The sequence below is a fragment of the Chiloscyllium punctatum genome, chromosome 15 (genome assembly GCF_047496795.1).
Source record: "Chiloscyllium punctatum isolate Juve2018m chromosome 15, sChiPun1.3, whole genome shotgun sequence".
Taxonomy (NCBI): Eukaryota; Metazoa; Chordata; class Chondrichthyes; order Orectolobiformes; family Hemiscylliidae; genus Chiloscyllium; species Chiloscyllium punctatum.
In genome coordinates, this window is record NC_092753.1 from 80,399,748 (window position 1) to 80,471,836 (window position 72,089).

General features: G+C 43.1%; 1 protein-coding gene across 1 annotated transcript; it reads left to right on the top strand.

The window, feature by feature from the left end:
* The first annotated feature begins 298 nt into the window (after window positions 1-298).
* Window positions 299-50,329, top strand: chaf1b (chromatin assembly factor 1, subunit B). The gene is made up of 14 exons (XM_072585627.1): window positions 299-385; window positions 3,254-3,389; window positions 6,028-6,160; window positions 8,978-9,098; window positions 15,926-16,029; window positions 20,994-21,090; window positions 24,048-24,126; window positions 27,936-28,029; window positions 37,737-37,806; window positions 37,894-37,985; window positions 41,322-41,478; window positions 44,290-44,721; window positions 47,402-47,487; window positions 49,913-50,329. Exons 2-14 carry the CDS (start codon window positions 3,264-3,266, stop codon window positions 50,041-50,043), a joined length of 1,722 nt encoding a protein of 573 aa, XP_072441728.1. The 5' UTR covers window positions 299-385; window positions 3,254-3,263; the 3' UTR covers window positions 50,044-50,329.
* The last annotated feature ends 21,760 nt before the right edge of the window (window positions 50,330-72,089 follow it).

Genomic DNA, 72,089 nt, shown 5'->3' on the forward strand with positions numbered 1-72,089 from the left:
AAAACAATTATATATTTCCTCCACATCGTTTCCATTCTTGTTGACTCAGCTCTTGGCTAAAACAATTACACACTGGTGTGAGCTCATGGAAGTGCAGAATTGCAGAAGTAACATTAATTTACCTATATCCCACAGTAAAGAACTCCCTAGAAGGAGGAGGGGTGGAATAAATCAACTCTCAATCCACAAACCAAGCAGAGGTTTGAACCGCGACCTCCCCGCCTGGTGGTGGCGCCGTAGGGTTAGCGCGCGTTCTTCCTGGTCTCTCTTGGCGTCGGATGAGTGCACTTCTTGTTGGCGCTGGGGGGGAGAAGCGGAAGGTTGCCTGGGAAGCGCGCGCGGGAAAGTGAGTTGTTGCAGAAATTGGAACGTTGACCCGGACCAGGTAAAGTGCTGTTTGGAGATGTAACTGTACAACTGCTGCATGTGAAACATTCATCTTTACATTGACTTACTGCCTTTATATAGATATTACATATAATATGTACATATATATATAAACAAATAAAAACACACGCACTCATTTGCACAATAGGGATGAAACGAACAGCTCCAGTTTTGAACCCCTCTTGTCATTCATTATAACGGCTGCAATTTATTTAGGGTTTATTTCTTTCTTTATTAAATACAATCATTGCCCTCCCCTCAATAACTTGTTAAGCCTTTCTAGTAAGGTCAGTCCAAAACTTTTTTCAAAGTTTTAAAAAAAGTTTGTATCTATTATGCTGGAGTTCGATTGGAGTTAGAGAAGGTTTTTTATTGGGTTGTCGCACAGTTTGGCTTGTATCAATTTTTTCTTTCTTCTCAGTTGTCCAGGATACATTGTTGAGAAGGTCATTATTGCTAAAGTGCTGTTAACTTATTGTTGGTGTCGGGTTTTTTCTTCGCTCACTTTTTTTTTCACTCGGTAGGCCATATCATTGCAAATTTGTGAAACCATCAAGATGCCGTTGGGAGTTTTAATCGGAAAATTAGGTGACAGGATATATTTTAACTGAAGAGCTGTACGTTGAATATTGATAGCCCTGTGAAAGTTGAACAAGATGTAATTAGGATTATTATATTTGGAGGCATAAAACAGGCTAATAGCTGCAGAAATAAAATTCATGTTACTGTATTATTTTGGGTGAAACAACTTCAGATGTGTCTGTTGGGAGAGTGACTGTGTTTAGGGAGCTAGGCATTCACAGAGAGCTGTTAGAAGGCTTGAATTAAGGATGCTATAAAGTACTTCAAATAAGGTGTTGGGAATTAATGAGTTATCAAACTGGAGCAGAGGACTTGTGTGATGAAGCTGGAGTTCAAGTTCCATTCGCTGCAGTGGTGTTCTATAACTTCACTGAACAGGTCGGTTAGAAATTATTTAGAAATGGAATGGAACTGATCTTAAAATTTGCACCCTTGTCAGAAGGAAGCCCCTTCCCATCCCGGTTACCGTCTCTTTCAACCTCTTCTGTCAAGCAGAAGATGTCAAAGTCTAAACACACATACTGACAGATTCAAGAACAGTTTCTTCCCTGGTATTCTTAGACTTCTGAATGAACCTCTCAAATTTCAAATCTAATGTTGATCTTGCTTTTTGTGCACCTCTGCAGCTGTAACTTGGTATTCCTTGCCGTGTTCCATCACCCTATGGTCTTTGTATGGTATGATCTGCCTGTACTGTAAAGCAAAATCTTTCACTACCTAGGTACATGTGACAATAATAAATCAAATCAAAAAATGGAGTGCATGCTGATGAATATTGGGTGTAGATGGGTGAGATGTCATGTAAGGAAAGAAGTGAATTTCGTCACTAAGTCCTACAACCTCTTATTTCTCAGACCGGTTCAGAGCATATTTCATTCCCTTGCCCTCTTTCTGGTTTTTAGTGCTGTGGGTTGATTCTGATAACCATCCAGTAATTTATTCCTGCAACAAACACAGCAGAAATACTGGGGGACTGGAGAAACACAGCAGGCCTTGCAGCATCCAAGTTTTCTTGAATCTTTTGTGTTTTTCCAGCATCCTCTATCTTTTGCTTCTATCCCTGCCCCATGTCTTCTGTGTGCAAGCCAGGACAGGGACAGTGGAGAAGGTTGCAACCATTTCTCTCACCCAGTGCACACTGTACAGCAGACGAAAGAGTGTTCAGAATTCCTGTCTGACCCACAATCCTTTCCCTTTTCTCTTCTACAAGAATGAGGGGAGAGCAATAATCAGGCTAGCTGACTTCAAGCAAAGCCCTTGGATTACATCTGGACCACATGGTCCATCCTACTCATTACCACAGGGGGTGGTGCATTTCCCCACAGTGCTGGAGCATTTCATGAATTTTGACTATTCTTAATGCCTTAAGAACTGATTGAAAACTGTTTCAATGTTACTCAAACCACACACCAATCTAATAGCATATTCCATTTCAGTCTCATAAGACCTGTTGGTCTGTCGTCCAGGGTGGGCATATTATAACAAGGAATTCTTTTCAAGTTAAGTGAGGCACGTAGAGGTTATGTCAGTATTGGAAAAAACTACTGTAGTATTTGATGGTGAGGGAGGTGACAGGAGGATGGTAGGTAGGCCTCCAGATATGATGGTAATGGTCAGTTAAAGCATAATGCCAATTCCGCGGTCAATTTTTAATAGTCTCAGTAAATTAGTTTTATCATACCAGCAACATTAGATAGACTGTTTGGCTGTCACCGTTCAAGAGTCAAATAGTAAATTACTGCCTATTGACAAGTCTGGAGTAAAGGTGCAATACTGGAAGTATTCAGCTGGGTTGGCAGTATCTGTGCAGGGATGAAGGGAGGGTTAATATTTCAGGCCTTTGGCTTTTCGGAGTGTTCCCAGCATTGTGACATTGTACACACCTTTCAGTCCGCAAGATTTGGTTCATTATTGAGATTCTAGGCTTGAGAAAAAGCCAGAAATACAAAACTAAAGCTTATTTGATATTTAGAAATGCAGCATCTCAGTGTGAACTTTGCAGTGAATGTAGGGCTGAGTCGAAATATCGTTTATTCTGCAGTTAACACTGGGCCTAAGAGTGCTGAGCTTGGGCAAATGTTTCCTTTCCAAATGTTGGGCTTCTCAGTGATGAAGGCATGAGAAAAGCGTTCTGAAAAGTTGTTGTCACTGCTGAAATCTTTCCGTGGGAATCGGAGAGCCCCTCAGAAGCAGTTCTGGAGGCACAAAGAAGCTCACTTATTCTGATGTAATATATACTGATTGCTGAATGGTAACTTTGCTCTCCCCTCCCACCCTCCCTCAGCTGGAGCAGCATGAAGTTTGTCACCTGTGAAATAGCATGGCACAACAAAGAACCTGTATACAGCGTGGACTTTCAGCATGGAGCAGACGGCAGGATTGACCGATTGGCCTCCGCGGGGGTAGACAGTGCAGTTCGGGTAAGGACTTGGATTGCTGCTGATTTGAATATGTTGCCGGAGCATAAGTTGGACACATTTGGGATACTGGGCTATAATTAAAGGGGTTTGGACATCGGACAGATGGCACCCATTAAAAAGAAGAATAAAAAATCCTGTTCTACTCTCCTTCAAAATGCAGTCGTGGTTAACAATGTGCTCTGCAGCATCATCATGAAGTTTGCTTTTTTTGTTGATTCAGTTTATCCACATTGCTGGTAAGGTCCGTATTTATTAAACACTCTTTTGCTGCCCCGAATCACTGCGGTTTTCCAGATGCTGTAGGTAGACCACAATCCTCTTACGGAGGGACTTTCAAGATTATGATCCAGCGACAGTGAAGGAACGGCAATATGCTGTATTTCCAAGTCAGGATGATGAGTGGATTGGAGGGGCACTTACAGGTTCTCATGTATCTGCTGCCACCCTTCTGGATAGCAGTGGGTTGCAGGTTTGGAGGGTGCTATTGAAGGAGCCTTGTTGAGTTGTTGCATTGCATCTTGTAGATGATGCCATTGTGTGTCAGTGGTGCATGGGGTGCAAATCAGATGGGCTACTTTGATCTCAATGTTATCAGGATTCTTGAGTATTTTTGGAGGTGAATCATCCAGCCAAGTTGACAGTGGTCCATCATGTTTCTGACTTGAGTCCTGTTGAAGATGGTCAGGATTTGGCAAGTTAGGTGATTAGGCAATGTGCTTGTGGTACAGTAGTGGTGCCCTTACCTCTGGACCTGGTGCTCCAGGTCCAGGTTCCATCCGCTCCAGAGATGTGTAATAACATCTGAGTGGGTTGGTTAGACAATATTTGACCTATTGTAGTTAACTAGCTGGTCCAATTGCATATTTGGTCAGCGACAAGGCTCAGAATATTGGTAATTCAGCAATAGTAATGGCATCAAATGTCAAGATGATTAGACTCTCTCCGGTTAGAGATAGGCATTACCTGTTTGAAACGTCGATTCTCTTGCTCCTCGAATACTGCCCGACCTGTGCTTTCCAAACAGCAGACTCTCAGCCCCCATTACCTGTCATTTGTTTGGTATGATTGTTACTTGCCACTTACCAGCCCGAGCTTGGCATGACCATCTTCTAATATGTGATGGATTGAACAGCTTGACGTGTGCCTGTTGGGGGCTTCAGGGAGAGACTGTCAAGGTTCCTCCAGTTCAGCTTGACCCATGACTTCTACTGTGATCTGCTGGGCTCCCCTACCTTTGAGGATACTGATGGTTGTGGAGCCATCTCCTTGGCTAAGTTGTGTGTGTGCCACCCCTCATAACCGGATATCATAGGGCTGTACAGCTTTGATCTGATCTGTTGGTTGTGGGGTTGCTTGGCTCTGTCTGTTGCATGCTGTTCAGCTATACTTGTACATCTGTATTCATTTTCACCAGTTTGGCAACTCGTCCTTGGGTAAGCTCAGTGCTGCTGCTTCTGCAGTCTTCCCTCCGAGTCAGTGAGTATAACTCGCTCAGGCTGTTGGTTGTCCTGTCTCCGATAGCTCTGCCCCTTTTGGCACAGATTCCCACATGTTCATGTGAAGGATTTTGCAGGGTCTACGGGATAGGGTGTGTCCGAATTCTAAGCCTAAGTCAGTGCTGAGAGGTCTTCAAGATTTAATCTTATGGTTGTCAAATTTTGCTCTAACTGAGTGGCTTGTCAAGTTAGTTAAAGGTCAGTTAAGGATTAGCCCCATTTTGGTACATTTGAATTAAGGGCATTAATGAGCAGGTTATTTTTAATGTCATTCAGATAGCTTCGTGGACTTAATTTTTATTCCAGTTCTGTTTAATAAAATGAGTTGATTGGGTGTCTTAACTTGTTTCTGGAATATGAATAAAGCCCTCAGTGTTATTAATGCAGTAACAAGCACTATGCTGCCATACCTTGCTGATGCTACCAACTTGAAATGATGTAGCGTTATCTGAATCCTGTTTCACTGTGTGAAGACTGCTTTAATTACTTATGTGATAATGTAGTTAGCTTTCCATTAATGCAGATGTAGTATTCTTCTGCTGTAGACATGGTGACGAGGGTTATAAACCTGTGAACAGAAACCATCCCTGTCATGTCTGCTTCAATCGTTGTAGTCCATCCAGAGAATGTTGGCAGGTAGAAGACATTGCAAACTTTGTTAAAGCCTACAGCATTATTACTCCCATGATTCCTTGTTTGCAGGATGGTTCCTCGTCTGTTCCTCGTATGCAGCAGAATTTAATGTTCTCAATAGAAATGTCAATTTTTTATCTTTTATCTTCAACACAACCTCATGAATAATTTTCTTTATTTACACTTGGGATGTGGGTGTCACTGGCTGTTCCTAGTTCCCTTGAGAAGGCAGTGGTAATGGTGTGTTACCTTCTTGAACTTTGGTTGTTGTTTATCAGGTAAATGTGGGATCTTCAGTCTGACTGTGTTCTTGTTCCCCAGCAGGCTTTCAAAAGGCTTGACTGGTTTCCCCACTCTGACTGCGACACAGCAGCATAATGTAACACTCAGACAATTTAACATTGCTCTCAAGTCCTCTTGGTTCTTGGGGGGGAGACCCTGATGATCACTGTGAACACTGGCTGTGATCGGGCATCTTAATCTGCTTCTACGCTATTCCTTTCTTGCAGATGTGGAAGGTGGACAAAGGCCCGGATGGAAAAGCGGCAGTAGACATTTTATCCAATCTGATCCGTCATACGAAGGCTGTGAATGTTGTACGATTCTCCCCAAGTGGTGAAATTCTTGCATCCGGAGGAGATGGTAAGTGAAACTTTTGGATCAAGTTACCATTGAGGGAGATTGCCTTTTCAAATGCAAATGGAACTCTTGGTTATTACCTCAAATAATTATACTAAAAGGTTTCACATTTTAAATGAGAGAATACTTTTATTGTACAAGAATAAGCAAAGCAAATATTATTAATTTAACACTTTATTTTGTACGCACTTGTTCTTAAAACCCCAAAATTGTAACAAATTACTTTCCGCTATGTTTCTCCTGTACTTTACAGGATCTGAGGGTCCTTTCAGTTCACTTGGAACAAAATCAAGGCATGCCACAGTTCCTAGGAATTCACTTTGATTCTTCTCAGTTTTTCCTGCCATTCTTTGGAGTGTGAGATTCTGTAGGATACTTCTGCTGGTATTCACCCATTAAGTCTTTTAACTCTTTAAGCACCTCACGGATGTGTTGACCCCCCCCTCCGAATCACACCACCACCACCACCACCACCACCACAAGATTGGGCCTCAAAGCCTTCTTTCTTAGTGGTCTAAAGCTCCTTTTTCAGGTCTGTTTTGCGTAGCTCTTCCAAGATGACTCCTGGCATCTTTCTCTCCTATTGCCTGAATCTGTGTGAAAAAAAACCCAATAACCTTAAAACACAGAGTGCTATAATGGGTAATCCTGAGCTATGCAGCAGAATTTACTGTTCTCAATAGAAATGTCAATTTTTGATCTTTTATCTTCAACACAACCTCATGAATAATTTTCTTTATTTACACTTGGGATGTGGGTGTCACTGGCTGTTCCTAGTTCCCTTGAGAAGGCAGTGGTAATGGTGTGTTACCTTCTTGAACTGCTGCAGTTCATATGTTGTAGGTAGACCCACAATGGGTCTACCCATTGGGAGTGAATTTTGGATTTTGACCCAATCTATATTGAATGGAGGTAATATCAATTTCACAAGAAATCCTTTGTTTTTGTCAAGAAATCCAATGTTTACAAGTTCCTTTTAACTTCCTTTTGAGATGTGTTAAACTGGCTGCTGCAGATAGATCCAATTTAGAATCATTTTTCCATCATCTCAGCAGTACAAAGGTTACCTTTTTGAACTGTAATTATATCTTGTGAGAAACTGCTCCGAAGACTCTTCATTAGCCGTCACCTGTGGGTGTACAGAAAGGTCACAATCCTCACCTACCAATGGATTCAAGAACAGCTTCTTCCCACTCTGATGAGACTTCTGAATGGACTTCTCCAATTTCAAATTTAATGTTGACCTCACCCTTTGTGCACCCCTCTGCAGTCGTAACATTGTATTCCTCGCTCTGTTCTTTTACCCGTATGCACTTTCTACTGTATGACCTGCCTGCACTGCACGCAAAACAAAACTTGTCACTGTACCTCGGTACGTGTGACAATAATAAACCAAATCAAGCCAAAACTGTCATCTTCCTGATGCACCTGTGTGGCAATGAAACCTGGGTGGTGTATTGGCGGATACCTTAGAAAGCTTTGACACTTAATATTGCTGCTGCTGACAATAGATCCCCTGTCACCCCTGGATGGGTCACCATGAGCATCGTCGGGGAAGCAGGCATTTGGAATGTAGAGGTACCCTTCCCGAGTGGGAACTACACTGGACAGGCTGCAGTATTGGAGTCAGGATATCCTGAAGAAGATTGGCATTGACTTCAACAGCTGGGAACTGGATCACCCTTGTTGTGAGCCCTGTTTCATCAAGTTGTTGCTGCATGTGTAGCTGGGCGGCCGTTGCTGCATGTGTAGCTAGGCGGCCGCTGAAGACCAAAGAGGCAAGAACAAGAAAGCTCAAGAAGACTTCAGTGACCACACACTGACCGACAAATGGACTGATGCCATTGTGGAAAGTTTTCTGTCTCTCTCTCTCTCCTTCCCTTGCTTGGACCTGAGGTAAGCATCCTCATCGTATTGAGGACTCCTGTTCAGTTAGTTACCCAAAGGCTATTTGAAGTGCACTTACTTTACGGTTATTTGTTGGCTCCTTAATCTTATGATTACACTAATTTACATTCAAAATTCAATTCTGAAAATTAAAGGTTATCTTTTAAATAAAAAAGAGGAATTATGAAATTGAATAATCTCACAGCAGAGTGTGTACTAAAATAATGCACTTGTGACTAACTGGGAAGCTTGTTTTAACTAATGTTGCTTGCCAAGCTGTTTATTATTTGCTCTTGGGCCATTTGAAGGTTGTACTGGGTGCTTGTGTGGAGTAAACATGCAAAGGTAAAGTCATTATGGTTCTCCTGGGCCAGAGGTTTGCGCTCTCATTAGAGAAAGATGAGTTGTGCAATGGTTTAAGTTGACATGTCATAGGCGTGGGCAGATGTTCAGAAGGATATCTCTCAGTCCGTGCCCAGAATATATGTTTGCAATACCTGTATGCAGCCAGCATGTGCTCTAGATCATTATGAATGTTCTGGTGTCTTCTCAACTTTGTAATAGGAATGATACCTTCAAGAATGTTTTAACCTGAAGCAATGGTAGAGAATTGAAATGTTTGATGCGAGCTTGCTCGGTCCTGCACAGCATCAGGATCCAGCTGGTCTGTTTTAGACTCTGGTCACTATCCCTTGTCAACAAGGACTTGAGAATGCTGTGACCAAATTCCTGTTGATCAGACTAGTGATTGTGGCAGGAGTGCCCCGATTTGAATTACTCACCGCAGTACCAGATGATGTGTTTAAGAAGTGTTTCTAATCCCTCTCGTAAATCGGATACGCATTAGTTGCTTGGCTTTGTGCTCATAGAGGTGATTAAAATGACCAATATGCTTTTGTTTCAATGACCCAACTCTCCATCCTTGTACCACAGATGCACTAATATTGTTATGGAAATTGAATGACAACAAAGACATCAAAGAATCCGAACAAAACCTTTTTGAAGAGGATGCTCAGTTAAATAAGGAGAATTGGACAGTACTCAAAACATTACGGTAGGGAAAAGACTCTCAGTCCTGCTGTTCAGCTTTATGGAGAAATAGCCTTGGTAAACAGGAGTAGATGATGTATAATCAGGATGACTTAAAGGAAGCAGTCAGCTTATGGTGGAAATGTATTTTACTATTGCCTTATAAAGAAAGTTGGTGGGAAGTTGGAGAAATGCAAAACTGTTGGTTAAACAGTAGTGATTTCTCACTGAAACAAAGCATCCTGTGAAATTAAAATAAATTGCTGGAAAAGATCTGACAATATCTGTGTAGAGAAATCAGAGTTAACGTTTCAGATTGATGAACCTTTCCTCTGAACTCCACGAGAGCATCGTGTGGAACTTGCCTGGGGAGAATATTTCTCTTAACAAGGGAATCTCCAGACTAGAAGGTCATAGTCTGAGAATAAAGGATGTCCAGTGAGGACTGGAATTAGGAGAAATGTCTTCAGTCAGAAGGTTGTGAATATTTGCGATGGTCTACTCCAAACAGCAATGGATATTCAGTTGGTAAATGCATTCTCTCTGAGATGGGGAGATTTTTAAATATGCGGAAAATTGAGGAATGTGGGGATAGTATAGATGAGTGGAATTGAAATTGAAAATTGCCTTGATCTTAGTGAACAGTGGAACAGGATTGAAGGGCTGAATGGCTGACACTTAATATGATTATGTTACTTTTACAGTGTTAAATTGTGACTCCATGTGTGTTACTGTTCCATACTCTCTGCACATACTCTATACCTCAATCTGTGCTTCTTTGTGCTTTACTGGGATATAGGTGCCTCTGACAAGGCCAGCATTTGTTGCTCATCCCTAATTGCCCTTGAACTGAGTAGGTGACTCTAGGGGCAGTTCAGAATAAACCACCAGACTGCATAGGTTTGGAAACACATTTAGACCGCACCAAGTAAAGAATCCTGGTGGAATTTTTGTTTTCACAACATTTGATGGTAGTTGTGGTGAAGGCCATTAATGAGACTGCCTTTTTTAAATTCCAGATTTATTAGCTGAGTTTAAATTCCATGATTTGGTAGGAAAGCCAGTGTGCCCAGAGCATAGCCTAAAACTCTGGTTGGTTAGTCCAGTGACGTTACCACTACTGTACATCACTGTCTCCCCATGAGCTACAACATTTACAGCAATGTCTGCTCCGTTTCTAAGCTCATTTTCCTGCTTTCATATATTGTCCCCTTAAAGAGAGAGACTCTAACCCTGTACTATGGTTTCATAAATGCTGAGGGCCTTTCTAGACTCCTCGAGTGGATTTAAATGATTCCTAAAATGTTTTTGAAGATGATCAGGAGATTCATCCTGAAATAAAAATGGAAAGCGCTGGAGAAACTCAGCGGGTCTGGTACCATCTGTGGAGAGAAAATCAGAGTTAACATTTTGGGTCTGGTGTGACTGTTCATTGGAACTGATATTTTATCTGATCTTGACTATCCCGGTTTCATTTTGAACTGCTTCCCTATTTCTCCCACTTTTGCATATTTGTTTATAAAAATAAAGTCCATTTGGCCCATTTGACCACGACAGCAGTAAAACCAGAATAAACCCCACCTTGCAGCTCTTGGTCATTGAGCTTGTTGGTTATGGAACTTTAATTACATTGCAAAAGAGTTTTTGAATTAATGTAGGATTCTGCTTCAACCAATCACTTCGTGATCTCCAGGCTTCCACCACCCTCTGGGTGATAAGATGCCTCTTCGATTTCCCCTCCAATTCTTCATCAGGTTATTTTAAATGTTCTTCCAGCTGCATCTGCACTCCCACTGTTTATTGCTTCATCTGCTTAAGGGAAATAGGTCCTTCCTATCCATTATGTACAGGCCCTTCATAATTTTATTTGTCTCAATTAAACTGCCCCTCAACCACCTCTGTAGCAAAGAAAAACACCCAATCTCTTCAGCCTTTCCTCATTACTGCAATTTTCTTGTTGCGGCTATATTCACGTAAATCTCTCTACCTTCATTTTGACCATGTCCTTCCTGTAATGCACTGATAAAAGCTGGACACAGTTCTCTAGCTGTGGCCTAGCTAGTGGTTTCTACAGCTCTAACGTACCTACCTTGTGTCTTGCCTAATAAAGGTCAGTATCCTGTAAGCCACCTTAATTTCAACATCTACTTGCCCTCCTACCTTCAGGGGTCTGTGGATATGCCTCCCTCGATCCTCTGTTTCATTCATTTTAAGTGTCGTTCCATTTATTGTGTATTCCCTTGTGTTGTTTAACCTCTCAAATGTATGTGTGCTTATCCGGATCGAAGTCCATTTACCCCTTATTCTGCCCACTGACAGTCACTTCACTACTTCCTGTTTTCTTCTTCACTTATCAACCACATCACCCTCCTCTGTAAGCTTCCTAGTCATGCCCTTCTATTCATGTCTAACTCATCAGCTTTCATCGTGAAAATCAAGGGACTCAATATGGGGCCATGTGGATTCCCACTGGAACTAACCTCCTTTACACGCTGGTCACACCCATTTGTTTCCTGCCACTGAGGCAATATTTCAATCCAGCCTTTGACTCTCCCTTTGAATCCATGGCCTTTTACCTTGTCCACCAGTCTGTGATGTGGGATCTGCTAAAATCCTCCTAGATTACATCTGGCATGTCCCCCTCATTGATTCTTTTTAGATTAGATTAGATTAGATTACTTACAGTGTGGAAACAGGCCCTTCGGGCCAACAAGCCCACACTGCCCCGCCGAAGCGTAACCCCACCCATACCCCTACATCTACATTTACCCCTTACCTAACACTATGGGCCAATTCACCTGGCCTGCACATCTTTAGACTGTGGGAGGAAACCGGAGCACCCGGAGGAAACCCACGCAGACACGGGGAGAACGTGCAAACTCCACACAGTCAGTCACCTGAGGCGGGAGTTGAACCCGGGTCTCAGGCGCTGTGAGGCAGCAATGCTAACCACTGTGCCACCGTGCCGCCACATTGTTACCTCATCGCAGAAGTTTAGACAAAGCAATTAGATGTGACCTTTTCTTGTCATCTTGCTGACTGTTCTTTATTAATCTCTGCCTTTGTAAGTCTTTTTTTTTCTACTTAATTCACTCTTGGGCCATGGACATCATTGGCTGGACAGCATTTGTTGCCTGTCCTTGGTTGCCCTTGAGATGGTGGGGGTGAGCTGCCTTCTTGAATCGCTGCAGTCCACCTGCTGTGGGTTGATCCAAAATGCCATGAGGGAGGGTTTTCCAGGGTTTTGACCCAGTAACAGAGAAGGAATGGCGATATCTTTCCAAGTTAGGGTGGTGAATGGCTTGGAGAGGAACCTGCAGGTCGTGGTGATCCCATGTACCTGCTGCCCTTGTCATTCCAGATGGAAGTGGTTGTGAGTTTGGAAGGTGCTGAGTGAGGATCTTTTGGTGAATGTCTGCAGTGCATCATGTAGATAGTACACACTGCTGCTACTGAGTGTAGTGGTGGAGGGAGTGGATGTTTGTGAATCTAGTGCCAATCAAGCGGGCTGCCTTTATCCTGGTTGGTGTTGAGCTTGAGTGTTGTTGGATCTGTCCTTGTCCAGGCATGTGGGGAGTATTCCATCACAATCCTGACTTGTGCCTAATAGATGGTGGACAGCTTATGGGGAGTCAGGACGTGAATATTCCTACCTCTGACTTGCTCTTGTAGCCACTGTATTTATGCAAGGAGTCCATTTGAGTTTCTGGTTAGTGGTTACTCCAAGGGTGTTGATAGTTGGGGATTCAGTGATGGTAACATTTGATTATCATGGGGTGATGGTTAGAGTATCTCATATTGGAAATGGTCATAGCCTGGCATTTGTATGAAGACCAGTAACTGTGATGCTGGGGACCACTAGAGGAGGACAAGCTGGATCATTCACTTAGCATTTCTGGCTGCAGATTGCTGTGAAAGCGTCAGTTTTATCTTTTGCACTGATGCGTTGGGCTCTTCTGTTATTGAGGATGGGGATATTTGTGGGACCACCTCCTGCAGCGAGTTGTTTAATTGACCACCACCATTCACGACTGGATGTAGCAGGACTGCAGAGATTGTGAGTTTGCTTAGTTCTGTCATTCACTTCCTGATTTATGTTGTCCCGCAGAAGTTTTTCCAATAACTTTCTCACCATTGACGTTAGATCGGTTTGGCCCAAGTTTACTTGGTCTGTCCCTTCCTCCTTTCATGAAATGTGGTCCTGGAAACTGTTGATTGTCCTCCACTCCTGAAGCTGGAGAGATTGGAAAATGGTGGTTAAAACCGTTACCATTTAGAGTCAGAGAGATGTATAGCATGGAAACAGACCCTTCGGTCCAACCCGTCCATGCCGACCAGATATCCCAACCCAATCTAGTCCCACCTGCCAGCACCCCTTTCTTTCCTTGCTTCTCTGTGCAGCTTGGCTTTCCTTGCATCCAGACCTGACAATATTTCTACTTTTCAAAAGCACTAAAGCCTTAATTGTTCCTTTCCCACTGTGTTTATCCCATACCATCCAATCTTTCACGTTTTTATAGTGTCTGTTTCGTCACTTTGTTGTGAAGACACATGTAAAGTACTCAATAAGAACTATGCCTAAATCCTGTGCTTCCATGCAGGCATTAACATTTTTGTCTCAAATCAGCTCCATCAGTGATCCTATTACTGTTTGTGTGATTAAATATACTTGGGTTTCCTTGATTTTACTGGCCGATATTATTTCACATTCTCTCTTTTTGTTTTTTTTAATTCACTCTGTCTTGCTTGTGCTACTCTAGACTGTCTGTAGTACTGAACTCTTGCTATCTGACATGAGCCTCCTAACTTTGCCTTGTCCTGTGATGTGTACTGTTTAGCTTCTAAAGCTCAAGATTTGGAGTTCTCTAATTTTTTCCTCTATCATGTTGAATACTTATCACTGTTGAGACACTAACTTTTTAATTCACTGTTTCCAGTCTGCAGCAAATTGCTTAGTAACAGCGGTCACATTTCAGTTGAAAACTTTATTCTTAGTCTATCTCTGTCTGTATTATGCTAAATTTTAAATTGTGTGTGTGTGTGTGTGTGTGTGTGTCCGTTCACTTTATTTTTTGGGATCTGCCTTGCTGTCGTATCTTTTTGATGGAAATGTATCTTTCGGGATACTTTAAAAAAAAACTTATTTCACGGGATGCGGGTGTCACTAACAAGACTGGCATTTTTGTCCACTTCCTGATTTGTCCTTGAACTGATCAATGTGCTGCATCGATTCAGAGGGCAGTGATCTCAGCAGATTGGGTTTGGGTCTGAACGGCAGATTTCCTTCCCGAAAGTGAACCAGGTGGACTTTTAAAACAGTTGTCAGTCACCATCACCTGAGCCCAAATTGCAATTCCAGATTTGTTAACTGAATCAAAGTCCCAGCAACTGCTGTTTGGAATTTGCGCATCTCCCAGTGTCTGTGTGGGTTCCCCCGGGTGCTCCGATTTCCTCCCCCAGTCCAAAGATGTGCAGGTGGATTGGCCAGGCTAAATGTGGGGCTGCAGGGCTTTGGGTAGGGGATTGGATGCTCATTGGAGGGTCGATGCAGACTCACTGGGCTGAATGGCCTCCATTTGCTGTGTAGGGTTTCTGTAATTCTACACATTTGTAACAATATTTCCCTGATCTTCGGTCTGAATGACTAGTGCAGAGATGTCACCATTATATTCTGAACATCGTCAAATGATACTTTGTGACGACTTGACATAACTCTTGTATGCTTGTCTTCCAATATTCCAGCACAGTTAGTTTAAAAGAAGTTGCTTATTCAGTTAGCTGGATGTTCAAAGTGATAGGTTTATTATTATCCTTTGAGCCTTCCTGTTATAATATGATTGAACTCTCACCTTGGTCTATTGCTGAGAAGAAATGGCATTGCTTTACACACCAGGTCAACTTAAGTGGTATGGCCTTATCTAAAAATTAGGCCATTTATATTGGATTGAGCCAATAGGGTTGAAGCACTGAGCTCTCTGGGAAACTACCAAAACTTTCTTATCTTTTTGGAAACTCTGTGTTTTCAATTTTTCATACAGTTCCTACAGTGTGGATACAGGCCATTTGCCTCAACAAATCCACACCGACTCCCCGAAGAGCATCCCACCCAGACTTGCCTCCCTAGCCTATCCCTGTAACCCTGCACTTCCCATGGCTAATCACCTACCTTACATATACCTCGGCAGAAAGGCAACTCAGCATGGCAATCCTCCTGACCTGCGCATCTTTGGACTGTGTGCGAGGAAACTGGAGCACCCAAAGGAAACCCACGCAGACACCGGGAGAATGTGCAAACTCCACACAGCCAGCAGCCCCAGGCTGGAATCCTCCTGGGTCCCCAGCACTGTGAGGCAGCAGTGCTAACCACTGAGCCACCGTATTCTTAATCAGTCTGCCTAATCATTTTAGTTTAATCTGAAGTCTTCCACATGAAATGTTGTAAAAATCTTTCTGATTAAATAAATTACCACATTAACTTTACCACTTTTTGGTCATAAGCACATTTTGAGATATAACAAGTGATGTGGTTCTGTTCGCCGAGCTGGGAATTTGTGTTGCAGACATTTCGTCCCCTGTCTAGGTTAAAGCTTCACAGGAAGCTCCCAAGCACTGAGGATGTCACCTAGACAGGGGACGAAACGTCTGCAACACAAATTCCCAGCTCGGCAAACACAACCACAACAACGAGCACCCGAGCTACAAATCTTCTCACAAACTTTGAATATAACAAGTGACTTAAATCTGACATTCAAGATGAAGTATTTTTCATGTGTGACTGTTTGGATCATGTTTTGATTTGTCCTTCATTTGTTTTCCTGAACATCCTTTGTGATGTGTGAATGTCATTGGCAGGGGGCACATAGAGGATGTGTATGATATCTGCTGGACTCTCGATGGGAATCATATGGTATCTGGATCAGTTGATAATACTGCCATCATGTGGGACATTAATAAAGGTGAATATGCATTTATTAAATTTAAGCAGCACTAAGTACAGTACAAGTTGGGATTTCTGAACCTCACTAAATGGGATGTTCATCAGAAGCTGGGGCTCCTGCTCCTCTCCTCCTCCTCCTCCTCCTCCTGTGATCCCCGGTTCTGGATTCCCTGAACATTGGGACCACCCTTCCTGCATTGCCCAGTTTAGACCTCCTCAGAATTTTATAGGTTTCTACAAGGATTAAATTTAAATTAAAAATCAGTAATTGTGACTCTAATGATGACCATTAATCCATTGCTGATTATTGGACAAACCCATCTGGATAACTAAACTCTGTTTGTGCTATTCTTAGCTGGTCTGGCCTACATGTGACTCCAGGCCCATAACGATGTTGCCTTGGCTGAGAAGATTAGGGTGAATCCAAAGGGATCCTTTAAGTATGTAAAAAGAATGATGAGAAAGAGAGAATAGGGCCTCTCAAGGACCTAAGTAGACATTTTATGTGTAAAACTGCAGGAAATGGGCGAGGTCCTCAATGAATATTTCTCCTCTGTTTACCGTGAAGAAAGACATGAAGACTTGTGAACTTGGAGAAGTTAGTGGTCATCCCTTAGGGATGGTCCTATCACAGGAAATGTTGGATGTATTAGAATACATAAAGGTGGATAAATCTCCTGGTCTAGACCAGATATATCTAAGAACATTGTAAGAAGCTCGAGAAAAACTCATGGGGGCCCTGGCTGATATTTTTGTGTCATTGTTAGCCATGGATGAGCCGTTGGAAGACTGGAGGGTAGCGAATGTTGTGCCTTTATTCAAGAAGGGCTGCAAAGAAAGGCCTGGGAACTATAGACCAGTAAGCTAAACATCTGTGATAGGTAAGTTACTTGAGAAGATTCTGAGATAAGATACACAAACATTTGGAAAGACAGGGTTTGATTAGGAATAATCAGCGTGGCTTTGTGAATAGGAGATCATGCCTCATAAATTTGTTAGAGTTCTTTGATGAAGTGACCAGGAAGCTGGTTGAAGGCAGGGCAGTAGACATACTCTATATGGATTTCAGTAAGCCCTTTGATAAGGTTCCACATGGTAGGCTGTGCTGGCAGGTTAGATTGTGTGGAATCCAAGGGGAGCTGGGAAATTGGATATGCAATTGGCTTGATGATAGGAAGTAGAGGATAATAGTGGAAGAATGCTTGTTGGACTGGAGGCCTGTGATTACTGGAGCGCCTTGGGTTGGTGTTGGGCCTATTACTATTTGTTTTCTATATCAATGATTTGGATGAGAATGTGCAAAGCATGATTACTAAGTTTGCTGATGACAGTAAAGTAGATGGTATCATGGACAGTGAGGAAGGTTATCAGAAATGGCAGCAGGACCTGGATCAGCTGGGGAAGTGGGCTGAGAAATGGCAAATGGAGTTTAACCTAGATAAATGTGAGGTCTTGTATTTTGGAAAGTCAAGTCAAGGTAGGAGTTTCATGGTGAATGGTAGGGCCTTAAGGAGTGTAGTAGAACAGAGGGACCTTGGAGTTCAGGTGAATGGTTCTCTGAAATTGGAGTCACAGACAGATAGGACAGTAAAGAAAGCTTTTGGCACACTGGCCTTTGTCAGTCAGTATAGAAGTTGGGAAGTTATGTTGCAGTTATATGGGATTTGGTGAGACCGCACTTGGAGTATTGGGTTCTGTCTTGGTCAGCTTGCTATAGAAAGAATTATATTATTAAATTGGAAAGAGTGTAGAAGAAATTTACAAGGATGTTGCCAGGAATCAATGGTCTGAGTTATAGGGAGAGGTTGGACAAGCTAGGGCTTTTACCTTTGGAGCATTGGAGAAAGTGAAATCATGTGGTGTGCAGGGTGTTCCGGCTAGGTGGATAAAGAACTGGTTGAGCAACAGGAGACAGAGAGTAGTAGTTGAAGGGAGTTTCTCGAAATGGAGAAAGGTGACCAGTGGTGTTCCACAGGGGTCAGTGCTGGGGCCACTGTTGTTTGTGATATAAATGATCTGGAAGAGGGCACTGTTGGTATGATCAGCAAGTTTGCAGATGACACGAAGATTGCTGGAGTAGCAGAAAGCATAAGGGACTGTCAAAGAATATAGGTAGACTGGAGGGTTGGGCGGAAAAGTGGCAGATGGAGTTCAATCCAGGCAAATGTGAGATGATGCATTTTGGGAAGTCTAATACTAGAGCGAATTGTACAGTAAACGGAAGAGCCTTAGGAAAAGTTGATGAGCAGAGAGATCTGGGAGTTCAGGTCCATTGTTCCCTGAAGGTTGCTGCACAGGTGGATAAAGTGGTCAAGAAGGCATATGGTATGCTTGCCTTCATCAGACAGGGTATTGAGTATAAGAGCTGGCAGGTCACTTTAAAATTGTACAAGATATTGGTTCAGTCACATTTAGAATACTGTGTACAGTTCTGGTCGCCACATTACCAAAAGGATGTGGACGCTTTGGAGAGGCTGCAGAGAAGGTTTATGAGGATTTTGCCTGGTATGGAAGGTACTAGCTATGAAGAGAGGTTGAGGATGTTAGGATTGTTTTCTTTAGAAAAAAGGAGATTAAGGGAGGGACCTAGTTGAGGTCTACAAAATCATGAAGGGTATAGACAGGGTAGGTAGAGATGAGCTGTTTCCCAGGGTGAAGGATTCAATAACGAGAGGTCACACTTTCAAGGTGAGAGGCGAAAAGTTTAAGGGGGGGGGGGGGTGGAATACATTCAGCAAGTGCTTTACGCAGAGGGTGGTGGGCGTTTGGAACGCGTTGCCGTTAGAGGTAGTAGAAGCATGCATGGTAGACTCATTTAAGATGCATCTGGACGGATGCATGAGTAGGTGGGGAGCAGAGGGATACAGATGCTTAGGAATTGGGCGACAGGTTTAGACAATGGATTTGGATCGGCTCTGGCTTGGAGGGCTGAAGGGCCTGTTCCTGCGCTATAAATTTTCTTTGTTCTTTGGGACTGAGGGGGGGGGGGGGGGAATCTTATAGGAGTGTATAAGATCATGAGAGGCATCACATGGTGAATGCACTCAGTCTTTTTCCCAGGCTTGGGGAATCGAGGACTAGAGGGCATCAGTTTAAGGTTAGAAAGGAAAGAATGAAAAGGAACCTGAGGGACAACATTTTTACACAGAGGGTGGAATGCATATGGAATGAGCTGCCAGCAGAAGTGGTTGAGGTGGGTACATTAACAACATTTAAAAGACATTTGGACAAATCCATGGATAGGAAAGGATTAGAAGGATATCGGCCAAGTGCAGGGAAATGGGGCCTGTCTCCTTGGGACCCTATGACTTAATGGCCCTCTTGGATAGGAAATAAATGCTAGCCTAGCCAGCAACACCCTCAGCCCATGAATGATGTTTTTAAAAAAGGTCTAAACTGATCCAGTTTCTTTTGCTGCCTTCGTTCTGCCATCCCAGGAGTCGATCTGATAAATCTTAGTTACTCTCCCTCCTTAGCCAGAGCATCCTCATTCAGGTAAGGATTCCAAAACTGTACACTGTACTTCAGGTGTGGTCTCACCAGGGTCCTGTACAACTGCAGCAAGATATCCCTGCTCCTGTACTCGAATCATCCCAGTATGAAGGTTAACTTGCCTCCTTCACTGCCTGCTGCACCTGCAGGTTTGCTGAATGCAAGTCAGGAGTGACAAAGCGATAGTGCAGCTTTTCCTTCTCAGTACATATGAATTAGCTTTTTGGGTTAGATTAGATTCCCTATAGTGTGGAAACAGGCCCTTCAGCCCAACAAGTCGGGCGGCACGGTGGCACAGTGGTTAGCACTGCTGCCTCACAGCACCAGAGACCTGGGTTCAATTCCCGCCTCAGGCGACTGACTGTGTGGAGTTTGCACATTCTCCCCGTGTCTGCGTGGGTTTCCTCCGGGTGCTCCGGTTTCCTCCCACACTCCAAAGATGTGCAGGTCAGGTGAATTGACCATGCTAAATTGCCCATAGTGTTAGGTAAGGGGTAGATGTAGGGGTATGGGTGGGTTGCGCTTCGGCGGGGCGGTGTGGACTTGTTGGGCCGAAGGGCCTGTTTCCACACTGTAAGTAATCTAAAAGTTCACACCGACCTGAAGAGTAAACCACCCATTTTCCCTGCATTTACACCTGACTAATGCATTGAACACTATGGACACTTGTTTTTTTACTTCTCTTTCGGATGACTCACTGCCCCACCCCAGTGGCACTGGCTGACAAGATGTCTGTGATTAAAAACCGGCTGTGTGGAGAATTATATGTTGCATCTTGGGTATGGTGTGCTGAGGGTCTTGACAACTCTGAGTAGTAACTTGATTGAGACATCCATAATATCCTGAGGCGAAGGCAATATTTCTTCTTGGGGGATAATACAAAGCAAAGAACTGGATGCAGGAGATCTGAAATAAATAAAAGACACAAAATTAGAGAAACTCAGCAGGTCTGGCAGCATCTTTGGAGAGAAAGCAGAGTTAATGTCTCTGGTCCAGTGGCCCTCCTTCAGATCCGGGCTGAGAGGGTCATATCAGTGTTTAAAACATCAGAGGTCACCCACTTAAGAGATGAGGTCACTATTTTTCTGAGGACTGGTTGTCTTTGCAACTCTCTTGCTGAAACGTTGGTGGAAGTAGAACTTTTGAATATTTGTAAAGTTGCGAAGTAAATGGTGAAAAGTTATCAGGGAAATGCAGGAGTGCAGCTTTGAGGCTGAAATGGGATCAGCCATGATCTTATGGAGTGGTGAAGCACACCTTGGGCGGTGAATGGCCTACCTCTGTCTGAGTTTTTGTAATACCCTACATTTCCTTAATGTATGTGGACAAAATGCATCTCTAACTTGAAACTATATAATTGATACATAATTACTGCGTTTTAATTCTAAAAATCGACTTGAAATGGTCAAGGTGATTAGTAAAACTTACGAGTTTATACCCAAGCACTGAATTATTACTTTGACGTCCACGTGTTTGTTTTGATATTTTCAGGGGCAAAGTTGTCAATCTTCAATGAGCACAAGAGCTATGTGCAAGGTGTCACGTGGGACCCTCTCGGACAATACATTGCCACACTGAGTTGTGATCGGTAAGGTGACTGAAATTTTCCATGTTTACCTCCTTCGAAGTAAATTCCTGACCATTTGAACATCACATTTGAGAGTTTATCCTGCTTGTTTAAGATGTCCTCTTGAACAGTTAGCCCTACTAAATTGCTTTCTTTATTTTTCTCGAGCGAGTTCTGGAATTCTGTTAAATAGAGATGGTGTCCTACCAACAGAATAGTATTTACCAAAGAAATAGTGTGACCATTAGCGAGGGTAATGCAGTGGATGTTATCTCCATGGATTTCAGTAAGGCATTTGACAAGGCCCTACATTAAGTAAAACTAAATCCTGCGGGAGACCGGGAATGTGGTGAGTTGGTTCCACCATTGGCTTTGTGGCAGGAAACTTTTTTTTTCCCCTCTGTGAGTTGAGAGCATTTCCTATGATCTCTCATAGGGCCCAGGTTTGAGTCCCTTGCTGTTTGAGGAACAGATTAATGATTCAGACTTAACTTTGGGAGGTACGAGTGGGAAATTTGTAGAAGGCACAATAATTGGCCCGGTAGTGACAAAGTTGGCAAAGTGTTGGTGGTTTGGTTGAATGGGTAGAAAAGGAGTGAATGGAAGTAAGTCTGGAGTACTGAGAGGTTATTACGGGTCAGGAAGGGAACACAAACTAAATGGGAGGGACTGAGGGGGAGTGGAACAAATGAGAGACCTGGGAATGTGTCCACAAGTCCCTGAAGGGGTCAGCACAGGTACACAAGCTGATGAGAATATGGAGGCTTTTTTTCTTTGGATGAGGTATTGAATAAAGACTTTTGGAATACTGCGTACAATTCTGAACTCCCTACTATAGGAAGGAAGTTGTTAAACTTGAGCAGGTGCAGAATAGATTTAAAAGACTGTTGCCAGGGTTAGAGGGTTTAAGCTATAGGGAGAGGCTGAATAGGCTGGGGCTGTTTTCCCTGGAACGTCAGAGGCTGAGGGGTGACCTTTATAGAGGTTTATGAAAACATAAGGGATATGGATAGGACAAATGGACAAGGTCTTTTCCCTTGGGTTGGGGTGTCCAGAACTAGAGGCCATAGAAAATAGCTGCAGGAGTAGGCCCTTCTAGCCTGCACCACCATTCAATGTGATCATGGCTGATCATGCAATTTCAGTATCCCATTCCCGCTTTCTCTCCATATGCCCTGGTCCTTTTAGCCGTAAGGCCCATGTCCAGCTCCCAGGTTTCGGGTGAGAGGGAAGCAATTTAAAAGGGACCTCGGTTAACTTTTTCACAGAGGGTGGTGCGTGTATGGAACAAACCGCCAGAGGAAGTGGTGGGGGTGGGTACAATTACAACAATTATAAGGCATCTGGATGGGTATATGAATAGGAAGGGTTTGGAGGGATATGGGCCAAATTCTGGCAAATGGAACAAAATCATATTGGGATGTCTGCTCAGCACGGACGAGTTGGATGAAGGGTCTGTTTCCGTGCTGTATGACTGTGTGACCAGGGACTGGAGTAATACTGGAATGTTGTAAAATGCTGGTTTGGCCGCAGCTGGGTATTGTGTAGAATTCCGGTCACCACGTTCCAGGAAGGGCATAATTGCTCCAGAGAGAGTTCAGGAGAAGATTTACAAAGGAGTATGTTGCCAAGGCTTGCAAATTGTAGCTAAAAGGGAGAATGGGAGTGGTAGGGTGATGGGTATCCTAATGGAGGTGAGTAAGGTAATGAAGCTCCTGGATAAAGTGGGCATCAGAGAAGTCAGTTACCAACGGTTACAGACTTGAAGTGATTGGTAGAGGGTTAGAGGGGTACGAGGATAAGCCTGTTCACCCAGAGAAAAGTAAGTATCTGGAATTCACTGCCCACTTTGGTGATTGAAGTGTTTAAACGGAACCTGGATCTGCTCCTGAAATGCTGATGCTGCCAGGCCGCAGATTGGATGCTGGAAAGAGGTGTTCAGGTGAGCAGCTTGTTTATTTAGCCAGCACAGACCTGAGGGGTCTCCCTCTGTGCTGTACCTTTTTTAATGGTCCTGTTTTGATCCAGAGGCAGAGAGGTATATCTGACGGGTATCTAAGTGTGGAATGTCAGTGATATGTCAGACAATTACCCCTAGATTCCCAGTACTTGATTAGCTTTTGGTTTATTGTACACTTATTTTTTGTCACTATGAATATCCAGGTATTTCCATAATTAACATCCTGATAGAAAAAAATAAATTTCAAAAAATTTTAGCATTTATCTAAACAAATTGATGTTGTGCTGGTTTGTATCAGTGTGTTTTTCGCTATGTGAGAATGTGGTTTGAATATGTTTTTATTTGTCTGTGTGGTTGGATACTGAATATGCAGCGGAATGTTTGCATCCAAAGAACGGTGAATATGTGAAACTCTCAACCACAGGAATAGTATCAATACCTTTAAGAGAAATGAGGGAGAATGGATTGTTACGATATTAGATTTAACTGGGGACAAATGGATGAGGTTTTGTTTAGATTAGATTAGATTACTTATAGTGTGGAAACAGGCCCTTCGGCCCAACAAGTCCACACCGACCCTCCGAAGAGCAACCCACCCAGACCCATTCCCCTACATTTACCCCTTCCCCTAACACTACGGGCAATTTAGCATGGCCAATTCACCTAACCTGCACATTTTTGGATTGTGGGAGGAAACTGGAGCACCCGGAGGAAACCCATGCAGACACGGGGAGAATGTGCAAACTCCACACAGAATTGAACCTGGGTCTCTGGCGCTGTGAGGCAGCAGTGCTAACCACTCTGCCACTGTGCTGCCCCGTTTTAGTGAATGTTAAACATCTGAATGGAGTGGTTGGGCTGAAGTGGCCTGATTCAGTGTCGCACATCTTATGGAAGCCTATATGATTGATCAGAAATTGTATTCTCATTGATTATGTACATAGCAGCATTACAGTTCCAATCAATTGCTGAACAAATGTGAGATATTTAAAGTGTCACTTTGTATTTTGTTTCACAGGGTAATGCGGGTGTACAGCACACAGACCAGGCGGGTGGCATTTAATGTCAGCAAGATGTCATCTGGTAATGAAGGCGAGGTAAGTGAGACTGCGAGAGAGCACCTTGAATAGAGAGGTGGACTGTTCATAATGTTATCCTGTAGAGCTCTGGAAATGATGGCAAAGTTTTAAACAATGTGCCTGGCATGCAGGCCAGGATTATCCTTCCTTTCTGGCATTCCCTGCTGTATGGCACCAATTGAGACAATACTGGATGTAATCTAGTCATAGATTCCTGTAGCTTGGAAATAGACCCATCAGTCCAACCAGTCCAGGCCAAGAAATCTCGCAAGCTAAGCTAGTCCCAGCTCCTGGCCCGTAGCCCTGTTATACGTCCCATTCTCATTGTTGGATGTCTGATATCTCCAATTGCTGTGGATGTTTTTCTAACCCAACTCAGCCAGATATCCAAGAAGATCGGGTGTTAATGGCCATTTCTTTGGAGTTTTAGCCGAACCGATGCCTGGAGATCCAGAGCCCTGATGGAAATTCCACCTCTGTGTTTATCGGCAGTTCCACAGCATTGGGAAATGAGCAACTCAACGAGTCTGCAGTGTTATCATGGAGGTCAGCATGAACACCTGCAGCTCCATTGATAAGAATCAACACTGAATCGAAAGAGCATGGGTCCCACAAAATTCCACACTCACTCGGGGTACTGTTTTCCTTTGTCTGTTCAGGCAGACACAAAATGCCCCATCCTGGCACTAATTTAAAGGAGAATAGAGGAATTAACCTTCCTATCCTGGCCACCGTTAATGTCACGAAAACAGGTTCCCTGCCCATTTTCACATTGTTTGCAGGCGTTTGCTTTGTGCAAGTCCCACATTGCAAAACCAACAATGCTTCAAGAAGTACTTAATTGGCTGTCAAGCACTTTGGAGAGTTGCTTTATAAATGTAGATCTTTTCTTGTTTTTTTTTAAAAGTGAGCTTCTGTAAAACCAGCAAACCCCGGGGATTATTTGAATGTTAACACAGCTGGCTTTTTAACCATGAGATTCCTGACTGACCATTCTGTACCTGCAGTGTCCTCTTGTGGCAAAAAGCTAGCATTGCGGCACCATCACATCCAATGGATGAGTTTCTGGGTTTGGGGTGGGGACACTGTTGAAGATGCCACCTTTCAGATGAGACTTTAAACTGCAGCCTTGCCTGCCTTCTCTAGTAGAAGTAAAAGATGCCATGATATACTGGGATCATTGAGGAGCTGCCCTCATTCCCCATATCTTGACAGTTCTGATATTTCAAAAGCACTTATTCTGTAAAGTACTTTGAGATGTCTGGAATTGGCGAACGGTGCTATAGAAATGTAAACCCTTCACCTTAGCATAGCCTGTTGACCTGCTACTTTCAAACTGGGATACTGACTTTGGGGTCATCAGTCTTTGATAATTAGCTTTATTAGTCTAAAATAATTTTGAGCTTTCAGTTTCTGGTTGGCCGTTCTGAAACTGTTTTCTCCTTTCCACTGAAAGTCCAAAGATGCAAGAATTAGGGCAATGAAAGCATGTCGTGTTCCCAGCTGTCTAAAGCGCTAACACACATACAATTCACACTGTGCCAAATCCCTTATCCGTCCTGCCTTCTCATTGCCCAAACACTCCCTCCAAATTACAAGTTGATTCGTATGTGGTTATTTTAATTTCGTAAATGCTGCTCACGGTGTGATCTGCTCCATGTTGGACAGACCAAAACACAGGTTAAATTCTACTTGGCAGGTCTGGTAGCATCTGTGGGGAGAAAGCAGAGTTAACATTTTGGGTTCAACCCGTTTGCCAGGCACAAACCTGCCTGTTGTTTGAACTGTCCACCTTGCTGTTCCGTTGACATCACTGTCCTTGGCTTATTGTGCAATTCCAGTGAAGCTCAGTAGAAACTTGAGAAACCGCATGTTATAATCCAATTAGACACTTCACAGCCTTCCAGACTCAACATATTTAGTTCACCCGTTTCACACCATGAACTGTCCTGTATTTTATTTCCTTTTGCTTTGTTGGGTTTAGCTTTAGTCATTTCTCTCTCGTTGGGCAGCAGCAGTTCATATCCTGCTTTTCAGACAGATCTTTACTTGACATTTACTGCACCCTTTGATTGTGTGCCACCAGCTCTTTAATCTCTCCATTACAGACCTCTTGTTTGTGTCATGTTCTGCCCCACCTCACCTGATTAAAACTGATTGCAGTTCTCTGTCAGCAGAATGTCGCCGAGGTGGAAATGCCAGCAATTGCTAGATCCCATGTGAGAATAAAGAAAGGAAAAAGAATGACTTCCATGATGTATGTTACTATTCACCTTATACATTTTTGATCTGGACGAAGGAACTGAGGGCATTGTTGCTAGGTTTCTCGTTACCACAAAGATAGGTGCAGGGAAAGGTAGTGTTCATGAAGCAGGGAGTCTGCAGAAGGACTTGGACAGGCTAAGAGATTCGGCTAAGAAATGGCCGATGCAATACTATCTTGGAAACTGAGAGATTATGCACTTTGGGAGGAAGAATCGAGGTGTAAATGGGGAAAGGCTTTGGAAATCTGAAGCACAAAGGGACATGGAAATCTTTGTTCAGGATTCTTTTAAGGTTAACATGCAGGTTCATTTGGCAGTTAGGAAGGCCAATGCAATGTTAGCATTCATTTCGAGATGGTGAGAATACAAGAACAAGGATGTATTGCTGAGGCTGTATAAGGCTCTGGTATTCGGAATATGAGTGGTTTTGGGCTGTACATGGAAGGATGGGCTGGGGTCCATGGGAAGTTCACAAGCTTGATCCTGGGGATGAAGCGCTGTCTTCTGAAGAGTGGTTGACGACTCTGGGTCTGTACTTGATGGAATTTAGAAGGATAAGGGAAGGATCTTATTGAAAGTTCCAGAATGCGGAGAGGCCTGGATAGAATGGATGATGGGAAAATGCGAGTAGGAGAGACGAGGACCCGGGGGCGCTGCCTCAGTGAAATGATGGTCCTTTAGAGCCGAGATGAGGAATTTCTTCAGTTAGAGAGTGGTGAAGCTGTGGAACTCATTGCTGCAGAAGGCTGTGGAGGTCAAGTCATTGAGTGTAATTAAGACCAATTCAGATTAGAAAGGGGATCTAGGGTTACAGGAAGAAGGCAGGGGAATGGGATTGAGAAACACACCAACCGTGATTGAATGACAGAGCAGATCGGAAGGGGCCAAATGGCCTATTTCTGCTGTTATATCTTAGGGCTTTGTCCTTTTTTTTTTACAAGTTTTATTGTGGCTTTGTCTCTCCTAATTATTGTGATTTGCTCTGGCATTGGTCATTGTTTCTTCAGCTTCAGTATGTTCTGTGTCTGTGCTGTGTGAACAGCGCAGTTCATGATGCGTGGTGTGACTCGGCTATCTTTAGCCTCACGGTTCTAATCATGTTATATCCAGTGTTCAGCTCTGGTTACAGCTCAGAAGCAGCAAGTCCTGACACGAGGGGGGTTGACTGTAAGTGACATTATTGCAAGGCTCATGGTGAAGTGACACAATCTTTCCAGCAATGTGTCGTCACATGCCCATCATAACCTCTCTCTCTCTCTCATAGCCCATCATGGTTTTGTCAAACATATTCACGATTTGTTCAACCTGCCCTCTCTCTAGCAAATTCTGTACCGTTACCTGTGATTGGCTGCCTTTCTCTCTGCCTTCAGAAAAATCCAAAGAAACCTTTTTGAACCATTCTGTGTATCCCATTTAACCCTGTCTCCACCTGTGCTTTAAGTGAATCTTTGTAAGTGCGAATCCTAATGCAAGTATGAAATGTGGAAAGAAATTACTTGGAAGCGCTCAATTGCTGGAATTAGAACTCATTCCTTCCTTTCTCATATTTTAAACTGATGACAGACCAAGAGTTATCGAATGTTTCACGATGATGGCATGAAATCGTTTTTCCGCCGACTCACCTTCACACCCGATGGCTCTTTGTTGCTCATTCCGGGTAAGCGGATCTCGATTACATGATTGTTCTTTTGCAGAGTGATGATTGAACCTTTCTGATTTACCCAGAGAACGTGCGGAACCTACAATTTCCTGTTTCTCCCCAGCCACCCCTCAGCCTATCGAAATTCCTCTTGCCAACCCAACAGCAACGCTTTCTCCTGTGGCATGAATTGTTGTGATAGTTTAAATATTTGGAATACTTGTGTTTATTTCAGTGATATTCAGCAGTATTAAAGAGCGCTTGGTGCTAGGATATGAAGGAAATACCCAAGCAGCTGTTTCAGAAAAAGTGGCAGTATTTATCAGTTTGTTTTCACGTCCAGTGTAACCTAACTTAGAGTTCTTCTGTTGGATGACAGCGTTGAGGAACTTGACAGGTCAGTGATAGCAATGAATCAGATTGGAGAGTTCTGGTTCTATGCCTTCCTGGCCAGCAGGGAGATACTTAATCTCAGCTAAGGCAACAGTAAGGGCTGTACAGATACTTTTGAGGACAAGAGGACAAAAGCAATTCAGGACTTTTGTTCCTGAGTGCTCTGTAATATAGATACTTTCCAATCAACTGACTAGGGAGAGTCAGCATGGCTTTGTGTGTAGGAAATTGTCTAATCTTAAGTTTTGTTTTGAAAGGTGATAAAGAAAACTGATGAAAGCAGAGCAGTAGATGTTGTCTATGTGGACTTCAGCAAGGGGTTCGACAAGGTTCTGCATAGTAGAGTGGTTGGTAAGGTTTAAAAAAAATGAGATCACATGGGATCTAAGGGGAGCTAGCCAATTGGATACAAAACTTACTTGAAGGTAGGAGACAGAGGGTGGTGGGGGAGGGAGGATTGTTTTTTGGACTGGAGGTCTGTGACCCAGTGGTGTTCCACAGAGATCTGTGCTGGGTCCCTTGCTTTTCTTCTTTTATCCAAATGATTTAGATGTGAACAGAGGAGGCGTGGCTAGTAGGTTTGCAGATGCCACCAAGTTTGGTGGTAGAGTGCATAGTGAAGAAGATTATCTCCATGTGCAGCGGGACTTTGATCAGATGGGCCAGTGGGCTGAAGAATGCCCGATGGGGTTTAATATAGGTAAATGTGAGGTGCTGTGTTTTGATCAGACAAACCAGGACAGGACGTACACAGTTAAAGGTAGGGCCCTGGGCAGTGCTGTCAAACAAAGGAACCAAAGCGCGCAGATTCAGAGTTCCTTGGAAGTGGAGTCACAGGTAGACAGGGTGGTGAAGGAGGCTTTTGGCATGCTTGCCTTCATTGGTCAGTGCATTGAGTATAGGAGTTGGGACATCATGTTGTGGTTGTATAGGACATTAGCAAGGCCACTTTTAGAATAATGCATTCAATTCTTTTCTCCCTGCTGTAGGAAAGATATTTTTAAACTTGAAAGGATTCAGAAAAATTTACAACAATATTGCCGGGACTGGAGGGTTTAAGCTATGGGGAGAGGTTGAATGGGCTGGGGCTGTTTTCCTGGAGCATCGGAAGCTGAGGGGTGACCTTGTGTGGTTTATAAAATGGTAGATCGGTTTAAGATGTCAGGTTGGTAGGGATGGGTTGGACTGAAGGATCTGTTTCCGTGCTGTATAACTCGATAATCTGTTCAGGTAGGAGAACCTAGTTCTCCTACCTGAGAGGCAGGTATGCTGCCACTTTGCCAGAACAATTTCTGATGATCTGGGTTGTAAACAGGACATTTCTGCACTTTGAGGTAACACGTTATTCTGAACTGCCCTTCCAGCACAGTCTGCAGTGTGCGAACTGCTGAGAGTTGCTGGTACACCATCCTGCAATGATTCAAAGGAGAGAGTTGATTTTAACATGTTAGCTAACTGGTGTATGACTCTTAACCACAAATGGTTTCATCTGTGTCACTGGGGTATTTAAAAAAACTGCTTTGTGTCATAAAGCGGTTTATTTCGGACCCCCTTTCAAACAGTCTTTGCAGATTGTTTTCTAAGTCACGCATGTCCTTCAGCTGAGCCACGCTCCTCTGAAGCTACTGCCTCACCCAGTCCCAGCTTGCACTCCCAGAGTCCTCCGCAGTATATCAACAGTCTGATGTCTCAGTCACATGATGCCATGGCATGAACATTTATGAACTGCTGATGATACAAAACTTCAAGCGACCAGCAGGTGGTAGCACTGCTCCCTTTGCAAGGGACAGACAATGGAGGCTGAGAAATGTTTGAATTACCAATCTTAATTTTTTGCCTTCAGCCTTTCCTCAACTGTGTCTATGACAAAAACAGATGCCATCGGTGTTAGTTATTGGATTATGATAGAGGGTATATTTCCTCCTTGGGACCAGCATGTACCAGCAAGCATCTTGAGAAAGTCAATGATTATTAAAGGCAGATTTTAAAAAAAAAAGGACAGAGTGCTTGGATTCAAGAATGCTAGATGGTCCTGATCTTGGCAATAACTGAACCATTGTTTTTTAATCAGCACGTGTCAAAATAAAGAAGGATTTATCAAGGACAAATACAAGGAAGACCATCAGAGAACAATCAGATAAATGCAAGCCAGTGTGCCTTTGCAAAGGGTGGTGTTGCTTAAGGTGAATGATGTGGAGGGCTGGGATGGACAAAGTTGAGAATCTCACAACACCAGGTTATAGTCCAACAGATTTATTTGGAAACACAAGCTTTTGGACCGCTGCTCCTTCCTGTCTGTGTCGATATGCGTGATCTTCTTGGAGATCCTCTTCATTCTAAACTGGCAGTTGGTGTCGATGGTAGCCATGAAGGAGCAGCGCTCTGAAAGCTTGTACTTCCAAATAAACCTGTCAGGCGATAACCTGGTGTTGTGTGATTTTTAACTTTAAGTGTAAGCATGGATTATTTGAGGGAAGTTTTACTTATGGGCTCACAGGATGTGGATGTCACTAGCAAGGCCAGCATTTATTGTTAATTCTTAATAATAATGGCTAATTTATTGCCGTTCCTAATTGTCCACCTGTACTTCCCACTGCTTTGGGAAAGCAACGAACATAATCAAAGACGGCTTGTACCCCGGTTAAAATCTCTTCCACCACCTCCCATTGGGCAGAAGATAGAAAGGTTTTTATACACATATGAATAGGTTCAAGAACAGCTGCTTCCCACCTTTGTTAGACTTCTGAACGGACCTTTCAAATTTCAAATGTAATGTAATGTTGATCTCGCTGTCTGTGCACCTTCTCTGACCTGTAGTGTTGTATTCTTTACTCTGTTCTATTACCCTAATGCACTTTGAATGGTATGAATCTGCCTGTACTGCACATAAGACAAAACTTTTCACTGTAGGTAGGTACATGTAACGGTAATAAATCAAATCAAGGAAGGAGTCAGCCCATTTCTCTTGGTCTGGAGACTCATGCAACCCAGACTGGGTCAGGCTGGCAGATTTCCTTCCTTAAAGGACATTAGTGAATCAGATGAGTTTTTACGACGCTTGACTATGGTAGCATGCTCATCATTTTAGTTCCAGAATCTTTTTTTTTATTCACATTTTGCCTTTGCCATGGTGAGTTTCGAACCCATGTCCAGTAACATGACCCCTATAACAACCACCGCCTCTAAAATGGAAGCTGGGAGAGGAGCAATGGTTGAATGTGAAATTGGCTGAAGAAAGAATAAAGTGTGTTATTTGATAAGAGAGTGATGGCAGAAGTGAGAGAGACTGAGTGGGATGTTCATGGGTTGGTCAGGAGACCCTGCATGTGCCTGGTTCAGTTGCCCACTTTCAGTTCATTGAGAATAAGGGCGGAACTAAGGTATGAAGCAGGCAGAAACTGGGGAGAAAAAAGGGTAAAATTAACTATGGTAAATCAGTGAAATAAAAGTCAGAACAGTTAATTGTGAAATACAAGCGATCCTGCTCCTTTCTGCTATTGTGTTCATTTCAACATGTAGAACCACATTGCAGCTGTATTGCCTCAAACAGGACCGTTGGTGGTATCTTCAGGTTGCTATGTACTCTTGTAGAGGGAGCATTGGATACAACATATTGACAGGGACCCTGTGTATTACTTATGATGTAGATTCAGCCAAAGTTCAAATATGTGATAGATATTAAATCTCTGTGGAGTAGCAACGTTTAATAGATTGTCGAATCTTGTGTCAACAGAGAATAGTTTGAAATTATCACAATAAAACTATAGATTACCTTGAGTATTTTATTTAGTGAACCAGACCAAGCATGTTGAGAAGCATTCTGTGTTTGTGACTCTTTTAATGCTAACATGAGTTGAATAACTCTATGACCAAAGACTGGGGAGACTGATGCTCGTCAATCTTAACTTGACAGAGAAAAGACAGTGTAGAATTATAGAAGATATGAACTGATGCAGATAAACTCACCTTGAAATACTACTTTAGATTATGTCAAGTTATTGTAGCAAAGGATAAAGACTATCGAAAGAAATGATGCCAGGAACCATTTTAGTTATGGTAGGTTAATGGGGACTTAAAACCTAGGACAGGAGGGAACACTATGATGTAGATGCCGCTGTGTTTTTGTGTTGTCCTTTAGATGCAAATCTGGATGCAAACGGTACCAATCGGAGACAGGAATAGTCTATGCTTCATCTGCACAAACATGAGTTTCATTGCTCTTTTTACATCCTGCTTTCCCTGGCTTTGAAGAGAAACACCAGCATTAAGCTCTTTGCCAACGTCGGTTGTGAACTTAAGAATGGTAGTAATTGTGGTGAATGGGGCACAATCAACATCCACCATTGTCGTTCCCTAAGTCCTGCCCTGTTCTCGGCCTCGCCTGAGCTACATTGTCAGTCACAGTAACCCATTGATGTTGAAATGTCTTGGTTTGGAGCTCATGAGGCTTCCATGGTTTGGACGAGGAAACCTTTCTGGTTTCTGTAAAATCAGGGACTTTCACGACTGGAGTTCCTCAAGGGTCACTGTTGGGACCAGAACTTTTGATTTTGCACATTAATGGTCGAGATGAAGGAGCTGAGGGCATTCTGGCTAAGTTTGCAGATGATATAAAAGAGAGGTGGAGGGACACTAGGGAGGCTGTAGAAGATTTGGGCAGGTTAGAGTGTGCAAAGAAGTGGCAGATGGCACACTGTGAGAAAGTGTGAGGTCATACACTTTGTTAGGAAGAATATAGGCATAGACTATATTCTAAATGGGAGAAAATTTCGAAGCCTGAAGTGCAAAGGGACTTGGGGGTCCGAGTTCAGGATTCTCTCAAGGTAAGCTTGCAGGTTGAGTCAGGTAGTTAGTAAGGCAAATACAAGGTTGGCACTTATTTCTAGTAGACTAGAATATAAAAGCAGGGATGTCCTTCTGAGGCTTTATAAAGCTCTGGTCAAACCACATTTAGAGTATTGTGAGCAATGTTGGGCCCCAAACCTCAGGAAGGATTGGTCCTGGGGAGGGAGGGTCCAGAGGAGGTTCACGAGAATGATCCCAGGAATGGAAGGCTTACCACAGAGGAATGTTTGAGGACCCTGAGTCTATACCTGATGGAATTTAGAAGGATGAGGGAGCATCTAATTGAAATCTACAGAATATGGAGGAGCCTCGATTATCTGAACGAGATGCGTAAGGCACTGTTACGTTCGGATAGTTGATTATTCGGTTAATTGATTCAATGCCTCTCCACTGGGGCTCGGAGTTTTCTGAAGTTTCCTTTTTCCTTGCTCTGCCTGCCTCTCTCTGTCTCAGGGTGTGTAAGGGACCTGCAGCAATGCTGAACTCTTCCCCCCCCCCTCAATCAGTTCAATGGGATTGACGCAGCAAACACTTGCTAAGTCTGCTCCCCGGCAGCAGCACACCGCGTGTGAACCCCTGCTCCCTGCAGCCGGACTGGACACCAACAGTAAGACTGCTGGTGTCTTTGGGGAGGGAAGCTCAAAATAACACGTGCACGCACACCCCACTTTGTCCTGTACAGGGCAATGTTGGAGAGATTATCAGAGGAAGGTGAGGTTTAGGGTACACCTGTGTGTAGAACTCCAGGAAAGTGTGGGGGGAGAGAGAGAGAGAGAGAGGAGGCAGGCAGGCAGTCAGTCGTTTGGAGATGGTCCCTGGGCTCCCATTGATGTCTAGGACTGTTCCGGTAAGCATTTCAGGAAGCCGGGTTCATTTTTAATTATTGTAAACAAAAGATGCGGGCAGTGTTGAAATACCTCTTTGATGTAATGAGATCTTCTTCAGATAATCCGAAATTCGGATAATTGATATTCAGATAATCGAGGTTCCTCTGGACTGAATAGCCGTTGGGAATACTGTGGACAATGGGAAGATATTTCTATTAGCAGGAGAGACTAGGATCAGCGGGTACAGCCTTAGAGTAAAGGGGAGACCCATTAAAACAGATGAGGAAATATTTCTTCAGCTCGAGAGTGGTGAATCTATGGAATTCATTACCCTGTGGAGGTCAGGTCATTGAGTGCATTAAAGGTAGGGGTAGATACGTTCTTGATTGTCAAGGGGATCAAAGGTTATGGGGAGAAAACTTTCTCAACCCCATTCTGCTGTTATCAGCCATTAAATGGCGGAGCAGACTTGATGGGCTGAATGGTCTAATTTCTGCTCCTATGCCTTATGGTGTCATGCAGTGGTTTGTTCTCTGAGTGACTGATTCTCTGAGCTGTTTATACAATGGATGAGGCTCAGTAGAGGGGTTGAAGCCTTGCAAAATTGGCTCTTGTATGTATTTGAATAAGATTCCCTGTAATAAAAGGATATGTGTCTTGCGTTTGCCGTCTTGTTGCTGATTTCAGCGAGGGGTTTGTTTTTGTGAGGATGTTTTGTTTTCTGTTATTACTCGTTGGTGGGAACTGTTTTGAATGTACATTCTCAGGTCCAGTTGTACAACACCAAGTTGAACTTATTTTTCTATCTTTAACGAAACTTGGCTTAAGAAATGTGAGATTAAGGATAGGCTAGTTTTAACAGGGCACTACATTCTGATTGCTGTTGTTCCCTGACTGCTTTTGTTACATTACTGCTCGAGGTCTCCTTTGTAAGATTTTGGCATCAAACTACAGCAGCAAGGAGCAAAATTCTGCACATCATTCAAGTGTTCACAATTCAATCAGGGATCATTCCTTCTCATACAAGGAAAAGGATAGTGTGGTAATTTGCAGTATGATATCAGGAGAAACGTGCAGTCTTTTCAGACAATCATTCCAAATAGAGAGCATGGGTTTCCACAGGATTCTGTGAAAAAGTTGCTGAGTTTTTAAAAGAATAAAGATGGTCCTGCGCAAACGGTTTTATATATCCATGTCAAAAATGGCAGAGACTGTCCCTCCCCAGTGAGCATTGAGGAAAGTCAGATGTACGTTTAACAGATGAAGAGGAGATTCATTGGAAGTTTGCAGTCGAAAAATGTGCAGAAATATCCTCGGTTTGGTAACCGCTTTGGCAGAGACAGCACTGGATGAGTAAATTGTCTTTGCAAAAAAAAGGAGTTTTTAATTGTCCCTTGAAGGAGGGAATGGTTTATTATACAGACAACATTTCATACATGAGCGAGAACGATTGCCTTCCTCTGTAGGCATTGCATCATAACTGTATCACAATTAATAGTCTTGCACATCTCGTGGACCTTGCTGCTGCTGCTGAGAAATCTGTCCAGGTAGTTGCAAATATTTGGAAGATGCGGAGGGGGGAGGTGGGGAAAGGGTCCTCTGCAAGGACATCCGTTGCATGTTAGTGTTCCTTTGTGTCTGTGTCAAGCAAGAACGTGCTGGTCTTTCCTGGGAATAAAATGTACATTTGGAATAAGCACAAAAAAGCTGTTGAAAATAAACGGTCCAAGCTTTAAATTGAAATAACTACAATTTGTATTTCATTGTTTGATTGGGTTAATAGTTGAATTTTTTTTTCAAAAGGCAGAATTGCTGCAGTTGCATTTTATGTGTATCTTCTAAAATGCATAGCCATGTCCCACAGAATTGAGATTCCTTTGCCACAGAAGTTGTTGTGGTTTATTATGGAAACTGGTTTGAGATGTCCTGAAGTTCTCGCGACAAATTAGATGCAAAATTACAGCAAACTTTGTTTTAAACAGCACCTCATGTACCAGAACTCATGATAAACTGACAGCAATTAAATGTCTGAAATTCTAGAAGTTTACTGTACAGGTAGTTCTTCTATAATGTGGTAATTGCATTCTTGTGCAACCCCATGTTATAGAAAAATCACACTTCAGAAACAGCGTCCCAGTTTGTCAATTGGTTTACAGCAAATTTGTGTTAATGAAACGCAAGCTATAGCAGAATGACCCTGTATTATTGTGATCTCCACAATGTCTGAGCAGTCGGTTAAGGGTGAGTGAGAAGGCTCTCTGCCAGTTTTATCTAAGGGAAAGTTGCGTTATTATTTAAGTGATTTATGTTGTAAATAAAATAAAACATCGATGTGCATACCTCCCACATTACATGTCTTCATGCATGTTTTTACATTGAATATGTGGACCTCTTGATTATCTTGCTATACTTTGTCAGTTTATCGTGTCTTAACTCAGCCCTGAAGTTCAGAAATGTACCACTTAGTGTGTACACAGAGGTGTTGAGTTCTTTGGTTATGTCTGGAATGGGATTTAACTGAGAGAATCATCATCTGCTCCAAGACTACTGTTCCACTCCAGACTAGACACTAATATGTTTAACTTTGTGTGTATTAGTTCTTGCTGGGGTGTAACTTATAGGTGAGCTAGTATCTACTGTCGTACCAGCTGGAAAGTGACTCTGAAGCTTTAATTTCAACCAATGAAAATATTTTGTTCATATAGAACTGTAATCCCATCCTAATGTCTTCATGAAATTCTATGTTAATATTTATGTATAGCCACTATTAAAACAGTCATTTTGTAGCAATCCAGAAACACAAACTGTTTATTTTCTGCCTTTCTGAATTTGCTACCAATGGTGCATTCTCTGCAATGGAATAAATATTTAAACAGCAGCCAATCTAATTCTCAGTCAAATTGAGCATTGTCATTGTAATTTAGGAGGTTACAAAGGATTTGACATTGATTTTAATTTTGATGCCCTCTTTGGAAGGACAGCATTAAAACCTGGAAGTGGTTGGTTGAGAGGAGTTTGTGAAATGAAAACTGTGCTGCTGTTTGTTTCTTTCAAGGATGAGTTTATCAGTTCCTAATTCTACCTTGATGACTTTGTTTTGTGTGGATGTATCTGCTAGCTTTCTTCTCCCACATTCCCCAATATTTATCCCGTAGCTCAAAGTCAGCTGTGGTAGTTTTGTGCAATTTCAGTTTGTTAGAACGATTTAGGAAGAAACTCCTGTTGGCTCAGTGGTTAGCACTATTGCCTGACAGCACGAGGGACCCAGGTTCAGTTCCAGCCTTGAGTGACTGCGTGGAGTTTGCACGTTCTCCCCAGGTCTTTCATGGGTTTTCTCTGGGTGCTCCAGTTTCCTCCCACTATCCAAAGATGTGCAGGTTAGGTGAATTGGCCATGAGAAATGCAGGTTTACAGGGTATAGGGGGAGAGGGCTGGATCTGGTTGGGATGCTAGGCAAGAGTGAGGACTGCAGATGCTGGAAGTCAGAGTCTAGATTTAGTGTGGTGCTAGAAAAGCACAGCAGGTCAGGCAGCATCCAAGGAGCAGGAAAATCGATGTTTTGGGCAAAAGCCCTTCTTTCCTGATGATGACGTTGATGTTTCATGTTGGTTTATGCTGCTGAACAGCACCTTCTTATTGATACTCTGATTCCTCTTTCAGCTGGTTGCGTTGAAGCTGGAGAGAATGTTACGAACACAACGTATGTATTTTCCAGAAAAAATCTGAAAAGGTAGGACCTTTCCTGTGTTATGACAATATTGAGTACTTGTCTGAAATTTGAGAGGTAACTTCACCAGTGCATCTCTTTTATTTGAAGGCCCATTGCCCATCTACCTTGTCCTGCTAAAGCCACACTGGCTGTTCGTTGCTGCCCGATATTCTTTGAGCTAAGGCAACCAAAGGTCGAAGGTGAGTCTGATGCCGCGGTGCTGGATGTCTTGGAATGGTTAAAGGTGGATAAATCCCCAGGACCTGATCAGGTGTACCCGAGAACTCTGTGGGAAGCTATAGAGACGTGATTGCTGGGCCTCTTGCTGAGATATTTGTATAATCGATAGTCACAGGTGAGGTGCCGGAAGACTGGAGGTTGGCAAACGTGGTGCCACTATTTAAGAAGGGCGTTAAAGACAAGCCAGGGAACTACAGACCGGTGAGCCTGACCTCGGTGGTGGGCAAGTTGTTGGAGGGAATCCTGAGGGACAGGATGTACATGTATTTGGAAAGGCAAGGACTTATTCGGGATAGTTGACATGGCTTTGTGCGTGGGAAATCATGTCTCACAAACTTGATTGAGGTTTTTGAAGAAGTAACAAAGAAGATTGATGAGGGCAGAGCAGTAGATGTGATCTATATGGACTTCAGTAAGGCGTTCGACAAGGTTCCCCATGGACACTGATTAGCAAGGTTAGATCTCATGGAATACAGGGAGAACTAGACATTTGGATGTAGAACTGGCTCAAAGGTAGAAGACAAAGGGTGGTGGTGGAGGGTTGTTTTTCAGACTGGAGGCTGTGACCAGTGCAGTGCCACAAGGATCGGTGCTGGGTCCGCCACTTTTTGTCATTTACATAAATGATTTGGATGCGAGCATAAGAGGTATAGTTAGTAAGTTCGCAGATGACACCAAAATTGGAGGTGTAGTGGACAGCGAAGAGGGTTACCTCAGATTACAACAGGATCTGGTCCAGATCGACCAATGGGCTGAGAAGTGGCAGATGGAGTTTAATTCAGATAAGCGCAAGGTGCTGCATTTTGGGAAAGCAAATCTTAATAGGACTTGTACATTTAAAGTTAAGGTCCTAGGGAGTGTTGCTGAACAAAGAGATCTTGGAGTGCAGGTTCATAGCTCCTTGAAAGTGGAGTCGCAGGTAGATGGGATAGTGAAGAAGGTGTTTGGTATGCTTTCCTTTATTGGTCAGTGTATTGAGTACATGAACCAAAAGAGAAAATGCTGGAAAATCTCAGCAGGTCTGGCAGCATCTGTAAGGAGAGAAAAGAGCTGACGTTTCGAGTCTAACTGACCCTTTGCCAAAGCTTTGACAAAGGGTCAGTTAGACTCGAAACGTCAGCTCTTTTCTCTCCTTACAGATGCTGCCAAACCTGCTGAGATTTTCCAGCATTTTCTCTTTTGGTTTCAGCTTCCAGCATCCGCAGTAATTTTGCTTTTATTGAGTACAGGAGTTGGGAGGTCATGTTGCGGCTGTACAGGACATTGGTTCGGCCACTGTTGGAATATTGCATGCAATTCTGGTCTCCTTCCTATCGGAAAGATGTTGTGAAACTTGAAAGAATTCAGAAAAGATTTACAAGGATGTTGCCAGGGTTGGAGGATTTGAGCTATAGGGAGAGGTTGAACAGGCTGGGGCTGTTTTCCCTGGAGCGTCAGAGGCTGAGGGGTGACCTTATAGAGGTTTACAAAATTGAGGGGTGTGGATAGGATAAATAGACAAAGTCTTTTCCCTGGGGTCGGGGAGTCCAGAACTAGAGGGAATAGGTTTAGGGTGAGAGGGGCAACCTTTTCACAGAGGGTGGTACATGTATGGAATGAGCTGCCAGAGGATGTGATGGAGGCTGGTACAATTGCAACATTTAAGAGGCATTTGGATGGGTAAATGAATAGGAAGGGTTTGGAGGGATATGGGCCAGGTGCTGGCAGGTGGGACTAGATTGGGTTGGGATATCTGGTCGGCATGGACAGGTTGGACTGAAGGGTCTGTTTCCATGCTGTACATCTCTATGACTCTGTTTGAGCAGCAAGTGAAGTGACCTGTTTCACATTGGTACTGTGCAGTAACAGCACAAATGGTGTTCATCGGTAACTGGGTGCTGCACTTAAAGCCAAAAGGCAGTCTGCTTACCTGACAAAATGAATCGTGTGATATATGAATTTTATTGCTGGTGTGATGTGCTAAGTAGACCGTACATCACAAAATCAGACAGGTTGTCCCTTTGGCTGATTATGAGTAATGTACAGAGCGAATCCAACCTAGTCCACACTAACATTGAATCTAATTCTGTAGTTGCACAGCACTTGATGGATAATCCTGAATATGCAAAGAATTGCTTTGACAACCCAAAATTGATTGAAAATTAGACTCTTGTTGCAGACTTGCATGTACTAGGAGCTACATACAGTATTGCACAGGACCCTGTTCTTTAGAGACAATCAGAACGTGTGCCACATATTGCACCCATTTCAACCCAGCAAAATATGTGACATCATTTGTTGGTCAGGCCATTGTCTGGGTTAACATTTAAACAAAGATTGGCACTTGCCTGTCGAGCATCTTGAATAGGTATTTTCTCAATGTTTCTTCCAATCAGAATCCCTTACCAACCAGTCAGTGTCGTCTTCTCATTCAGTATAAATGCTGCTCCTCCCCTCAAATAGGCTTTTTTCTGAATTGTCCTGATGTTTACCAGACGAGGTGCTTGGAAAAATGTCTTTTCTACCACTATGACCGTTTGTTTAACATAAGGTTTACCAGACTTATTCCTGGGATGGCAGGATCAACGTGTGAAGAGAGACTGGATTGGTTAGGACAATGTTCACTGAAGTTTACAAGAAGGGTGCTATTGTGGAAACCTACAAAATTCTGACAGGACTAAGGCAGGGAGAATGTTCCAGAACCATTTGGTGGTAATTGAAGGTTAGGCCATTTAGGACTGACTTGAGGAGAAATTTCATCACCCAGAGAATATTGAATTTGTGGAACTTTTTGCCACAGAAAATGGTTGAGGCCAAAACATTGAACATTTTCAGGAACGAGTGAGGAATCGTTCTTGGGGCCAAAGGGATCATGTGAGGAGAAAGCAGGAGCAGATTGAGTTGGATGATCAGCTGTAGTCCTGGTGAATGGCAGAGCAAGTTCGAAGGGCCAAATGGTCTATTGCTTCTTTCTCTATGTAGTGGAAGGCTTTTCATGTCATTGTTTTTGTCAAAATAATGTATACAGGAAGAGCATGGATACTGATGCTCAAGCAATGGTTTTGGAAAAATTAAAGTAAAATAATAGGATTTGGATATTTCACAACAGTTATGCAAGAATGTTTTTTTCTGGTCGGGGAGTTCTAGGAACCTTCACTAGAACTTCAGCTTGACTGAAGAATCCACTGTTTTCTATTTTTCTGTTGTTGTGGCCTACTGAAGCAGAATACTACTTAAATTATGTCTTAATGCTTTTAAAATTGCCTTTTTATCTGTTACAATAAGCATTTTAATTCAAGTTATGATTTCATATTTAGATGAGTCGCATAAGATGATGAACGTTTTTAAGTTGCCCTATCGGCTGGTGTTTGCTGTAGCTTCAGAAGACTCCATACTCTTGTACGACACTCAACAGACAGTGCCCTTTGGTTATATCTCAAATATCCATTATCACACCCTAAGTGATATAACATGGTAAGAAAAGATTTTCTAAGGAAGATCCCACTATTCAATTACTTTGAATTTACCATTTTGTTCACTTTGCTCTGGAACCCCAGTCCTTATGACAAGTGGTGATTCACATTAATGAGGACTTTGTTATCTTGCAAACTTAACACACCAGATGGCCTCCTTCTTTAGAGACCGCAATTTCCCTTCCCACGTGGTTAAAGATGCCCTCCAACGCATCTCGTCTACATCCCACACCTCCGCCCTCAGACCCTACCCCTCCAACCGTAACAAGGACAGAACGCCCCTGGTGCTCACCTTCCATCCTACCAACCTTCGCATAAACCAAATCATCCGCCGACATTTCTGCCACCTCCAAACAGACCCCACCACCAGGAATATATTTCCCTCCCCACTCCTTTCCGCCTTCCGCAAAGACCGTTCCCTCCGTGACTACCTGGTCAGGTCCACGCCCCCCCCTACAACCCACCCTCCCATCCTGGCACTTTCCCCTGCCAACGCAGGAACTGTAAAACCTGTGCCCACACATCCTCCCTCACCTCTATCCAAGGCCCTCAAGGAGCCTTCCACATCCATCAAAGTTTTACTTGCACATCCACTAATATCATTTATTGTATCCGTTGCTCCCGATACGGTCTCCTCTACAATGGGGAGACTGGGCGTCTCCTAGCAGAGCGCTTTAGGGAACATCTCCGGGACACCCAAACCAATCAACCACATTGCCCCATGGCCCAACATTTCCACTCCCCCTCCCACTCTGCCCAAGACATGGAGATCCTGGGCCTCCTTCACCGCTGCTCCCTCACCACCAGACGCCTGGAGGAAGAACGCCTCATCTTCCGCCTTGGAACACTTCAACCCCAGGGCATCAATGTGGACTTCAACAGTTTCTTCATTTCCCCTTCCCCCACCTCACCATAGTTCCAAACTTCCAGCTCAGCACTGTCCCTATGAATTGTCCGGACTTGTCCTACCTGCCTATCTCCTTTTCCACTTATCCACTCCACGCTCTCCTCCCTGACCTATCACCTTCGTCCCCTCCCCCACTCACCCATTGTACCCTATGCTACTTTCTCCCCACCCCCACCCTCCTCTAGCTTATCTCTCCACGCTTCAGGCTCACTGCCTTTTATTCCTGATGAAGGGCTTTTGCCCGAAACGTCGATTTCGAAGCTCCTTGGATGCTGCCTGAACTGCTGTGCTCTTCCAGCACCACTAATCCAGAATCTGGTTTCCAGCATCTGCAGTCATTGTTTTTACCTCTTTGATTGACAACTAGACTAATTCCTTATCATCCTCTTCAAAGAACTGTTTTCTGGTGTCTGTTTCACACTTCACAACTATGAGTTTACCTCTTTTGTTCTGTGTCTAAGTGTAACTATATTTAAGCTTTGTCTAGCTCTGTATTGCCTATGTACACTGTTGGGCCTTGAGGCTTAGATGCCAGTTCATTATTTAGGTGGAATCCTGTGTCTGCTTCTCTCTTTTTAGCTCAGTGTTAAAGTATCTGCTGATGGATGTCCCATTCTTAACTTCCATAACTTTGAAGTTGCACCCATTTGACCTATCAGGTTGGCATGTTTGAAAATATTGTTTAAGCAAATGGCATCCATCTCTTGGATATCCTCTTAAATGTTGCTTAGTGTTTGTGACAAGAGGCAAAAGGAAGTGGTCTGATAATGTTAAATGGTTAAAGAATGAGCTGATTTTACCTGGAAATGCAGAAGTTGTTTTCCATGGATCCTATCATACATATTATTTGTTTTGTCAGATGTAGATGATAAATATCATAAAATAATAAAATAAATTTTTTGTTTTAAGAATAAGTAATCTTAATCAGTTTATGACCTATGCTGTATTGGAAAAATGGAAGATTAGGAATTAATAAGATTGAATGATATGAAAGTCCTCATTAATGTGAATCACCACTTGGCATAAGGATGGGATTCCAAAGCAGTGCGAAAGAAAAGGAATTTCATAGTTTTTCAGAATCATTGCACAAAGTTGTACATTGTTGGGAAGAAGTTCCAAGGCCCTTCATTTAAGTTGAAATATTTCCCACCGGAATCTCTGTTTAGTCATCTTCCACCAAACAACATCAGGTGGGGCATCCATCCTCCTCTGTACAAATGCTAATTGCAGATTCTATATATTCCATTTTCACTTGTAAAGTAATCAGTGGCTTTAGATGACTAGTTTATTTAGTTACTGTGTTTCTGTTCATAAAGGACTTGGGGCCACTGAAGATGCAGCCACATTTGTAAAATAGCCATATTAACCAGAGAGTCATAAAGGTTTATGGTAAAAAATCTCCTCTGAACCCTCTCCAGGGCAGTCACATCCTTCCTGTAACATGGATTCCAGAATTGCACACAATATTCTAGATGTGGGCTAACCAGCATTTTATACATTTTCAGCATAACCTCTCTGCTCTTAAATTCTGTGCTTCAGTTAATAATATTGTATTGTGGTGAGCCCCAACCTTGTGTTGTGCCAACCTGTCAGTACATCAGCTTGACCCACCATCAGAGTGAGTATCCCACTGCACCAAATGAAAATGCTTAGAGCTTAGTAATGAATTTGACCGGGGATGTCATTGAGATTGTACACATTTATTTAACAGGGTGGGAAGAGTGAGATATGTGCTGTTTTGGGAGGCTTGCTTGCAACTTTTATTTGAAAGTATGATGGCTTTAATTGGAGACATTTGCAGGTTCTGTTTCCTCTTTGCTCAACTGTGAATGTTTTAAATAGACAAATTCTGAGTAAAGGTTCTGGAATACTTGCTGAGTCATGACGCTTTATCCTTTTGAATAGGTCACGCGATGGGTTGATCCTCACTATTTCATCCACTGATGGATACTGCTCCTTTGTCACATTTGAGAAAGATGAATTGGGCGTACCTTTGAAAGAAAAGCCGGTGCTGTCCATCCAGACCCCTGGCATCTCGGAGAAAAGACTGAAAAAGGGCCAGGCAAACCGATTATCTGCTGGCACCCCAAAACAGACCGAGAGCAGCACTCCTGCTCGGACTGTGGATCAACAGGACCATTCTACCCCTGCTCAGCCAAACACACACAGCGCAGTGGCAGCCCCTACTAAAGAGGTGCCTGGTACTCCCGTCATGACTAAAGCCTCTCCATCCTCGGCGGACAGTGCTGTACAGGGCAGCAAGGTTTCTCATTCCCGGAGGATCACCTTGAGTACGTTGGAGGCCTGGAGCAAACCCAGCAAAGCTCCCGTGCCAAGGTTAGGTTGAACATCTGGTCTGTTGTCAACTCCTTAATCGCTCCAATGTGTTGTTCCTATTGACATTGTCCCAACTTGCAGTTGGTTCAAAAAAGCTTCAGGAGATTTCAGATATTTCAAAAGCAAAATGTAAATCGAAATGTTCAGTAAGCATGATATCCATATCCGGCATTTTGTTTTTGTTGTGGGCGGCACGGTGGCACAGTGGTTAGCACTGCTGCCTCACAGCGCCGGAGACCCGGGTTCAATTCCCGCCTCAGGCGACTGACTGTGTGGAGTTTGCACGTTCTCCCCGTGTCTGCGTGGGTTTCCTCCGGGTGCTCCGGTTTCCTCCCACAGTCCAAAGATGTGCAGGTCAGGTGAATTGGCCATGCTAAATTGCCCGTAGTGTTAGGTAAGGGGTAAATGTAGGGGTATGGGTGGGTTGCGCTTCGGCGGGGCGGTGTGGACTTGTTGGGCTGAAGGGCCTGTTTCCACACTGTAAGTAATCTAATCTAATCTAATCTAATCTAATCAAAGGGGCGTTCAAGGCAGGGAATCCAACATTAACCTCCATGACAGACACTAGTAGAATTGCGATCAAAACTTTCAGATTTCCAGTCTGAATCACCATTCCAGGAAGGGGAAATTCCTGAAACTGATGAATAAATATAATGAATAAACTGATATCTGTTTTCATTTGGTTTCATAATTTGCTGCTGTGGGTTATTCGCCTCATAGCCTAACATAACCCCTACCCACCAAGTCAGGCGCTGGACCAGGCAGATGTGAAAATGAGATGTTAACACCATTAAGCTGAATGTAGGACTACTTTGTCATCATTAATGACAGTGTGCACAATAAATTAAATGCTTGGCAGCAACTCATCAAGGCTCCTTCAAATCCTTGGACAGCACCTTCCAAATCCATTACCCTCTACCACTCAAAGGAAGAGATATATGGAAGCATCATCACTGGCAAATAATTCTCCATGCTGGGGCCACACTGTCCTGACTTGCAATAATGTTACAGTTCCTTCACTAGCACTGGAAGAAAAGCCTGAAACTTCTTCCCTAACAGCACTGCAGCAGTGACGACACCATGTGGTGAGATCACTGTCTCCTTTTCAAGAGCAGTTAGGGATGGGCAACAAATTGCCGAGCCATTAACTTCCATCAAAGGATGAGGAAATGGTGCTGCTCCACGTGTATGGCTCACGTTCCGTGTTGCTGCTGGGAATGTACAATCCACCAGACACTAGAGCACTCCTCACTCAGCATCACATGCTGATGTGGAAAGGTGCTTCTCTGCTTTGAAGCACTCCACATCACACAAAGGCTGCACATAGAGTCAGGAGGAGACTGAGCTTCCAGCAAAGAGTGTGGGGGGGACACCATGGTAATAGGAGGTCATGATGATGATGCTAACTGGTCAGAGAGCAGCTGTCTGAATGCACATGTAATACAATCACACTGTAAAATACCTTATTGCTCCATTTCTGACCAGTCTGTGTCCAGGAATTATTGATACCAAAGTTTGACTTGTCCTGCTCCTATACTAGTTTGAACTATCTTAGTGACTAGACTAGACTGGTGCAAGAAAAGCACAGCAGGTCAGGCAGCATCCGAGGAGCAGGAAAATTGATGTTTCGGGCAAAAGCCCTTCATCAGGAATGAAGCGGATACTGTCTGACCTGTGTTTTTCCAGCACCACTCTAATCCTGACTATATCTCCAGCATCTGGAGTACCCACTTCTGCCCTGAATTATCGTAGTATTGACATTTCTGAATTGCCATCATGATCCACACAGACGGCTGAGTGAGTGTTAACCCGGACTATTATCAAAGGGTCAGACATGGAAAGCATAAGCTAACAATTGCTTAACAACGTCACCAGTAAAGACAGCAGTTTTATCCCATTGCATGTACAAATGAAGTTAATAGACAGGTGGTTTTTAAAAGCTCTTGAGTTAAGTTGCATTAATCCTGTTTGCTACTTGTCAGTTTAATCATTACAGTTGATATACATTGTGATTAACTTCGCCTCTTCATATAGTCTCCAATATTGAGTGGCCAGCCCATTGAATAGGTTCTCAAAGCCAAGAATGAAATTCACATTGATCAGTAACACCAAGCAGGAGGCAGGACCATGGTAACCTGGCTTACCGGCCGCTGCATTCTCGATACGTTTGATATCAGTGAGAAAGGAAAACTGGGTCAAGTATAAAACAGACGACAACCTACTGTTTTCCATTTCGTGTGTTTACCTCTGAGGAATTTCAACTCTCATGTTGTACGTAGATTAGATTAGATTACTTAAAGTGTGGAAACAGGCCCTTCGGCCCAACAAGTCCACACCGACCCACCGAAGCGTAACCCACCCAGACCCATTCCCCTACATTTACCCCTTCACCTAACACTACGGGCAATTTAACATGGTCAATTCACCTAATCTGCACATTTTTTGGATTGTGGGAGGAAACTGGTGCACCAGGAGGAAACCCACGCAGACATGGGGAGAATGTGCAAACTCCACACAGTCCCTTGTTTGGAAGCTGACAAGAGAAGAGAATTTGGTCTGATCATTGTGTGTACTTGGTCTTGTAGTTGTGTGCATTTTGTGCTGAAATGCCTGGGTATTCTGTCCTTTGTATGATTGGGGACTTGGAGTAACGCCCTGTTTTTGGGGTTGTTTTTTCTAGGCGAATCTCACTGATGCCTCTGAACTCCAGTACTTCCAAGGTGACATCGACACCCGTCATAACCCAAGCAGAAAAAACAGCACATGGTGAGTCTGTGATATGTGACCATTAACTAATCAAATTTGAAACTTGTTCTTTTTCAGTTATGTTCAAGATTAAAAGCATTAACACGAATTTAAAAAGGCTGAGGTGACAATATAAGGCGAATAGATGAAGGTGTTATTGATGGGAACTACTTTCTTTGGGTTATAAGTAACTCCTAGAAAATTACATTAGCGAAGGAGGCCATTTGGCCCACTGTATCTGCGTAGGTCAATAAAGATCTGACTACCCTAATCTCACTTTCCAGTTCTTGGCCCATAGCCCTGAAGGATATGGTACCAGTGAAGATCTAAATACTGCTTCATTGTTACAGGAGTTTCTGACTCACCACGGTTTCAGGCAGACAGTTTCAGACTCCAGCCACCCTTGAGTCAAAACATTTCTCCTCAACTCTTCCTCATGGATATAAGATAAGAGATGGAAATCTTTGTTCAATGCTCATTGACCTACCTTGGAATGGAAAATGGGTATTCCTATCCTACCTCTCTATCCCCCTCATAATCTTAAATGCCTCTAACAGGACCACACTCTCAGCCTTTGCTGCACCAAGGAAACCAACCCCAGCTTAGTAAATCTTTTCTCATAACTCAAACCCTCCAGCTACATAGCATCCTGGTAAATATCCTGTACCCTCTCTAATGCAATTACATCCTTCCTGTAATGTGACCAGAGCTGCTTGGCCTATATGGTTTCAGCATAACCACCTTGCTCTTATATTCGGTTCCTTGATTGTTAAAGGTCCCATTTGTGTTTTCAAGCACCTTATTTCCCTGCCCTGCTACCTTCAAGGATGTTTGTGGATACCAAGGTCCCTTGATCTTCAGTAATTATCTGTGTCCCACCTTTCTTTGTGTAATCGCTTTCCTTGCTATACTCTGGCAAGTGCATTACTTCACTTTTTTTTCTGGATGAGTGCCTTTTGTCACTGCTTTGCCCACATGACCAGTCCATTGATGTTCTCCTGCAGTTTGTGGCTATCCTTGTCCCAATTTTCCTGTAATTCACAAGAGTTCTTCATTATTTCCACTACATTTTCATCCTCTCCCTCTCACTCACATGTCTGAATATTCGCTCCAGATCTGCCCCCTCCCTTGGAGGGCTTTCTATGCACTGGCTGAAAATTTTTTCCTTGATACGTTTTACAATTTTACTCAGTCCCTACCTTGCACACCAGGACCACCCCAGTGAATAACTGAGTAGTTAAAGTTCCCTAGTATTTCTGTCTTATTCTTCTCTGAAATTCTATTTCATGTGGAATCTAAGTTCTACTACAATAGTTAATGTGTTTGGAGTTTACTGTTTGCATTTGTATCTGAAGACAGACCACTTACAGTTTCTGATATCTCTCCCATCACTTTATTCTCTTTCAATTTTCTGTATTTGGAAAATAAAAACGTTTTGTCAGGTACTGACTTTGAGAGTTGGAAGGATGGGTAATACTCCCAGCAGTGACCATTGGGGTATAGTCAGTGCCTCCGAAGGCTTGGGGAAACACTTCAGGTATGTGAAGAGATCAAACGTCTCTTGCCAATTCATAGGACACCCTTGCTGGTGACGAATTGAAGTGGAGAAAATTAATTTGTGGGAGCAGTGGATACATGAAGGGACTTCATCAGGAACTTGCAGAGGGTGGAGTTGAGGTGTTAGAGGGGGTGGGGGGGGGGGGGGGGGGTAAAAAAACACACCAGATATTTTCTGAAGCTGAATCAAAATGGGACTTGAACCGTTTCTGCCTCCATGAATGCTGCCAGATCTGCTGAGTTTCTCCAGCATTCTCTAGTTTTCTTTTAGTTTTATGTTTAGTTTCAGTCTCTGGGTTTTACTGCTGAGCCACTATCAGCTGGGTGATAAGACAGTGGGACTGGCCCCATTGGTCTCAGCCATGAAAGGGGAAATGATTTAACCCAGGGTTGCTGCCTCCTGCTGTGATGTGCTTGAATGTATTTCAGATGAGAATAAGATCGGTCTGTGGTCAGGATACCCAGAGGCAGAGATCCTGCTGTGTCACTGGGGACAAGCAGAGGAGTAGTTGGTGTGGCTAATCTGTGGTGGTGGGAGCAAATGAGTGAAGTGTATGTTTTGAATAATAAAACATTGGATGAATGAATACTGCCTGAATCCAACCAGCAATCCTTTCATCAGTGTAAGATGTAGGCCATTCAGCCTGTAATGTCTCCACTGCCAGTCAATAAGATCATGGCTGATCTGATAAATGTCAACTCTACTCACTAGTTTGCTGAAGTGGCCAACTCTTCTAACCTTTTTGATCTTGAACAGTGATTGTTGCTGGGATACTCAACTTGGAGAGGTATTGCGATTGTGTAGTGTTCAATCCTTATCTGATGGCAGCGTGTATAGTTCAGTTGGGCTAAGCTACGTTCTATAAATTAAACATGTTTTCTTTTTCAGAGGGATCTTCTCCTTCCAATGATCCTCAGTGCAAGTCACCAGATGCTAAACGTTCGAGGATTGATGATCAACAGAGCGTCAGTCCCACAGATAATCTGGAAACAAATGATGATTGCAGGAGGGACAAATGAACATTGCTCAGAACTTTTTTAAAACATGTACTTTGTATAAAATTCTGCAGTGTGGTCAGTTTTGCTGCAATGTGTAGATGTATATGCGAGCTGGAAGTTGCAGTGTAAAGCATCTCTTAATTTTGTTGTTCTTTTTGTTACCAGTTTTTGATATTACATCCTTTCATCCTCTTGGTATTGGTGACATTAGGCTGTTTCTAAATGTGAATAGTCCTGTTTTAGTTAATCATTGTACAAAGTATCAATTATAAAATTAAAAGCATTTTCTGTTTTGTGTTGATAGAAATGTGCACTTGATATTCCAGTTCCTAAAAGATTCAACTTGATGGAGCACATCTATTGCAGCTCAAAGATCTTGTGTACTTGAAGTGCAGTGACTTAAGAAAGTCTACAACCACTTTGTGCACAGCAATTAGAATGATTAATGACCTGCCTAATAATGTCAGTTAATGAGTGAATTCAAGCCGCACTCTCATTTGGAATGTTTGACATTGCCGTGCATTTTCTGAGTGTAGATTTATATCTGTCAGGTCTCATGCACCGAGAGAATGGGGATGGTGTAAGGTTGGCAGCCAGCGACTTTGTTGTCACTTTACACTGACCCACTTGTTCTCGGCCCCTTTCAGAGCTGCCGTGTAAGTGGAGGAGTGGATTGCTTCACTTGTCCCCATTGAGTTGGGGGAAAAGAACATTAAAATGGAAATTTTAAATGGCTGTAATGGTGGTGTTTGAGGAAAACGTAATATCTTGTAAGCACAGCCACACTCCACCATGATGACCTAGAAGTGCCAAATTGTTGATTCATCTCAGTTTCCTCCTAAGCTCCCCACAGATCAGTCCCATTCCCTCCGTGGGATATCAATAAATGACAGGTTTGGATGTAGCATACATTATGGCCCTTTGTATTACATCACTTAGCCTCCAGTGCAGGTCCTCATGATACTGTTCCAGTGTTTTAACACTGGGTCTTACTAATAATGGGAAATTCCATCATGCTTTTGACCTGTACCAATGCTTCGGCAGGTATTGGGGAGTGAGGGCATGAGTAACTTGCACCCAGAATTTCTATCCTGATGTGATCTTATAGCTGTATTTATATGGCTGTTCCAGTTTATGGTCAATAGTATAAAATGGGCTATTTAATTAATTGGGTTATTACCATCACTGCTTATTGAAAGAGCTATCTGATGTAGGGTTAAATTTGACTTGGAACTTACCATGCACTGTAAACAATGATCACATTGATTTGCTAGGGGGCGTTTGCTAGATTAGATTACTTAGTGTGGAAACAGGCCCTTCGGCCCAACAAGTCCACACCGCCCCACCGAAGCGTAACCTACCCTTACCTCTACATCTACCCCTTACCTACACTACGGGCAATTTAGCATAGCCAATTCACCTGACCTGTACATTTTTGGACTGTGGGAGGAAACCGGAGCACCCGGAGGAAACCCACGCAGACACGGGGAGAACGTGCAAACTCCACACAGTCAGTCGCCTGAGGCGGGAATTGAACCCGGGTCTCTGGCGCTGTGAGGCAGCAGTGCTAACTGCTGTGCCACCGTGCTGCCCACTACTCTTCAACTTTTTCTGAACAGCAAATCTCACCACATCAAGAAGATGTAACACTCCTTATTCAGTGCACTATGATTGCTTATAGGGAGGTAGCAACAACCGTGCAAGACCATTGACCCTTGAACTGAAGCAACCTGCATAAACAGGTGAGAGAAATTGGAACTTGGTTTCAAAGAGGCCAGATACAGGCATCAGCTATTGAACCTGAGAAAGTTGTGAACAACACAGCAGCTCCTCACATGACCACATGTTGTAAGCAGTTGTCTTTTTCAGAAAACGGTTTGTTTTCAGGATGTGGGTGTGTGCAGTATCTCACATGTAGCCAAATAAGTGCGTCAGATTCACTTCCTTTCCCTCAATGCCCTGCAAGCATTCACAATAGTGAGGGTTAATTTGACTTTGGGTGATTAGGTTTTGCTGAATGATACAAATTGTAATGCAATGTCCAAATTGAATGAAAAATGAAAGCTATAATCGGTGTTTATAATATTAGCAAATCATCTGTGTCATCAGGAGAAAGTGAGGACTGCAGATGCTGGAGATCAGAGTCGAAAAGTGTGGTGCTGGAAAAGCACAGCAGGTCAGGCAGCATCTGAGAAACAGGAGAGGCTACATTTTGGGCACAGATGACTCTCCTGTTCCTCAGATGCTGCCTGACCTTCTGTGCTTTTCTAGCGCCACACTTTTCAAATCTGCCATCACCCAAAGACAAGATTATCTCAAGATATTCCCCTATAAATCTCTGGAAAATCTAATGTTATTGCCTTTCTATTCTCAGGCTGGGGAAATTCTTCCTCAGGCAGCTGAGGTAATCTGGCATGACGGTGAATACCCTTGCCGACTTTCATAGGTGTGCCATCAAGAGTATTCTGTCTGGATGTATCACTACCTGGTATGGCAACTGTACCGTTCAAGATCGGAGGCAGTTACAGAGAGTGGTGAACTCGGCCCGGACAATCACAAAGGCCAACTTCCCATCTACAGAATCCATCTACCAGGCCCACTGTTAAGGAAAGGCCGCCAGCATTTTCAAAGATCCATCCCACCCTGGCAATGCTTTTCGACAACCTCTACCATCGGGGAGAAGGTACAGAAGACTGAAAACACGCACCAGCCAGTTTCGAAACAGTTTCTACCCTACTGTTGTTAGAATACTGAATGGACTCACAAACTCTTAACAATCACCTGTACCTGTGTTTTTGTTTTTGCTGTTGTTTACCTGTTATTTACTATCTATTTTACTTCACTCTGTGATCTGCCTCGATTTTCAAAGCTTTTCATTGAGCCTCGATACATGTGACAATAAATTCAACTCAATTTGAATTAGTGCAACGAAGGACTGTTTCCTTAATCTAGGATAGTAAATAGGCTATAACAAGCCATCTCGCAAGAACTGGATAACCTTGACAGCTATGGAAGAAGAAAGTAGGTCAGAAATGAGAGTTGAACAATTGGGTTTCAGATTATCAAACTTGAATTCTCAGTATTTGCTCATATAGATTTAGCAATCAAGTGATTATACTAGATGTGGATTCTTATCCATCTCAAACGGGCCATTTAAAAATATCTGAAAATCATGAATAAAAATCACAAAACATTGTTCAATGTTGTAAATTTGTTGTTCAAGCATTATTCTGACTGCAGCTTCATGTTGATGTAATTGATTCTTAACTGCTTTCTGAAATGATGTCGGAAATCATTTGGTTTTAACAAATTGAGTGGTCTAAGGTGAAGGCCCATTGATACTTCCTTAGCAACTATAATGTAACACCTTATCATATCCCTTGGATGTTACAAAGTGGCTTTATAATCAATTAACTATTTTGTTGGCGCAGTGTGTCTATAGAGCATAGAAACAAACCCTTTGATCCAACTAGTCTACAATGACCATGTTCCCAAACTGAACTAGTCCCACCTGCCTGCATTTGACCCATATCTCTCCAAATTGTTCCTATTTATGTATTTATCCAAATGTCTTTTTAACAATGTAAGTATACCTGACCCATCACTTCCCTGGCAGTTCATTCCACACAAAAACCACTGTTGTACAAAACAGTTGCCCCTCACATCCTTTTTAAGTCTTTCTCCTCTCACCTTAAAATTTTGCTCTCTAGTTTTGAACTCCCAACACTTCCCTATTTAGCTTATCTATGCTCCTCAATTGTATAAGATCGCCCCCTGACCAACTAAAAACTGGTGAAGAAAATCCCAGCCTATTTTTATAACTCAAACCCTGGATTCCTCACAACATCCTGGTAAATCTTTTCAGACCCCTCTCCAGTTTAATCATAACCTTCCTATAGCAGGACAACCAGAACTGCACACAGTAGTCCAGAAGAGGCCTCACCGACATCCTGTACAATCTCAACGTAACTCCTATACTCTAAGGTGTGAGCAATGAAGGCAGAACTGCTAAACACCACCTTAACCTGTCTACCTTTGACACAAATTTCAGATCAAAAAGTGTGGTGCTGGAAAAGCACAGCTGGTCAGGCAGCATCTGAGGAGCAGGAGAGTCAACATTTGAAATTTCAAAGAATTCTGTATGTAAATCTCCAGGTCTTGTTTACAATATATACCAACGAAGGATGGGAATAGATCATTAAATCTTTTGAGCCTGTTCTGCAATCTGGGCGGCACGGTGGCACAGTGGTTAGCACTGCTGCCTCACAGTGCCAGAGACCCGGGTTCAATTCCTGCCTCAGGCGACTGACTGTGTGGCGTTTGCACGTTCTTCCCGTGTCTGCGTGGGTTTCCTCCGGGTGCTCTGGTTTCCTCCCACAGTCTAAAGATGTGCAGGTCAGGTGAATTGGCCATGCTAAATTGCCCATAGTGTTAGGTAAGGGGTAAATGTAGGGGTATGGGTGGGTTGCGCTTCGGTGGGTCAGTGAGGACTTGTTGGGCCGAAGGGCCTGTTTCCACACTGTAATGTAATGTAATCTAATTTAACAGATCATGTCTGATCTGTGACCCAACAGGTGCCTTTTCTCCCTCATGTACTACTGCTAGATATTCTTGCTGATGTCCTAGGCACCATTTGTCCCAGAATCAGCAGCACTAAGAACAGATTCCTGGCCATTACCACATTATTATTCCTGGGAGAAATTTGGCTGTTTTCTTGCTACTTGACAACACTTCAAAAGAATTTCATTGTCTGGAAAGCAAATTGGAGCATCCAATTATAGAAAGCACTGTATTGATATGGACGCTTATGAACTAACAGTAGCAGACCATTTAAGCAATCTTTCTTATAGAAGTCAGCAGAAAGCAATTTAGGTGTGCAGATAATGATCAATTAACTGGTGCCAGTTTATAGAATCCTTACAGTGTGGGAGCAGGCCATTCCACCCATTGAGTCCACACCAACCCTCCGAAGGATATCCCACCCCCTACCTTATCCCTGTAACCCTGCATTTCCCATGGCTAACTCACTTAGCTTGCACACCCCTGGATGCTATGGGGCAATTTAGCATGGTCAATCTACCTAATCTGCTCATCTTTAGACTGAGAGGAAGGACGTGGTGTAGCTTTTCGGCTCCTGTGAAGTACTGGACAATGAAGGGTACCCTGTCAGTTGCAGCTCGTGCCTGTCTCCTGAGGAGGTCATTACGGTTCCTTGCTGTGGCACGTCAGAACTGGCAGTTGATGAATTGAGCATCGTACCCCGTTCTTATGAGGGCATCCCTGAGTACTTCCAAGTGCCCGTTATGTTCCTCCTCATCTGAACAGGTCCTGTGTATGCAAAGTAAAATGTAATTCTGCAAGGGCTTGTCCATAGGGAATGGCTATTTTAATATGTTTCGGGTGCATATAGATACGAGCTGCAACTGACAGGGTACCCTTCGTTGTCCAGTACTTCCCAGGAGCTGGCAAACGACACCATGTTCTTCACGGTCTGCAACACATTATCAATGAGGTTGAACACCTCACCAAGCCCTTCCCCATGCCTCCACTTCTCACCTTTAAACAACCACCAAACCTCAAACAGATCATTGTTTGTCGCAAACTGTCTGGGTTTCAGGATGATACCATACAACCTTGTCATGGTAGACGCTGGAAGACGTGTCAGAATGTCGACACAGATGCCCCCATTATGCGTGCAGACACCTCCCACCATGTGCATGGCAGGTACTCATGCGACTCAACCAATGTTGCTGCAGACAAGGATGCCCTGAAGCATGGTACATTGGCGAGACCAAGCAGGGGCTATGGCAACCGATGAATGAACACCCCACAACAATCAACTGACAGGAATGTTCCCTCCCAGTCGGACAACACTTCAGCTGTCCGGGACATTCGACCTCGGGCCTTCAGGTGACCATTCTCCAAGGCAGACTTTGGGACAGGCAACAACGAAGAGTGGCTGAGCAGAGGCTGACAGCCAAGTTTGGTATCCATGAGTATGGCCTCAACCAGGACCTTGAGTTCATGTTATACCACAGGTGACCCCATGGAGTTATACACACACATAGACATTCCTACACGCACGCGCGTACACACACACACAATCAGGCAGACCCTCTCTCATACACTCACACATTCACTCCCACACACACCCTCTCACAGACTTATACCCCTTTACACTCACATACGCTCTCTCACAGACACTCATAACCCCCTCCCCACATATACACCCACATGCACACGTACATAAGTTTGTGGGTGAATTTGTACTTGTAGAATTACATTTTACTTTGCTCAAAAACTGCATGAATCCATGTTAGATTCTGTAAATCCATTTCTTAGATTAGAATCAGTCTGACCATTGTGGCACAGACAGCCTCACAGGGAGTTAACACCTTCAATATAATATCTGGGCCAACATGATACCAATTGTTAAAGTTTACTTGAGAATGTAAATTTTATAAAAATGTTTTGCAATTTATATATGGAAGAACTGAAACCAACATGGTCATTCTAAAAGATGAGAGACTTAACAAACAATCCAGGTCTTTTTCAATAAATAATTTCAGTTACATCACAGTATAAACTTTTGCTATAAATTCTGTGCCTTACAACCTTATTCTCCACAACCACCTGATGAAGGAGGAGTGCTCCGAAAGCTAGTGCTTCCAAATAAACCTATTGGATTATAATCTGGTGTTGTGTGATTTTTAACTTTGTACATCCCAGTCCAACACCAGCATCTCCAAATCATGACTCCTTAAAGGGTGTTAGTGAATCAGATGGATTTTTCAAATAATCGCCAATAGTTTCATGGTCACTGTTAGATCTTAATACCAGATATTAAAAAAAAATCAACTTGCACTGTCTCTAGATTAATAATCTAGTGATAATACCATTCAGCCATCATCTCCGCTGTAGTGTGGCAACATCTGAACAGGCCACTCGGCCCCTCATGCTTGTCCCACCATTCAATAAGACCATGGCTTACTCCACATTCCTGCAAACCCCTGATAATGTTTCACTCCTTTGTGTAAAAGTTTTTTGTTTTGTCCCAAGCACTCCCATAGTAATGATCCAATCTATTGTCAACACAACCAATTGTCTTTGGACAAAAAGGTGGTGACTGTTTTAGCCTAGGCTATAGTTTCACAGGAAATCCTGTGGTCATTCTTCATGTGTTTAATTGTTCTTATGAGATGTAAATATCTGTGCACTTTTCCAGCAAGGGGAGGGAGTCCTTGATCTGAAATGTGTTTCCTTCATCAAAGAGGCTGCAGAACTTAATATATGTTTTCTAGCATTTTCTGATTTTATTTTGGATTTGCAGAATCAGCAGTATTTTATTTTTGTGACCAGATAACACATTGGAGCATTGAGCTGATATTACTCTTTTTCCCTTTCTTCATATTTCAGGAAAGATTGCGGTAATTCTATTCACATCAATCAGCCTGTCCTGGCATAGATTTTTAAACATAGCTTTTCCATGCAGGAGATGTGGGCATTATAGCCGTGTTAGTACTAGACAATTAATGCAGAGTCTCAGGTAATCTTCTGGAGACCTGGGTTCAAATCTCACCATGGCAGATGGGGGAGTTTGATTTTAATAAAAATCTAGAATTAAGAAACTAACAATGACTATGAAGCCATTGTCAGAAAACCATTGTCTGCAAAAGTGATCCCAAGTTTCCAGTTGCTTGTCACTTCAACACACCACCCTGTTCCCTGGCCAACATCCCTGTCTCAGTGCTTCAGTGAAGTGGAAGATCAGCACCTCATTTTCCACTGGGAGACCCTGCAGCCCACAGGACTCAATATCGAGATCAGTAATTTTAGGGCCTGCATGCCTTCTTCGATGTCCTTTACCCAATGACACACCCCTGTCCCTGTCACCACGTGGGCTGCTTTCATACAGCCATCCCATTCTCACCATCTTATGGGCTCCATTATCAGCTTTTCTTTTTCACTGGCTCACCTTTGCCCAACTGCTGTTCTCTCTGTCTCTCTGCTCCGTCTCCATCTATCGTTTACTCCTTTACAGACTCCTCCATACCCACCCATTCCCCATTTGCAACATGTATGTACCAGCAGACCTGAAACATTAGCTCTGTTTTGTCCGACCTGCGGGAGGTTTCTATTTTTATATCTTTACTCTGAGTTATCCTAACGGGCGCAAAATGAAAAACTTTGACATGTGATTTCTTTTTTACTCAACTCTACATGCAAAAAGAGCAACCTTTTCATGCAGAGGGTGGTGCATGTATGAACTGAGCTGCCAGAGGAAGTGGTGGAGTCTGGTACAATTACAACATTTAAAAGGCATCTGAATAGGAAGGTATGTGAGTAGGAAGAGTTTAGAGGGATATAGAGCAAGTGCTGGTAAATGGGATTAGATTAGGTTAGGATATCTAGTCGGCATGGACGAGTTGGACCGAAGGGTCTGTTTCCATGTTGTACATCTCTATGACTCTATGACTCTATATTCATGATTCTGATCTTGATAAGAAGGCTGGTCACCATCTTCTTCAGGAAGAGAGATTAACAATAAATGCTGACCTTGTCAGTGGAATCTTATCTGCAGAATGAATAAAAATAATACAATGTTTCATTGATATTATGATTCCTATTTCAGGAGATTAACATCTGTGCAATGCTCTTCTTCTTAGCCCTAGATGTCAGGAGATTGTGCTATTCCTAGAGAACGGTGAACAGCTGCAACAAGCTGATGTTTTTGTGCAGGTTGCTGATTTGCTAAGCTCCTACCTGCTTCTGGGTCGAATGGACATTTCTCTTACAAAGATATTTCAGGAAGTTCAATGCCAGTCTGATATCCTGGACTAGTTTGAAGTACCTCACTTTTTTTTCATTCATCCATGGAATGAAGGTGCCACTGGCTAGGCCAGCATTTATTGCCCATTCCAGACATTTGTTAAGAGTAAACCACATTGTTATGGGTCTGGAGTCACATCTCGGCCAGACTAGGTAAGGATGGCAGGTTCCTTCCCTAAAGGGCAGTAGTGAACCAGATGAGTAGTCATCATTAGATTTCTAATTCCAGATTTTTATTGAATTTAAGGTCCACCATCTGCCGTGGCAGGATTTGAACCCAGGTCCCCTGAACATTATCTGGGTCTCTGGATTAAAAGTCCAGTGATAATACCACTAGGTCATCACCTTCCCTGTTAAGTCCTCACTAAAGGGATCAAAGGACCATGAGACATAGCAGCAGAAATTAGACCATTTGGCTCATCGAGTCTGCTCTGCCATTCAATCATGACTAGTAGGTTTCTCAATACCATTCTCCTGCTTTCTCCCCGTAACCCTCGATCCCCTTGACAATCAAGAATCTTCTATCTCAGTTTTAAATATGCTAATCACTGGCCTCCACAGCCTTCTATGGCAATGAATTCTACAGATTCACCACTCTCTGGCTGAAGAAGTTTCTCCTTATCTGCATCCTAAATTGTCTTCCCTTTACTCTAAGGCTATGCCCTCAGATCCTAGTCTCTCCTGCCATTAGAAACATCTCCCCAACATCCACTCTGTCCAGGCCATTTAGTATTCTGTAGATTTCAATTAAATTCCCCAATCATCCTTCTAAACTCCATTGAGTATAGACCCAGAGTCCTCAAATGTTCCTCATATGTTAGGCTTTTCATTCCTGGGTCAAGATTAGAGTGGTGCTGGAAAAGCTCAGCAGGTCAGGCATCATCCATGGAGCAGGAAAATCGACCTTTCAGGCAAAAGCCCTTCATCAGGAAGAGAGGGTCTATGCTACTGGTTCAAAACAGGTTCACACTCTGGTTGAGGTTTGTATATCAGCCTGATCATAGATTCCCTTCAGTGTGGAAGCAGGCCAAACAGCCAATCAAGTCCACACTGCTCTTCCAACGAGCATCCCACCCCGCTGTCTTCTCCCCACCCTATCTCTGGGAACCTGCATTTCCCATGGCCAATCCAGCTACATCTTTGGACTGAGGTAGGAAACTGGAGCACCTGGAGGAAACCCATGCAGACATGGGAGGGAATGTGCAAACTCCACACAGACAGTCGCCTGAGGCTGGAATTTAGCATGGATCCCTAGGACAGTGAGGCAGTAGTGCTAACCATTGAACCACCATGCTGCTTGTGCCATTAATCTGTATAGAGGCAGATGAACTTTACTAGCATTTCCAGAATTCTCTCTAGCTGTTTGGTTTTCTGTCATTTTCTCTCCAGCTTCTGGCCTTTCCTGCTTTTGATTGTTTTCTGCTGGAGTTGCACCTCTATAGATGAAATGAGAACAGGACTGGGCTCAAGTCTTATGTCTGTCAATTAGTCATGGGCTGCATTCTCCAGATGAGTTCTGATCTTCATGCATGTGTCTATGTGTACAGAAGGTCCAATAAATACAAAACTCTGCATAAAAATCATCAGATCCTCCAGATTTTGCAACGCTTTAAGAGCTCCACATGTAAAAATGTAATCTATCAAAGACATAAAGCCGTGCCCCTGGTTGAAAAGCTGGCTGATTCTCTCAATGATCAGAAATGAAGATTGGATGTTGGATGGTGGGGACATTTGGAGAATGGAAATGTCTGTGCCATTGTGTGTGTATCTAGTGGACAAAATGGATGGGAAGACAACAGAAAACATACATAAGAATGCCACTGTAATTGACTACATTTGAATAGATATAATGATTTAGAGTATGAGTAAGATGGATAATAAGCCAATATTTATTGCCCATTACCAGTTGCTCTGGAGAATGTGGTTGTGATTGTCCTCTTGAACTGCTGTAGTCCATTAAGTGGTAGGAAGTTCCTGGAATTTCACCTAGTGATGTGAAAGTGATGGGAATATATTTCCAAACGTGAATGGTGAGTAGCTCTGTTAATCCATGAGATTAGGCTGACCTTACTGCCTACCCCCCATAACCGTTGGCTCCCTTGGAGATAGTTAATCTGATTTACTCATTCTTTGAATATATCCAATGGTCCAGTTTCCACCTTCAATGCCACCAGGGAAGAGAATTCAGAAGATTCGCGATTTATCAGAGAATAATTGGTCCGCAATTGTGTTAGTGGGAAACCCATTATCTTGAGACTGTGTCCCCTAGTTCTAGGTCCCATGAGAGAAATACTGGATTAGTGGTGCTGGAAGAGCACAGCAGTTCAGGCAGCATCCAACGAGCAGCGAAATCGACGTTTCGGGCAAAAGCCCTTCATCAGGAATAAAGGCAGTGAGCCTGAAGCGTGGAGAGATAAGCTAGAGGAGGGTGGGGGTGGGGAGAGAGTAGCATAGAGTACAATGGGTGAGTGGGGGAGGAGATGAAGGTGATAGGTCAAGGAGGAGAGGCTGGAGTGGATAGGTGGAAAAGAAGATAGGCAGGTCGGACAAGTCAAGGAGACAGTAACTGAGCTGGAAGTTTGAAACTAGGATGAGGTGGGGGAAGGGGAAATGAGAAAGCTGTTGAAGTCCACATTGATGCCCTGGGGTTGAAGTGTTCCGAGGCGGAAGATGAGGCGTTCTTCCTCCAGGCGTCTGGTGGTGGGGGAGCGGCGGTGAAGGAGGCCCAGGACCTCCATGTCCTCGGCAGAGTGGGAGGGGGAGTTGAAATGTTGGGCCACGGGCCGGTTTGCTTGATTGGTGCGGGTGTCTCGGAGATGTTCCCTAAAGCGCTCTGCTAGGAGGCACCCAGTCTCCCCAATGTAGAGGAGACCACATTGGGAGCAACGGATACAATAAATGATATTGGTGGATGTGCAGGTGAAACTTTGATGGATGTGGAAGGCTGCTTTAGGGCCTTGGATAGAGGTGAGGGAGGAGGTATGGGCGCAGGTTTTACAGTTCCTGCGGTGGCAGGGGAAAGTGCCAGAATGGGAGGGTGGGTCGTAGGGGGGTGTGGACCTGACCAGGTAGTCACGGAGGGAACGGTCTTTGCGGAAGGCGGAAAGGGGTGGGGAGGGAAATATATCTCTGGTGGTGGGGTCTTTTTGGAGGTGGCGGAAATGTCGGTGGATGATTTGGTTGATGCGAAGGTTTGTAGGGTGGAAGGTGAGCACCAGGGGCGTTCTGTCCTTGTTACGGTTGGAGGGGTGGGGTCTGAGGGCGGACGTGCGGGATGTGGACGAGATGCGTTGGAGGGCATCTTTAACCACGTGGGAAGGGAAATTGCGGTCTCTAAAGAAGGAGGCCATCTGGTGTGTCCTATGGTGGAACTGGTCCTCCTGGGAGCAGATATGGCGGAGGCGGAGAAATTGGGAATACGGGATGGCATTTTTGCAAGAGATAGGGTGGGAAGAGGTGTAATTCAGGTAGCTGTGGGAGTCAGTGGGTTTGTAAAAAATGTTGGTGTCAAGCCGGTCGTCACTAATGGAGATGGAGAGGTCCAGGAAGGGGAGTGAGGTGTCAGAGATAGTCCAGGTAAATTTAAGGTCAGGGTGGAATGTGTTGGTGAAGTTGATGAATTGCTCAACCTCCTCGCGGGAGCACGAGGTGGCGCCAGTGCAGTCATCAATGTAGCGGAGGAAGAGGTGGGGAGTGGTGCCGGTGTAATTACAGAAGATCAACTGTTCTACATAGCCAACAAAGAGACAGGCATAGCTGGGGCCATACGTGTGCCCATGGCTACGCCTTTAGTCTGGAGGAAGTGGGAGGATTCAAAGGAGAAATTGTTAAGGGTGAGGACCAGTTCGGCCAAATGAATGAGAGTGTCAGTGGAAGGGTACTGTTGGGGACGTCTGGAGAGGAAAAAACGGAGGGCTTGGAGGCCCTGGTTTTTACCCATGAGAGAAATGCCCTCTCAACATCTACACTACCTCAGAATCCTGCATATTAACGTTGGACATGTTTACATGCCAAACAATTACATAAACAAGGCCACATTATTCCTGTCGTGCACAGCAGACATGTTTACAAAGTGTTGCCTCCCAGCTTAGAGCTCAATAGTGGAACTGACAGAAGCAAAGTTCAAAACTGGATGTATTCGTGAGCCTTTGTGTGAATGCTTTGTTGTTAAATTTCCTGTGAGTTTAATGACTCCTGGTGTTGCATTTCCCCAGATAAAGAGATGAAAGTGCACTATTGTCAAAGGTGAAGGCTTTTTGTCACAGCTGGGTATCTCTCCTAATCCCTTTTTGAGCTGACTACTGATTTATCTGTTTTTATACAATGTTTTTATTACTTATTACTGGCTGTAGTTTTCTGAGTACCAGTTGTGAATCTGGCTGTAAAACTGCAAAGTGACTGTTGTGTCTGTAATCTGCAGTTTGTTTTAAGAGGAGACATTTTTTGCTGATATGGTGAAGGAAGTTGTGTTCAATACAATTAACGAGAGCAGGGGTCCTTTTCATTTTTAACTGGGATATATTAAACATGTTATACTAGGTACCATCAGGTTTAAACTGCGGAGTTTAAGCTGTCTATTTTCAAAACCCAAAATCAAACAGAGGGTGGGACTAAACTACGGTCACATTGAGATAATGGATAGCTCAGAAAGCAAACATTTTACAAAGTGTATCCAGTTATTTTCCAACAAATGAGAATATAACCATTGCCCCTAGCCTTTCAATTGCATTGTCTTTGATGAATCTGCCACTGTCAACCTGAGGGTTAATATTGATGAGGAACTGTCTGAGCCAGCCAGATAAATTGCCTACAGTACAAGGGCAGGTCAGAGGCTAGGAATTCTGTGGTGAGTGACTCTGCTCTGTCTCCCCAAACGTTGCCCACCAGCACAAGGTACACAGTCAGAAGATTGCTGAAATACTTTCTATTTGCCTGCATCTCCAATGACACTCAAGAAACCTGACACCATTCCAGGATGAATCAGCCCTCTCGACTGACACTCCATTCACTCCCTTCACCATCCTCTCACAGAGGCATTGAGTGTATAACATCTGAAAGGTGCACAGCAGTAACTCATTAAGGATCTGCTGACAACATCTTCAATCCTCCAACCTCCACCAGCAGGAAGGACAAGGGATCACCAACACCTACAGGTTTCCTTACAAGCCACACTCCATCCTGACTTGGAACTATATCACTGTTGCTGGGCCAAACTCCTGGAGCTGCCTTCCTGCCAGCGCTGTGGGTGACCCGACCCCAATGACTGCAGCAATTCAAGAAGGCAGTTCACCATCACCTTCTCCAGAGCAATTATGGAGAGACAATAAACACTGGCCTCGCCAGCAAGTACCATAAATGAATCAAGAAAATGTTAATGTATTGTGTGGACTTAGGACCCACTAAGTGCCACTTCTCTGCTTGCTGGAGTCTGTACTATATTGGCAATCCTGTGTGGTGTAGCACTGGATGGGAACAGTTCAGATTAGGTTATTTTTGATGTGTTACTTCCTTATCATAAAGAGTCATAGAGTCAGAGATGTACAGCATGAAAACAGACCCTTCAGTCCAACTCATCCATGCTGACCAGATATTCTAACATAATCTAGTCCCATTTGCCAGCACTTGGCCCATATCCCTCTAAACCCTTCCTATTCATCTACCCAACCAGATGTTATAATCAGATTAAATTTCCAATTGTTATGAGGCTTGAATGAAATGCCTTCAGGATATCACACTCACTTAAAAATGAGAAGCATTAACACAAGATGGTGCACTTGGCTAAATGTCTACTTCTACCCGTAGCATCTTTACCCCCAACTTTGAGCTATGACAGGTAGCTTATAATAAAAGTTACCCTCAGCCCATTTTCAAACAGAAGTCACACCACACCAGGTTATAATCCAACAGGATTAGTTTGAAATCACAAGCTTTCGAAGCAGTGCTCCTTTGTCAGATAAAGTTAGGGTGCAGCTCCAACAACACTCAAAACGTTTGCCACCAACCAGGACAAAGCAACCCACTTACTTGGCACCACATCCACAAGCATCCACTCCCTCCACCACTGATACTCAGTAGCAGTAGTATGTATCATCTACAAAATGTACTGCAGAAATTCACCAAAGATCTTTAGACAGAACCTTGCAAACCCATCACCACTTCCACCTAGAAGGACAAGGACAGCAGATGCATCAGAACACCACCACCTGCAAATTCCCCTCCAAGCCACTCACCTTCCTGACTTGGAAATATCTCGCCATTCCTTCACTGTCTCCAGGTCAAAATTCTGGAATTCTCTCCTTAAGAGCATTATGGGTTGCAGCAGGTCAAGAATGCAGCTCACCCTTACCTTCTTGAGGGGAACGAGGCATGAGCGATAAAATGTTGGCCCAACCAGTGATGTATGCGTCCCACGAGCAAATGAAAAAAATTCGCAGAATCACACAATTGTTCCACACAAATGGGCCATTCGGCCTATGGTTTGCACCGGCTCTCCAAGTAAACTTAATGTAATTCTCCTGCCTTTAACCTGCATCCTTGCACATTGTTTTTATTTAAGTTATTATCCAGTGCCGTTTGGAACGCTTGAGTGGAACTTGCCTCCACCACAGTTCCAGGCAATGCATTCCATGCTCCAACCACCAACTGTGTGAACAAGCCTTTGCTTCCATCACTTTTGCGTCTTTTGCAAACAGTTTAAATCTGTGCCCTCTCTTTCACAAATGGGAACAGCTGCTCCCTATCTACTGTGTGTTGACCACTCGTGATTGTGAAAACTTCTATCAGATCTCCTTGTATATTGTTATGGACCAGATCAGACCCCCGCAAAATATATTAAGAAGGTGGCCTAGCCCTTTTTTTTTCTTATTTTAAAGGTGAAAGGTCTGTGTTCCAGATGCAATTAGATTGGCCAAACTACTCAATGTTAAGAATAACACAATTTATTCAAACACTATATTTAAAATACAACAAAAGAAAGAGGAACTTGGAATAACAACTCTATTGTAAAACTGAACAGAATAATATATACTGTTTTACTACTAAACTAACTATTCCAGTATAATAATATTCTATAAACAAAGCCTTGGCAAAAGGCATATTCAGAAAACAGATCATCTCACATGCAGTTCTCTAATTTAGGAGGGAAAAAAAATTAAAAGATCGTTTAGAAAGAGAGACAACTCCAGCTTTCAGTTGTAACTGAGTGAGGGGGAGAAAAACAGCTTTCACTTCTTCAAGACCCCAACAGTAACTGCTGAAAGCTAAACCTAAAATCCCTGCTTTTTGAATGTGAGCTGGATCACACCCATTCAGGCTGCTTCTATTGTTCCAACTTTGAAAAAGAACATCCAAGCCTTCTCATGTGCTGTGCACTAGCTGTCCCCCAAACTATGCCTAAAAGAAACCAAGATGTGGAGTTGCTGGTATTGGACTGGGGTGATCAAAGTTAAGAAATCTCACACCAGGTTATAGTCCTGCCTGATGAAGAAGCAGCTAGTGCTTCCAAATAAACCTATTGGAGTATAACCTGGAGTTGTGTGGGGTTTTAACTAAAGGAAACCAAGACAAAACACCCCTCTTAAACCCACAGTACTGTCACATTCTCTCCAACGAGAGTAGTTCCCCACCTTCTCCAATCTTTCCTCATGTCTAAAGTTTCTGATCCCTGAATCCATTCTTGTGAATCTCTTCTGCATTCCCTGCAATGCATTTCCAGTGAGGTTTCCAGAGCTATATAAAGTGCTTCAGCTGACATCTAACTAGTGTCTTATATACAAGATCAAAGTAACCTCCTTGATCTTGTACTTCATGCCCATAGTAATAAACATCAAGATAAGGTATGCTTTATTAACTTCTCTGTACACTGCTAATTTCAATGATCTGTGTACATGTATATCAAGGTTCCTTGATTTAAGGATTGTACCCTTTATTTTTTATTGTCTGTCCATGTTGTTCTTATCAAAATGCATCACCTCATACTTCTATTCATCAAACATTTTTTGCCACCTATCTGGACACTCCACCTACTTGTAACTGTTTACAATTCTTCTAAGTTCTTATCATCTGCAAACTTTGAAATTTGCCCACTGTACATCAAGATTTGCAATTCTCCAGTCCTCTGTTACCTCCCCTGAGTCTAGGGAAGGCTAAAAGACAATGACCAGTGCCCCTACAATTTCCACTCTCACTTACTTCAATATCCTTATCCAGTCCGAGTGCATTGTAAACTTTAAGTATTAAAAGCCTATCCAATACTTCTGCTTTATTAATTCCAAACACATTTAGTGACAGAGTTTCCTCCTCTGTTACCAGGACCTGGGTGGATCTACCTTCTTGGTAAAGACAGATGCAAAATATTCACTTAAAACCTCTGATATGCCTTTGCCTTTAAGAGTAAATTCCCTTTTTAGTCCCTAACTGGTTCTACGCTTCTTTTTAACCATTCTTTGGAATTCCCCTTTGGATTGCACAAAGTATGTAAATCAATAATGCATTTTGTTCTTTACTATCGTCATCCAAAACCGACATTTGCGTGATTAAAATCCCCCATTGTAACTTGTCAGTAACGTTTGTTTCTCTTTGTAATTTTCCTGAAGATTTGTTCCTTTAGATCCTTCACACTAGTTAGTGATCTATAGATGACAACAAGCAATGTGATTGCACTCTTTCTGTTTGTTAATTCTGACCAAATTGATTTTGTCATTGAATCTCTGTGAGCTTCTCTTTCCCCAGTACTGTAATCTGCTCCTTAAACAATATATCCTTCCCCATGCTCCCATTTTCTCTTCCTTTCTCCTTTTGGTTTTCTTCTGATTGAATTCTCTGCGTTATTGACTTACATACTTTGTGCATACTACACCACAATTTGTCCTCCTCTCATTTCTGTCAGTTCTCTTTGTCTTTTATAACTACATAGACAACTGAAACATTAAGATACACTGGAACTCTCATTAAATCAGTAAATTACTTTGATTTAGATGCAGTATCTTTATATCACACATTTGCACTGCAGCTAACTACATTATTTCAGTTTTATAATGACTCCGTGCCATTGTTAAAGGGACACTGATTAACATTTCATTTCAACCTAGTCACAGATGTCTGTGTTCTATCCTTAAAGGATTCAATCCCCATTCCAGGTCCTGAGGCAGAGTTGCATGCCCTGTAGGAGGGTTGTGTTACATTAGCAAACATCCTTTGAATTAAGTATTAAAAACTGTCAAAACACAGCAAAATTAGAAAAACCCTTTTTTCACCTTAATACTAACTTTTAGTTCACTTGTTAGCTATTGTTGGGTACCTTTTCCATGGATCTTTATAATTTCCTGAGAGTATGTAGATTGATTGAGATTTTTGAAATATCAGAATCATCGTCATAGAGCTGTACAACACAGAAACAGACCCTTTTGTCCAACTTGACCATGCCGACCAGATATCCTAAATTAATCTAGTTCCATTTGCCAGCATTGGCCCATATCCCTCAAAACCCTTTCTACTCATGTACCATCCAGATGCCTTTTAAATGGTGTAATTGTACCAGCCACCACCAGCTCATTCCATACACGCACTGCCCTCTGCATGAAAACGTTGCCCCTTAAGTGCCTTTTAAATTTTTCTCCTCTCACCTTAAAACTATGCCCTCTAGTTCTGAATTCACCCACCATGGGGAAAAGACCTTGACTATTTAATCTCTCCATATCGCTCATGATTTTATAAACCTCTATAAGGTCACCCCTCAGTCTACGATGCTCCAGGAAAAATAGCCCCAGCCTATCCCTATATCTCAAACTCTCCAACCCTGGCAAAATCTTTGCAAATCTTTTCTGAACCCTTTCAAGTTTCACAACATCCTTCCTATAGCAGGGAGATGAGAACTGCATTTAGAATTCCAAAAGTGGCCTAACCAATGTTCCTTACAGCTGAAACAAGACCTCCCAACTCCTATACTCAATACACTGACCAATAAAGGCAAGTTGACCAAATGCTTTCTTCACTATCCTATCTACCTGGGACTCCACTTTCAAGGAACAGTGAACCTGCACTCCAAGGTCTCTTTGTTCAGCAAAACTCCCCAAGACTTACCCATCAAGTGTGAAAGTCCTGCCCCGATTTGCTTTCCCAAAATGCAATAACTCACATTTATCTAAATTAAACTCCATCTGCCACTCCTTAGCCCATTGGCCCATCTGATTAGGATCCTGTTGTAAAGTGAGGTAATCGTTTTTGCTGCCCACTACATCTCCAAGTTTGGTGTCATCTGCAAGCTTACTAAGTACACCTCTTATGTTCACATCCAAATCATTTATATAAATGATGAAAAGCAGTGGACCCAGCACTGATCCTTGTGGCACACCACTGGTCACAGGCCTCCAGTCTGAAAAGCAACCCTATACCACCATCCTCTATCTTCTATCTTCTATCTTTGAGCCAGTTCTGTATCAAAATGGTTAATTCTCCGGTATTCCATGTGATCAAACCTTGCTAACCTGTCTACATTGAGGAACCTTGTTGAACGACTTACTGAAGTCCATATAGATCACATCTGCTGCTCTGCCTTCATCAATCCTCTTCATTACTTTTTCAAAAAACTCAACCAAGTTAGTGAGACACTATTTCCCACGCACAAAACCATGTTGACTATTCCTAATCAGTCCTATTCCAAATATATGTACATCCTGTCCCTCATGATTCCCTCCAACAATTTGCCCACCACCGATGTCAGGCTCACCGGTCTATAGTTCTGAGACTTTACTTACCATCTTTCTTAAATAGTGGCACCACATTAACCAACTTCCAGTCTTCTAGCACCTCATCTGTTGCTATTGATGATGCAAATATCTCAGCAAGGGGCCCAGCAATCACTTCCCTAGCTTCCCACAGAGTTCTAGGGTACATCTGATCAGGTCCTTTTAAGGTGTTTTAAGATGTCCAGCACCTCCTTCTCTGTAATATGGACATCTTTCTAGATGCCACTATTTATTTCCCCAAATTCTCTTTCTTCCATATCCTTCTCCACAGTAAACACTGATACAAAATACTTATTTACTAAATCCCCCATTTCCTGCAGTTCCACACACCTTGTTGATTTTTAAGGGGCTCTATTTTCTCTCTGGTTACTCTTTAGTCCTATAAAATCCTTTTGGATTCTCCTTAACCCTATTTGCCAAAGCTCTCTCATACCCCCTTTCTTCCCTCCTGATTTCACTCTTAAGTATATACTCCTACCCCTTTATACTCTTCTAGGAATTCACTTGATCCCTGCTGTCTATTCCTGACATATGCTTCTTTCTTATTCTTGACTGAAACATTAAGTTCTCAAGTCATCCAGTATTCCCTACATCTACAAGTCTTGCCCTTCACCCTAACAGGAACATATCGTCCATGGACTTATTTTTTAATCTCATTTTTTTGAAGGTTTCCCATTTTCCAGCCATCCCTTTACCATGAACATCTGCCCCCTATCAACCTTTGAAAGTTCTTACCTAATTCCATCAAAATTGACCTTCCTCTGATTTAGAACTTCAAAATATAGATCCGGTCTAGCTTATACCATCACTATTTTAAAACTAATAGAATTATGGTCACTGGCCCCAAAGCACACCCCCACTGACACCTCAGTCACCTGGCCTGCCTTACTTCTCAAGAGTAGGTCAAGCTTTGCATCTTTTCTAGTAGGTACATCCACATACTGAATCAGAAAATTTTCTTGTACACACTTAACAAATTCTATTCCATCCAAGCCTTTAACACTATGGCAGTCCCAGTCAATGTTTGGAAAATTAAAATCCCCTACCATAACCACCCTATTATTCTTACAGATAACTGAAATCTCCTTATAATTTTGTTTCTCAATTTCCTGCTGACTACTGGGGTGTCTGTACTACAATCCCAATGACATTCTCATCCCTTTCTTATTTCTCAGTTCCACCCAAATAACTTTATAGGACGCATTTCCAGGAATATCCTCCCTAAGTATAGCTGTAATGTTATCCTTAATCAAAAATACCACTCCCCCTCCTCTCTTGCTCCCCTTTCTATCCTTCCTATAGCATGTATACCCTGGAACAGTAAGCTGCCAGTCCTGTCAACCTCTAAGCCATGTTTCTGTGATCGCTATGATATCCTAGTCCAATGTTCCCAACAATGCCCTCAGTATATATGCCTTCCCTGTTAGACCCCTTATATTGAAATAAATACAGTTTAATTTGTCAGTCTGACCTCACTCTCTGCTTTGTTCATGCCTGCTCTGATCATTTTTATCACTGTATCCCTGAGATCCAACCCCCCCCCCCGCCCGCCCCCTCCACCACCCGCCCCCCCCGCCCCCCCCCCCACCCGCCTGCCCCACTATTTACTAGTTTAAATTCTCCCGAGCAGCACTGGCAAATCTCCCCACCAGTATAATAGTCCCCTTCCAATTCAGGTGCAATTCTTATGCAGGTCATTTCTACCTGTGAAGAGATTCCAATGATCCAAACATGTATATCCTTCTCTCCTGCACCAGTGCCTCAGCCACAGATTCATCTGCTCTATCTTCTTATTCCTATCCTCATTTGCTGCACCAGGAATAATCCAGATATTACTACCCTCGAGGTCCAACTTTTTAAATTCCTGCCTAATTTGTCCATATGTCCTAAAAAATGTCCATATTACAGAGGAGGAAGTGCTGGCTGTCTTGAAACAGTGGATATAAAAGTGGATAAATCCCCAGGACCTGATCAGGTGTACCTAAGAACTCTCTGGGAAGCTAGGGAAGTGAATGCTGGGCCTCTTACTGAGATATTTGTATCATCGATAGTTACAGGTGAGGTGCTGGAAGACTGGAGGCTGGCTAACGTGGTGCCACTGTTTAAGAAAGGTGGTAAAGACAAGCCAAGGAACTATAGACCGGTGAGCCTGACGTCAGTGGTGGGCAAGGTGTTGGAGGGAATCCTGAGGGACTGGAGGACTGTTAGCAGTGGAGTGCCACAAGGATTGCTGCTGGGTCCACTCTTTTTCGTCATTTATATAAATAATTTTATGTGAGCATAAGAGGTACAGTTAGTAAGTTTGAAGATGACACCAAAATTGGAGGTGTAGTGGACAGCGAGGAAGGTTACCTCAGATTACAACGTTGATCAGATGGGCCAATGGGACTGAGAAGTGGTGGATGGAGATAATTCAGATAAGTTCGAAGTGCTGCATTTTGGGAAGGCAAATCTTAGCAGGACTTATACACTTAATGGTAAGCTCCTAGGGAG

Excerpts from the sequence above, each read along its gene's own strand:
- chaf1b (XM_072585627.1), top strand. The coding sequence starts at position 3,264 with ATGAAGTTTGTCACCTGTGAAATAGCATGGCACAACAAAGAACCTGTA. Across the intron at positions 9,099-15,925 it reads ACAGTACTCAAAACATTACG|GGGGCACATAGAGGATGTGT; the intron begins GTAGGGAAAAGA and ends TGTCATTGGCAG. Across the intron at positions 47,488-49,912 it reads AGCAGAAAAAACAGCACATG|AGGGATCTTCTCCTTCCAAT; the intron begins GTGAGTCTGTGA and ends TTTCTTTTTCAG.